The following is a 71,322-nucleotide window of genomic DNA, read 5'->3' as shown; positions in this document are numbered from 1 at the left end:
CCCCACTCCAGTACTCTTGCCTGGAAAATCCCATGGACAGAGGAGCCTGGTAGGCTGCAGTTCATGGGGTCGTGAAGAGTCAGACACGACTGAGTGACTTCACTTTCACTTTTCACTTTCATGCATTGGAGAAGGAAATGGCAACCCACTCCAGCGTTCTTGCCTGAAGAATCCCAGGGATGGCAGAGCCTGGTGGGCTGCCGTTGGTGGGGTCACACAGAGTCGGCCACGACTTAAGTGACTTAGCAGCAGCAGCAGCAGACAGGAAAGCAGAAATGGGCAGATGGTGGGGCTGTTGTGGCCTTCCAGAGGCTGACTCCATTAGTTCAGAGTTAGCAGTCTAGTCTCTGTGGACTAGAGTGTTCTGTGAAATTGGATGAGGTTGAGTAGCCCATGTGCTAATGAAGAGACTCCTGCCAGTCAGCTCAACCAATGTTTATGGAGTGCCTCCTACATGCCCGGAAGAGTGCCTCCTCTCTTGGATTCCCTCGACATTCCTCAGGTGAACACAGGTCAGGGCTGTGGAGGAGACAGGGTGCCACCCAAACCGCAAAAGGCTTGTGTATGGATCTCATAATTGGGATCAGGAGGTCAGCAAAGTGTGCCTTGAGCAAGGTCATTTGAGGTGAGAGCTGTACAGTGGAGCGTGAGGAATGTGGGGGAGGAGCAGGATCATCCAGGGGCTGGTGAGACCAGTAAGGGGGCAGCTGGGAGAGGCACGGGGATGAGGTCAGACAGGAAGCTGGAGGCCTCGGAGCCGCGGAGGTGAGGTTGAAGCAGAGGGGTCCCTTGAAGGGTGAGGCATAAAGTTGACATAAACTGACCTGGGAGTGTCATGACATTGGAAAGAAAATAACCTGGAGGGAGTGAGGCCGGAGGTGGGTCTGGAGACCCATGAGGAAAACTCTGTGTCAGCAGAGAAATGAGAGTATGTAATGGCTGTTAGCATGAATTTGTGAAAATCTTGAATGTGTTGGAAGCACATTTCATGGGAGAGTGGGATGTGAAAGATGGCCTTCAAGTTTCCAGCAGAGAAAACCTGGTGAACACAGGTGTCCTTTACTAGGTAAGGAAAGTTCAGGGAGGGATGAGCTGGAGAGGAAGAGGCAGTCCCGTTGGTTCTTTTTTGGAGACCACAGAATCAGGCCTTTCCTGGTGTTCACTGGGCCTGGCAGAAAAGGAGTCTGAATGGCTGTGCCCAGGCCATGGGTGATACACAATCTTAACAAGCCTTAGGGCACTGTCCATTCAGCCAAGATTCTGGAGTTGGTCCTGGAAATGCGTGAAGCCTGGGGGTTAGCCCCTGGGGGGCCAGGTTGGGGGAGTTCCTGGGTCATCTGCTTGGGAAGAAAAGGAAGCAGCCACGCTGGGGGCTGTGCCCTGTGTACTTTCTAGCCGACATGGAGTCAGGCGGGGGTAGGTGTTAGTCTGTGCAGGCTGTGTGCTGCGTACAGTCCCCACTTCCGAGGTTAGAATGCTGCCATCCTGGAGTATGTCTTCTCAGGTGACAAATTAGTAAAGAATCTGCCTGCCAATGCAGGAGACCCAAGTGATGTGGGTTTGATTGCATGGTTGGGAAGATCTCCTGGTGCAGGAAATGGCACTCATTCCAGTATTCTTGCCTGGAAAATTCCATGGACAGAGGAGCTTGACAGGCTTAGTCCATGGGATCACAAAGAGTGAAACACAACTGAGGGAGTGAGCACACGTGCACAGCCTGGAGCGGAGCACTTGTCGAGAACGGTTATCGAGTCTGTGTGTCTCTGTGTGCCCCTCAGGGTGGTTCAGCTTTACTTGAATCCACTCTCTTGTTGCTGCTCCGATCGTGCTGTTTCCTTCTTGATAACCGGGTGACTGTCCAGAGGGCAGGGCAGAGTCTGCGGGGACTGCTTTTTCCAGGTTTCACTTTCCAGTAGTGAAGGAACCAGAGAAGGGTGGACTGAGCTGACCGGGATCTTTTCCGAGGGCCTGAGGGTCCCATGGTCCAGTCTCTGCAGACACCCTGGGCCGGGCTCTGCTGCTTCTCCACTCTCCTGGGACCACCTACCCCCAGACACGAGGAACTCAGACTTGGATCGGGACCAGGATTGGGGCTCTGAGTGACTAACTTCAGCTGCGAATTCTGAGGGCAGATTTGGGGTCTGCCAGGGTCCCTGAACCTTCTCATGCTGCTGAGCTTAGAGGCGCTCCTGAAGTCCCGGCCTTTCAGAGCAGGTAAGTGGGTTTTGAAGACACTTGTGGGCAAGAAGAGCAGGCAGGGAGCAGCAGGGTTGAGGAGGAGGCCGAGCAGGTGGCGGGGCTGGGGGCAGGGTAGGTGGTGCTGGATGGTGGAGTGGCTCTAGGGAGACCCAGGACCACCACAGTGAGGGGTGTGCCTTCACTCATTTGCTTCAGTGTTACTGCTATAGCACTTACTAGTAATAGGTTGTTTTCTAATTCCATGTAGTGACTACAAATATAAATTCATGTGATTCTCATGAAAACCTTGAGATGGAAATGCCGTTAATATCTTCATTTTGCAGAAAAGGAATAACACAAAGATGGTTGAGAAACTTGGCAGACAGGGGCTCAGTCTTGGGTGGAGGACTCAGCGCTTAGCCCCTAGTATCTGTCTTCCCAGGACCCTAAGCTACCTCCTCCCCTGCCTCAAACATTTAGTGTTTTGGGGTCTTTTCTCTGATGAGGACTCATTTTTTCTCTTTGGCTGCTCTGTTTCCACTGGGATCTCCAGCCCCAATGCAGAAATCTTCTTTAAATTCAGTGCGGATGAGGATTAAGCTGTCTGTGGGGACTGACTGGGCACCTGGATACGGGCCTTGTCCTTGGTCCCTGCAGGAAAGGGCTGGGTGGGGTTGAAATGCAGGTGAGCTAATCCAGCAGCAGAGGCAGCACACAGTGCCTCTGATGGACCCACAGTCCCCTTGAGGAGGATGTTTGTGGGGCCCCAAGTAGGAGTTGGCCTGTACTTCACATTGAGGAGCTGAACCTGGGTCTCTGTCCCTAACTGGTAGACAGGAGTTGCTGGTGGTTGTGAATAATGGGAAGATGCAGGATGGTCCCAGCTCAGGGCCCCTGTTGCTGGGAAAGGAAGCACCTGGTGTTCTGGCAGGGTGGGCTGGGCTGCAGGTGCCATTTGGGTGGGAAGGGAAGGAGGGCGTTTTTCCCAAGCAAACCTTGTGGTTGTTTAGCCCCACAGAGGCTTCCACAGGGCTGGGAGGAGCCCAGGCTCAGTGCTTTCTGGGTGGCAGAGTTGTGGGGAGCCCAGCACCTCATCAGCCCAGGGATCCAGTGGCGGGCTCTGCTCCTGCAGGACTGTTTCTGGCCCTGAGCCCTCCTCCCCACCGGGGTCCCTGAGCTCTGGGCCAGCCCTGGTCTGCCTCCCGCCCTGTGTCTCCCCAGCGCTGAGGGGATGGAGGACTTCTCCCGCGGCTCTGGGCTCTGCTGCCTCATCTCTCTGCTCCTCTTCACGCAGCTGCCCTCTGGGGGTTTCGCACGTGAGTATACCCCACCCCTCTTCCTGTGTGGATTCCTGGGAGCTGGGCTGGTTCTCTCCATCAGGAGTGGGTTGCTGTTTGAAAAGTCTCTTCTCTAGAAAAATTATGATACTCCCCAAACAAGTAATTGCCATTCAGTTTTTGAGAGTCTTTAAGCCTGGTAGCTCAGACAGTAAAGCGTCTGCTTATAATGTGGGAGATCTGGGTTCGATCCCTGGGTTGGGAAGATCCTCTGGAGAAGGAAATGGCAACTCACTCCAGTACTCTTGCCTGGGAAAATCCCATGGACAGTGGAGTATGGTAGGCTACAGTCCATGGGGTCGCAAAGAGTCAGACATGACTGAGCGACTTCACTAAGCCTCAATATAAAGACTATCAGCCTTATAAGTCTTTAAGCCTCAAGGCATATCAAAATGCCTTGATAGCTATCCAATGAGGTGTTTATCATGTTTTAAAAATTCAACTATGGCATATATGACAATATCTTTCACCTCATTTTTTTGTGTAGTATCTTTATTTTACATAACACATTAATTAATTAATTCTTTCCATTTCTCATATATTTACAGAGTATTGAACATGTGGTAGGTAGGTGCTTTTTATGAACAAACCAGGCAGATTCGTGTCTTTGTAAAATGTTACAATGTAGCAGGGAACCATGAACAATAAATGCATGAAAGCAGTGTAATGAATAGTTTTTTTATAAGCAATGAGAGGAGAAGCAGTGAAGCAGCATGGGGTAGAGGGCAGTCAGGCATGTGGAGGTGGGAAGTGGGCAGCAGTGTTCAGAGAGGTGTTCAGTGAGACAGTGAGATAAGAATAAAACCTGGAGGAGGGGGTGAGCCTGTGAGGGTTCCAGTGGAAGCATGGCTTCTGCAAGAGAGAACAGCCAGTGCAAAGCTGCCTGTGGGCCTGGATTGTTCAAGGGACTGTGGAGGCAAGTCTTGGCTAGAGCAAAGTGAAGGAGAGGGCGAGAAGTAGGAGCTTGGGTCCAGAAGCCCTGGGTGTCATCCCCATCAGGCCTTTGGTCCACTGAAGAGACTGAGAAGAGTCGGCAAAGTTTGGGTAGAGTGGGGACGTGGTTTACAGGTGGAAAGAGCTGCAGACTTGGGAGTGAGGAGACCCAGGGAGGCCAGTGTACTGTCGCCCTCCAGGTGAGAGACCAAGGTGACTCAGATCAACTCTGAGCAGCTCAGGAGCTGAGGAGTCATTCTCTGTAGATCCAGCAGGGCCGTCCTGCACAAGGATCAGGTCGTGGCCCATCCTCCAGGCCTCAGAAGGCCAAGGGCTCTGAGGAGATGTCAGTGGGGGTGAAAATGGGCACTTGTGGGTGAAAAAAGTGAAGGTAGGCTTTTAATGGAAACAGTATTTGTGTCTAGTTTTTAGTGCACATTTGAGCTGGGGAGAAAGTCATGAACAGAGATAAATTTAGCTCTGGAATAGAATAGTGTGGCTATACTAGGATGTGACTGAATGATCAAGGAGTTTTGAGCTTGACCACAGGTATTCTGTTTGGTCAGGGTTCAGTCCTGCCCAAGAAGGGCAGGATAGAGCTGTGCTTCTCAAAGTGAGGCCCCTGGAACATCAGTACCAGCATCTTGGAATAGTTTAGAAATGCATATCCTTGGGCCCACCCCAGACCTTACTGAATTTCTGGGGGTGTTGGCCCACCACTGCGGTTTTATAAGCCCTCTTGCTGATTTTGCTGCATGCTGAAGGTGGAAACCATTGAGCTAGAATTTTCCATGGAAGGGTGTGAAGACAGCAATACAGATGGATGAGGGACTGTCTTTGACATCTTTTCTGGGTCACAAAATTATCATCAGTCTAGCTCAAATTTAGAATCATCACAGCTCAACCTATCAAATCAGGGTTCATCCCACCCGACACCTGTCCCCAGCCTGCCCAGGGCTTTCCATCACACTGAGCGTGTGTTCCATGCTCCCTCTGTGTCTCCTCCTCTCTCACTCCTGTGTCTGTGTCCACAGAGGGGTTCACCGTGATCGCTCCCCCGGACCCCATTGTGGCAGTGCTGGGCGGGGAAGTCCAGCTACCCTGTCGTGTATCTCCAGCCATGAGTGCCGAAGACATGGAGCTGAGGTGGTTCCGCTCCAAGTTTTCAGAAGCCGTGTTCGTCTATCAAGACCGACTCGAACAGAAAGAGGAGCAGATGGTTCCTTACGCAGGGCGGACCTCGCTGGTGAGGGACCTCCTCAACCAGGGTGAAGCTGCCGTGCGTATCCAGAATGTCCATGTTTATGATGATGGGCTGTACACCTGCTTCTTCAAAAAGGGAGGCTTCTACGAAGAGGCCAATTTGGAGCTGAAGGTGGCAGGTTGGTGACTTATTTTTGATCCTGGAGTATTGGAGTTGGGAGGAACTTCAGGGATAATGGCAACTAATCCCTCATTTTATAGATATGGAATAGGATGCTCATCCACTCATTGCATTATTTGGTGCAAACATATTGAAACCCTACTCTATGTCACATCCTGTTCTGGGCACCTGGGATACATCAATGAACCAAACAACGTTCCCTGTTCTGTGGAGTTTATATTCTAGAGGTAGCACATAAATACTTTGACAAATAGGTTATAGAGGAAATTAGGAGGTGGTAGGTATTCATACTTATGATAAAAGGGCAAATATAACAGTGGAAGGGGACCAGGATGGGGTGGGGTGGGCTTGTGTTATGTGGGGCTTCGGGTTGGGATTTTCTGACAATTTGAGCAGAGGCTCAAAGGAAGTAGGGATTTAGCCATGTAGATATCTGTGGGACCAGAGTTCCCAGCAGAGGAAACACCTGGCGTGAAACCCTGAGGCAGGAGTGTGGCTGGAGGAGTGTGACTGGAGGAGGAGTGGCTGGAGCAGGAAGCCCTCGTGGTTGATAAGATGAGTAAATGGAGGGTTGTAAGAGATGACAACAATTGAATAAAGATATGTTCTTGGCGCGGGGTGCACAGAGAAAGGATTGATTAATGCTCTCTCTGATGGTCAGGAGAATTTTGCAGGTAATATACACTGAAAGGGGCCCCTGAGTTCATTAGATCAGGCTGCAAAGAGCCCTTGAGGTTGATGCACTGGAATATGAGAAGTCAGGGGAGAGGAGAAGAAAGGAGAGGAAGAGAGAAGAGAGGAGATAGAGTGTGGTGATGGCAGTTGCTAGCAGTTAACCAGAGTCCTTGGTGCTGCAGTGTGTGGTCCCTGAGGGGCACAGACAGTGGAAGCTGGGGGGAAGAGGAGAGGAATTTGAGGGGCCATGTAGATGCTAGGTTGTAGAAGACTTTGCATGCTGTGCTATGGATGTTGATGCACCACTGAGGAAATTTTCAACAGGGCAGTTCCTGGGACATTTCTTTGGTCAGCTGTGAATGAAAGGTGAGCCAGGCTGAAGGCATGGATGTAGTTACGAGGTCCACAGGCTGACCCCCAGAAGAGGCAATGGGATCACATAGAGAGACGAGGGAATCAGACATCTGTGATGTTTAGAAAGTAGAGCAAGCTGATTGAGTGTATTTGGGGACAGAGTTTGGGGGAAGAGGAGACTGCAGAAACTCTGAGGGTTTTGCATTGGCTGTTTGTTGTTTAGTTAGTAAGAATATTGAAAATTATGTGTGTTGATTGAAGAAAAACACACAACTTAAGAACTGTGAGCTGTGTTTTATTCAGGGTCTTACTGAGGGGTATATAATCCAGGAAATAGCTTCTCAGTAGCTCTGAGAAACTGCTCCAATGAGGTAGGGGGAGAAGCCAGTTTATACAGGATTTTGGCTAGGGAACAAGTGCAGTCAAGCATGCTTAGTATGCTAAGTGGCTTCAGTCATGTCTGACTCTGCGACCCCATGAACTTGTAGCCCACCAGACTCCTGTGGCCATGGAATTCTCCAGGTAAGAATACTGGAGTGGGCTGCCATTTCCTCCTCCAGGGGATCTTCCCAGCCCAGGGATCTAACCCACGTCTCCTGTTGCTCCTGCATTGTAGGTAGATTCTTTACTGCTGAGCCACTGGGGAAGCCCAGAAGTCAAGCGTACACTTTGGTAAAATGTTACTGTTTGTCGCAAGGATCAGATATCTCAGTTAATAATATTAGCACTTTTCTAGGAAGATGCGGAGAAGGCAATGGCACCCCACTCCAGTACTCTTGCTTGGAAAATCCCATGGACGGAGGAGCCTGGTAGGCTGCAGTCCATGGGGTCTCGAAGAGTCGGACATGACTGAGCGACTTCTCTTTCACTTTTCACTTCCACGCACTGGAGAAGGACATGGCAACCCACTCCACTGTTCTTGTCTGGAGAATCCCAGGGACGGTGGAGCCTGGTGGGCTGCTGTCTATGGGGTCGCACAGAGTCGGCCACGACTGAAGCGACTTAGCAGCAGCAGCAGCAGCAGGAAGATGCAAGAATCTAGGTTCACTAAATATTTTTTTCCTGAGCTATCTCTAAGTATCTAAGGGACCTGTTTTTCCAAATCACAGAGTGCCTTGCCCTATTTTCACCCCGAATTCCTTTCAGAGTGTACTGTCAGTGAGTAACTGAGAGGTTAATGACTTGAATCTTGTAGAATTGGATGGTGGGCAAGATTCTTTGCTTTATGTATGTTAGTTATCTATTGTCAAGATAATGCTGTATAATAAACAGTCACAAAGATCACAGTGGCATATAACAGTAACCATTTATTTAATTCAGGCATGAAGGGAGTGCAGCTAGTTTGGGCTGTATTTGATTAATCTTATCTGGGTTTATTCATACCTCTTTGGCCATGTCGGCTACAAAACAAAAACAAAATCTCCCAAACCAGAAATCATCTTCACAGTTAGTGGAGAAAGAACACAGTTTTATTACTGAATGGACATTCAACCAGTATGTGACAGACATCACAGGCAATCGACTAAGAGATTGTAAAGACAGAAAGATATCTCCCCCCTTTTATAAAGCTAAGCAGATACAATCCATTACATACTTGTTTTTAAGAACAATAACTATTCCTCATGTCGGAGCACTTGACAGCACCATCTGTCACACAGTTCACTCTAAATTTTCCTGATAATTGAGCTGACCATCAATGTTAGCTAATTGGTTTAAGCCAGAGGAAAAACAAATTCTTATGTGTTTATGACAGGAGGTATTTTTACACCTTGTAGCTTGGTGATGGCTGAAGTTGGGCTCCTACCCTCCCACAGGGAAGGGGAAAGTGGGGTGCTGTTTCCCTTGAACTTTATATTTACAGATGGCTCCTAGGTCCTAGTGAAAGACATTCCTGGGTCAAAATTCTTATCTAGTTCTCAAAAAGGATTTATATACATTTAAAACTGGGAAGAAAATACCTACAATTACAGGTTTTCTCAAGCAAATATTCTAAGAAAAACAAAGGAAGGGGAATCTCCGCCCTTATTTTCAACAGGGAGAATGAAGCCTGTTATTTTTAATTCATATTTGTCATTACAGTCAGCTGAGGAGGTCACATTAGAACCTTTGCTGGGTCTGTTCATGTGGGTTTGTTCAACTGGCTATTGATTGATCTAGGAAAGTTTCGGCAGGAAAGGCTGCACTAGAGCAAACACGTCCTCCCCCTGGTGGAGAGCAGCCCAACGGCACAAGGACTTTACAACCTAGTCATGTGACCTAATCTCTTATTGGCTAGTTGAGTCACAGGACTGGCCCAGAGGCAGAGTGTGGAGACACCAAAAACTGTGGCAGACAGGGAGCTGGATATAAAGGGGAGTGAAGAGTTGGCAATATTTTTATACAGAATCCATCACGGATGGGGCCAAATCACATATTCAGTTCTAGAATTATGAGTTGGAAGTATATGTGAGGAATTTGGGTAGAGGTAAACCTGTGGATAAAAGGAAGGGACATTCAGGACATAGGGTTGTTAGATGACTTAATTTTGGTGGTGATTTACAAAGAGAGGCAGTGGGTGTGGAAGCAGGCGGCCTGGGAGAGTGTGAGGTGAGGAGAGTCCAGGATAAGGGTGGACCTGGGACCACATTCCTCCCCCTGTTTACACGGCATCAGCCCTTCCATCTGCATGACTGGGGAGAAGGGGCCCAGCCCTCTGAAACCCTGGGGGTCCCCATGCTCCTTCCTTCTGTTCGCCGAGGCAAGGCCGCCTCCTTGTTCCCTGTGGGACCAGGCTGCCCCCAGAGCCCCCAGAGCCCCCAGAGCCCCTAGAATGCCAAGTGCAGGGCGCCCCCTGGAGTCGTGCACACGTAGGCACTGCTGGGTTCCTGGGCTCTGCATCTTGCCTCCCACAGGTGTGGGCTCTGCCCCTCAGGTGCGCATCACAGGGCCTGAGGAAGATGGGGTTCGCGTGGTGTGCACGGCCTCGGGGTGGTTCCCGAAGCCCCAGGTGCAGTGGAGAGACGTCAGTGGAGAGAAGTTCCTGGCGTTCTCCGAGGCCCACACCCAGGATGCTGAAGGGCTGTTCAGCGTGGAGGCGGCGCTGGTGGTGCGAGACAGCTCTGTGGGGAACGTGACCTGCTCCATCCTCAACCCTGTCCTGGGCCAGGAGAAGGCCATGGCCATTTTCATCCCAGGTCAGAGGGGCTTCTGGCTTCCAGCAGGGCTGGAGGAGGAGGCTGGGTGTTCCTGAGTGTTCTGGGCTGGGCTGTCCTTGGCGGGGGCCCTGACAGGGTGTCTGGCTGGGCTGCAGAGCCCTTCTTCCCCCAGGCCTCTCCCTGGAAGGTGGCTTTCTCGGTGAGCCTGACTGTGCTGGTGATCTTGCTCCTTGGGGCTGGATGTTACACCAAGAAAGAACATTCCGTGAAGGTGCGGGAGATGCGAGAAAAGGAGACTCTGTGCCAGATTAGAGAGCAGGACTGTCAGACAAAGGAGGAAGTGCTGAAGGATGCAGGTAAGGCAGGACAGGGGTCAAGCCTGGTGAATGTGGCAGCTGGTGCTGAGAGGGAGGAACTGACCACAGGGCCTGAGTCCAGGGCTCTGGGGAAATCCCAGTCCAGAGCAGGTGGCTGGGGAGACCTGGGTGGACAGCTGGAGCCGTGGAGGCTCCGATGGGTCTGTAGTTGGAACGTCTTCTTCAGAGGTTACAAACAGAGAGGTCGTATTTGTGGATTCTTTTTCTTAGGGAGTGGAGTTCATGCCCTTTTTCTTTTTTTTTTTTTTAACTCTTCTTCAGCTAAACTTCAGGAAGAACTTGGTAAGTTCTGCTTTTCCTCTTAAGCTCTCTGCATCCCCTTCATAGGAGACAGTCTGGTTGTTAAATCACCTATTTCCTGTGTGTTGCCTTTCAGAGAGGAGGAAATCCGCTTATCTGGCTGGTGAGTGACTCTCCAGGTGTCCTTGGGTTTCCTGTCCCACCTGTGCCAAGGCATCCCTCTCTTCCATTCTGTCTAGGCATAGAAATGTGGACCTGCTTCTGTCCCTGGGACAGAAGTGGAGGCTTCTAGGAGGCAGAACCCATGCATGGGCTCTCCCAGGTCTGGAATGCTGGTTCCCACCCATTTCTTGGGATCCTGGGTGCAATGCTGACCCCCAAGTCTATCATACACCCTGGGCCTTATTTCAACCCTGACTGACCCACTGTATTAATAGTTTACTATCCTTCTGTGCATCTGATCTTCAGTCAGTACCCAGAAGCAAAAGTCATGTGCTGTGAAATTTCATTAAAGGAACTATACAAATAACCAGCTTGATTAAGTTTAGGAGTGTGATCTCCTGTCTCCATCCCAAAACACCATCCAAGGAGTCCATTCTCTCTAGTTTCTTTGGGTGATGATCAAAAAGTTATGGGGCAGAACTGAGGTGACCATGCACAGAAATGTCATGGAATGAGCAGCCAATACCCTTGAATAGTGTTTATCTCTCGAAATATTTCATCTGAGAAAGATTAGCCACTTTTACCCAGAGCTCATCTCACTTCTTAAAATAGTTTCCATGTCAAGTTATTTCCCAAATCTATTTTTTCCAGGAAAAAAACTGAATATGATAATGCTTTCTTAAAATTATATAATAATTTATATTTTACTCCCTAAAATGTCTTCACACATAGTAGAATTTTTGACCCTTAGTAGCAAAAATGAATGTAGATAGAATAAGAATTTTTGAGGGTTTTGAGGCAAGAACAGCTAAGTGACTTGCTAAATGTCACACGCAGCAGTGGGACAGTGGTGGGAGTCAGTATGGAGTGAGCACAGGCCACCTGACTTGTGCTCCAGGGGAGGGATTCCCCACTATACTGGCTGTCTGCACATGGCTGGAGGTCACCTTCTCTCCAGCCTCTCCCCCACTGTGCTTAGTCTCACCTGCAGAGCAGAGGGGAGGCAATGGCCAGTGGATTCACACTGAGCAGGTTTCTTCTGGCTGAGGTCTCACCAGAGTGTGTTCCCTTTCAGCCTGGAGGAAGGCCCAGCTGTATGCAGGTAAGTTGATCTGAGTTCCTGTGGCCTCCCCTTCCCAACCTAGACTCTGCCCCCTTCCCCCTGAGGGGACCCCACAGCAGGGTGGGGTAGTGTCCTTGGTCTTCTTGTCACCTTTGTAGCCTCCACCTGGAGACTGCAGGGACTCCTCAGAACACAGATGTGCCTCCATCCTGCCCGTGCTCTGCTGCAGGCACTGTCAGGGTTAGCAGCACCCTCCCCAAACACCTGGTGCAACTGGGACTTCTTTTTGTGAGAGTGACATTGGAGGGGTCAGTGGTGAGGAGGGACGGCAGCAGGGAATGACTGTGTGTATCAGGAATTGCTCATCTCTGGAAGATTTCAGAAGTCATGCTTGCCTACTCAGGACTCAGTTCTTCTCAAGGGGGCCCTTGATTCCTGATCTGTCTTGCTTCAAAATTCCTTCCCTTTTTGGCTCTAGTTTTATTTTTCCCATTTTCTCCTGGTCCTCTGAGATATTGATCTTCTCTCTACCTCATGCTCTGACTCTGTGTCCAGGTTGGGTTTCATCCTCCAAGCCTCTTGGTTGCTGAGGAATTAGTTGCTGTAGAGCAGGTATTCTGAATCTGGGGTCCAAAAATTGTGGGCTGTTTCTGGGCTCCTTGGGTAAGGGTCTATGAACATTCTTAAGTTCTACTCAAAATCTTGTGTTTATGTTTGTGTGACAGGGACAAAAATGTAACAACCATGATCTTCCTTTTCAGAGAATTCTGTATTTGCTGATGGGTTCATTCCTGGTTGGGTTTATTAGGGACCATGGGCTAAGACTGGGAAAGAAGAAATGTAGAGGAGACAAAATCATTTCACAGAGAAATGGTGGGAAACAAATCAGGGATGACAAGACCAGAAGGAGGAAGAGAGGAGGAGATGAGGAGGAACTGCCGTGTCTGAGATTTGTCTTACAGAGATGGAGTGGCTTGTAGTGGTGGAACAGAGACCACAAGTCACAGCCATGGTGGTTTGCTGGGGAGCACACAGAAGGTGTGCAAGTTATTTAGGTGCATAAAGTGTGATCAACTCCTTGATATCTCTTTAAGAAATTTCAGTAAAGGCATATTTGTTTTTAAGCCATTTTAAAGTAACCATGTAATTCAGTTTACCTCTGATAATGAGACTATCTCAATTTTCCTGTAATGTTAGGGCAGGAGTGTGGTATGGGGCATCCTAATGTAACATAAGGTTGTTCTGAGAACCCTTTAGCTTTGGGGTGAGTTAAAGATCTGTACTCTGTAAGCCTGTGCAGTATGCCCTTTCCCTGATTGGAATATTTCTGTTTACAGACAGGAATATAGATCATGAGAGACAGAGGGTAAACCAAGGGTGAAAATGCCTGGGAGCCAGATGCGTGAGGATTTAGGATCCCACCTTAGGGATTCTTACTGATTCACCCTGGGATTTATGTTAAACATGAGGATCAGAGAGTCCTCTTTTACTATCTCTCCCTTACCTACTAAATTAAAGAACATGTGTTTTAATGTATACCTTGTTTTGTTTTGTAAAGATAAACCCCATTAAGCTAGAATCAACATTTTCATATTGACAAGTGTCAAGTGGGAGGTGGTCAAATGTTAGATCTCTTTTTATTCATAAAATTGGAAAAAATTGTATTAATGATTTGCTGTAGCAATTAAGTGAAGAATAGCATCACACTTGATACATGTGGAGTCTCACAGTTAAATGCCAACTCTCTTTTTTCTCCTCCCTCTTATTCTTGTTGTTAATCTCTATCACTTGTGGTATAGAAATTTATAGCTAGGGATCAACTAGTGTCTTGGTGAAGAACAAATAAAGTTCATTTTTTCTCAAAGGGTCACATGGTTAGGCCATCAGGCAAATGTGATCTTATTTCCATCAGGCAAATGAAAGAAATGTCAATTTCAGCATGAACCTGTATTAAGTAGGAATGGTGTAATAACTTTACACCCCAAAATTGCGAAAAAAAGAGAGCCATTTAGCAATTTCCATAAATGTTCTAATCTTGTTCCTGGTTCTCTACCCTGTTGGAGGCAACAGCTCTCTCAGTGCAGACATTTCAGGGTCTTATGACATATAGGATTTGCTTTGCTTTGGTTGTTGAGCTTCCTTTCTTTTTCCCAAAAGCGAGTATGGAGGTTGGAAGGAATTATTTGGCTGTGGGCCAGTTGGGAAAGGGATCCTTATGTTCTTCTTTAGTCATATCAGGCCATTGCCCCGGGGGACACTAGTCTGATCTGGTCCTTAAAATTCTTGGTTTGGGGCTGGCCAAGGATCAGCAGGTCTTGGCTAGGTATTTGGGTTATCGCCCCCTGACCCTTGGTCACATCGTACGGTTCTTAATCGCATCTGTAAAGTTCCCTTTACCACAGTGTATTCACACAGTCTGAGGTTTAGAACATGGACATCTTTGGGGTCCTCTTGTTGTGGTTCTCCTGGAAGCTTACAACCTCTCTGGGCAGTTATAGGGGGAAGCAGATGACTAGGTCCAATATTTTGGGTTTTCCTTCACAGGTAGAACTGTTTTTGTTCCACTAACCCTACAAAAAGCAGAAGAGAATTCATGGGTGTCTTTCCTCTCACTGCATGTCTGTCTTTATCACTTCAAACATGCCTCTCCTTTCCTTGAAATCTCTCCATTGTCTCCTAACTGAGCAAGATTTCTCTGATGCTGTATCCCAAATTCTTTTCACTAATGACTTATAGTCATTCTCTGAGTTCAGTTCAGCTAAGTTATATTGTCTCTACCACTGACTTAGAGGTAATCTGCATGCTCAGTTCAATTAGCTCTTCATAATTGCTTAAGAACCTTGGAAATTTTGATCTCCCCAATTCTTTCTCCAGAAAACCTAGTTATAAGGATGTGTGGCTAAGGACTGGAGAAAATGTTATTTTATAGTGAAGTTTGGGCAATGATCTTTACGTTCAGATTGATATCAAGCCTCTTAACCCCTCAGTATTAAGATTTATGGCTTTGCCTTCATGGTAAGGTTGCAACATGATGGTTCTCTGTGTGTTTGTGAAAAGAAATACATGCATCAGTTGAATATTTCCAAAACATTTCCCCTATAACTCTCTCAAAAGTATGCTTCATGATACTAAGCACTGACCTTGATATGTACAGTCTCTACAAACCCCTGATATGAAACGTGTGTTTTCCTTGTAGATTGGCGGAAGGAGGAGTTCCAGGAATGTGAGTGACTTTGTGTTTTTTCTGGATTTTCCTACTGCTGTCCCCATAGCCTCTCCTTCAGTTCTCAGATGCTGGCACCATCACTAATGTGGGGTAGGATGTGGTGGTGGTAGTCACACGCAGGTGGGGCTGATGACTTTGGCCGATATTGAATGCTAAATAGACATCCTTCAGCCCTTGGAGAGCAGGCTGGTCCTCAAGGGCTCTGTGACCTGTCTCACCCTGAAATCAGTCTTGTGGGTCCGTTTCCTGCTTGGAGGCCCATAGACTTGAATCACAAGTTTCTATTGTCATGGTGCTTATCCTTCCTCCCATGCAGCTGAGATTCCAGATTGAGGAGTGGTTGTGTGTTCTTGGGGAGGGGAGGACCTTGAATGATAGATAACTTTCTCTGCAGGGTCTGTCACTCTGGATCCAGAATCTGCCCATTCAGACCTTGTCATCTCTCATGAAAAGACAACTGTGACCTTGAAGGCCTCCTGTGTGACCTCTGGAGATACCTGCAGTGTACTGGGCTTTGAGGGCATCACATCAGGGCACTGTTACTGGGAGGTGGAGATCAGGGATGGAGACCAAAGCGAGTGGGCCCTAGGGGTCTGTAGGGAAGGTGTGAACAGGAAAGACTGGTACGTAGATTCCCCAGATAAGGGGTTCTGGATTGTGGGGAGATATGAAAAAGGATATTGTGCCCGTACTGTACCTGAGACTCTGCTATCCCTCATGCAGGCTCCCCACCCCAGGCTTAGGGTGGGAGTGTTCCTGGACCACCAGGAAGGGGACGTCTCCTTCTACAACATGACTGATGGCTCCCACATTTTCTCCTTCCCTCAGACTTCCTTCTCTGGGACCCTCTTTCCATACTTCATGATTAGGTCAGGAGACGTGTCCCTGACCGTCTGCCCCAAGGTGGGAGGGTCTGAGGGGCTCCCTGTTGCCCTTAGCAATCATTCTCGGGAGGAGGCTGTGAGCCTCCCAGGGGCGGGGTTCAGCTCAGGCTCCAGTGCTGATGGTCTCCCCGGGATCGATTCTCCACTGCTTCCCTGCAGTCCTGAGGCTGTGTCCCCATAGGGCTTGTCACTGTCCTGGACCCTCACTATGGCTCTTCCTGGAGCTTCAGACCCCTTCTGACAGAGGCCTGTGTGGTATAGCCTGGATGGCTGGGGGGTCTCACCTCCTGATCTGCTCTGCTCTTGGTCTTGTGGTTATGAGAATTTTCAGTTCATACCGTGTGCTCAGGTAACAGATTACAAAAGTTGACACTCTAAGCTGGTTTGGGGGTAGCCTGATGTTTACTATGGGGCATTGTTTTTCTTTTAGTAACGAAAAATATTTCATGATGTTTTTATACTCTTTGGATATGCTAAATGATGAGAGGTTGAATCACTCTGCAGACTAATATCATGTTTTTGTTGTTGCTTAGTTGCTAAGTTGTGTCTGACTCTTTTGTGACCCCATGGACTGAAGCCCACCCGGCTCCTCTGTTCACAGGATTTCACAGGCAAAAATACTGGAGTGGGTTGCTGTTTGCTTCTCCAGGAGATCTCCCTGACCCAAGGATTGAACTCAGGTTTCCTCCATGGGCAGGTGGATTCTTTAAGGCTGAGCCACCAGGGAAGCCTGGTGGTGTTACTTTATCCAATTTGAGTTTGTTAAATAGAACCCAGAGAGTGATGGTTGGTACCCAGTTCTATTTTGGAGGATGGACACTATCAAATCAAAAAAGCTGGCCAGCCAAAAATTTCCAGGGAAATGGTTGGCTGATGGAGTCTTAAGGAGTCTAATATTTTACTTTTTGTATTTTCTGTTGCGGAATGGATAAAACGCACGCACCAGTTTCCCCTTAATTTCAGTAAATTTTTGTTACCTGTAAAAAACCTGAGTTGTGTTCATTTAAAGAGTTAAGAAGAAGGATCTAGGTTTTTCATTTCTGTTAACAGCAGCTGGAAATAAGAGAACTGCTATCTGAATTAAGATGTAAATGAAGAAGAGAATTTTCAGAGGCAGGGTGAGTTGCAAAAAGCTTTGACCAAGAGCTGGAGCCATGGTCACTGTATGCCCCTTATCATTGTATTGCCCCTCTGCACTTCCAAGTCCAGTGGTAATGGTTAATGGAAAAACACAGGCCACTTCAGGCAGCTCAGTGCCTGTGGGACCGTGGGCCTGGGGGTGGTTAGTGGGATGGGTTCTGCGAGCATGGCACCAATTGAAGCAAACTGTGAGGCTCGAGGGGCCAAGGAGTGCTGGTCAAGCTTAGAAATGACTTACGTGGATCATCAGAATCACATTTGTGGCTTTCCAGACATTAAAGAAAATGAATAGAGTGTGAAATTTCTTTGGAGGTACTTCATACTGGATACTAGAGGAGATAGTTTTGTATGATACATGGATAATCCACAGAACCTACCTTCTGGATTGGCAACTGTGGAGCCATTAAAAAAAAGTGAAAGGGTTAGTTGTGTCCGGGTCTTTGTGATCAGATGAATTGTAGCCTGCCAGGCTTCTCAGTCCATGGAATTCTTCAGGCAAGAATACTGGAGTGGGTGGGTAGCCATTCCCTTCTACAGGGGATCTTCCTGCCCCAGGAATTGAACCTGGTTCTCCCCCATTGCAGGAGGATTCTTTACTGTCTGAGCAACAGGGAAGTTCTCTAATTTACCTACATTTCAAAGTTATGAATGCAGGGATGAGGAATTATTTCCTACAAGCCAATGATCAGCAGGACCTAGTAGAATGGATAAATGTGTTGAACAAAGCTATAAAAATTTCAATATCAAAGCAGTCAGTCTCATAGCCTCATTCTGATAATAGGTCACCCAGGTGAATGTGGGAAGAAGCAAATGTCTTATAGAACGGACACTGTTGGTAGTGTAGCCATCATTACTGAAGCTCAAAAAGAAGCAAATGAAGGTGGTAAAACTATTGACAGAAATAACTTGAAGCGGTCACAAATCTATCTTCCTTACTTTACTCCTAAACCACCTTCAGATAGTGCAGTTATCAAAGCTGGATATTGCTGGGGTCCAGTCCCTGTGGATCCAGGGAATTCGAAGCGGGGACGGAGTTGGTGAGGAAAAACTTATTTATTTAGAAATATAAAGAGAGATTAGGAAAGAATAATGTAGTAGGAAAATTAGTGGAGAAAAGAGGCTGAATAACTTGGTTTACGTGGAAAACCAATAAAGTTCCATGACAAGGAACTTGCACCGTCTACATAGGCCACTGGTGCCCACTTGAATAGCGAAGGGTGCCCCGCCTTGGGCTTCCTCTTGCGTGGGTCTTAGAAGCCAGGGCAAATAAGTAGACTTGGTGAGCCTCCGTGTTCCAAGGGATCAGCCTGAAAAAGAGAGGGAGGGAGAGGGAGAAAGAGAGAGAGAGTCGACACGGGAGAGGCCAAGCTTATGCAAAAACCCCATAACTTTATTTTTAAAAGGTGTTTATATACCCTAAGTTTTACATAATCAAAGATACAGAGTCATGCAGGGGCAGCAGTCCTGACCCTTTCTGTATATCTTTTTGTATACACAAGGTCTCAGGTGATTTACATTATCTTCTGGCCAAGAGGCCTATTAACGCTTTATGGCTCTCTTCCTTAATGAATGTTAATCTCATTTCCCCTGAAGTGTTTTTCTTTAATTTGCATCACCCTCAAAGCACTAAAGTTACATCCCTATAGAACAAAGATGCAGTGGGTTATAACAAAGAAGGTACTTAACTCAAAGATCTATGTTGCTACTTGTTTTTTTTTTTATATATATACCAACTATATAAACAAATAAAAGATATGAAAAATTGACAACAAGTATTGGTTCAACAATCAAAGCCCTTAATCAGTCCTATTCTAATGATTTTGACTCCTTGGAAGCCCTTACATTCCTAGGATGTTTTGAGCTTCCTGTGCCTCCCGCAAACAATCACATGCGCAGCTGTAAGAGTCCTGCAGGCGGGCTAAAAAGCCATCAGAGGGGTTTTTGGATTGAAACACTCTTATTATGCCCAGGAGACTTATTATCTAAAAGCTCTAAATAAACTTTTTCCAGAAAAAGGTGGTGGGGGGACAGCCCCCTGTTAATGTCAGAAGCATAAGCGAAAAGCATAATGCAGTACGGCAGGCAGACTCTGGTTTTGGGGCAGATGCATGAGCAGATTCAGCAAGGCTCCCTTAAGGCCGGACTTGCCTTTGCCTGTTGGACCCCTTAACCTCATGACCTTTGCCATGGGCGGGACTCCTCGTGCTGCCTCCCGGCAGGATATTGTGTAAAACAAGGAACAGTGATGAAAAACTGGAAGAGAAGATATTTTCAACTGGATAAAAACACAACAGGTTCCTTTAGATCTGAACTGGAAAAGGAACCTCTCCATGTCATACCACTTAAAGAGGTTCATAAAGTCCAGGAACGTAAACCAAGTGACATAATGATGAGAGACAACCTCTTTGAAATTGTAACATCCTCTGGCACTTTCTGTGTGCAGGCTGATAGTCCTGAAGATATGCACACTGGGATTAAAGCAGCCTTAGGTGCCATTGTAGCACAGCAGGACCTGGCAGATCAGCGTCCCCTAGAATAATGTCTCATACTGAGTTACTAATCTTATTGCTAATGATTGCCTGTGTCTGACCACTTCTCCTCTTTGCAGGAGCATTTCAACAGTCTTTCCAAATCTAAACACGCTTTCTACTCTGCCAGTGTGCAACAGCCACCCCACATTCCACAGCCTCTCGCAGCAATTCTACTCTTTGATCTCAAGTTTTGCCACAGAAAAGCTAGGATTTTATGAATCTCTTGCCAAGTTCAAGCCATGGAACTTCAAGGTCTAGACTGTCTCTCCAAGAGAACCAGCTTCCAAAGTAACTGAACAAGCTCTGCTGAAACCTCAAAGAAAAATGGTCCTCAGAAACAAAATGATGACTGTGTGGACTTGGATAGTGCAAGCTTTCCAGTCAGTGATGTGTGAGGTAGAAATACATGTAGCCTGATATGCCTTATCAACTCTCAGTGTCCTTTCATGAGTCTTCTCACCAAAGATGATAAAGGAGAAATGGGTTTTAATGCATATAGGATCCTGCCTTGTTGCTGTACTGTTTATAAGCTGGTAAGCCAAGAAGCTAGGGAATGGCCTAACTAAATGTAATTTCTTTAAAAAAAAAAAAAAAAGAAAAAAGCCCAAAATGTCTCAGTATCAACTGTCTGAAATTTTGTTCTCACTGGGGTGATAAAAGTGTGTGACATTTTTTCCTAATGAATTGGACAATTAAAATGTTTTGCAATTTAAAAGATGAACAATGCTTATTATTTTGGTTGTACTAAAAATGCTACTGTGACTTCCTATTAGATGTTCAATTTCTGCACATTCTTATTGGTTAATATTATTGAATGAAATATTGCCAAAGATATCTAAACTCATGATGTCTGTGTGCTGTAAAATTTATACTACAGTGTGGACAATTTTGAAATTATAACCATTTTTGATGCTCTGGATCTCAAGGCGAGTGATGTGTCTTGTGTAGAGGATGTATGCTAAACCCAAGCTCCTGATTTATTCCTGTCCCCCCTCACTAAGTTTCCCCTTTGGTAACCATAAATTAAACAAATTTATTTTTTATCTTACTCTCCCTTGAGTTCTTTCGGTAGTTCTTTGCTTTTCATTCAGTTGGTGCTCAGGCTGTCTCTCCAGTTTAAATGGAATGCATACATTATTTGGTCTCACAGAATCTGATTGATTTCTTTCTTGATTTTGGAGCAGTTATTTCAATTTACAGTTAGTCCTGACTACTTGATTGATGCCTGAGTTTCCTCCAGAGTATAAGTCTCATAAGGGACATGTATCCCCAAAGTCTGGGGTTATAGTTCCTGTTATATAGGTCTAATTAATAAATATTTGTTGGATGAATATAAATGATCATTTTCCCTCCTTGTATACTCTGATAGAAGCTCAACAAAGTTATAAGAGGAACTATGAGGAATGTTGGCGATGAAGAAAATTGTGAGAAAAGCAGGACATGAGGAGAATAATATGAGGAAAGAAGATAGTGAAAAGAAACTAAGGGTAAAAAGACAGTGGGGGCAAATTTTGAGGTAAAAAAGGCTGAGGGGAAAGTGTAAGCTCATAAGTCAGTGACAAGGACCTTGTGAGAGGAGGAGACATTGAAGGGGAAATGTGAGAAGAAAATGAGGTGAAAAAGAAAACATGAAGGGAAAATGTGGTGAGGTGAAATTATGAGGAAAAGTCTCTTGAGGGAAACTTGCAAGAAAAAATTATGATGAGAAACTGGGAGTAGAGAAATCAGTGAGGAAGAATCTTTGAAGAATGAAAAGGTCTGAGGAGAAAGTTCGAGGAGAGGAGGCAGAGTAAAAACTTTGAGTGAGAACAGTCAGAGAATACCATGATGACTGAATGCTGTGATACAGAAAATTGATGGGACTGACATCAGAAACAACACCCAGTCGTGGATGCGACTGGTGATGGAAAGTAAGGTCTGATGCCGTAAAGAGCAATATTGCGTAGGAACCTGGAATGTTAGGTCCATGAATCAAGGCAAATTGGAAGTGGTCAAACAGGAGATGGCAAGAGTGAATGTCAACATTTTAGGAATCAGCGAACTACAATGGACTGGAATGGGTGAATTTAACTCAGATGACCATTATATCTACTACTGTGGGCAGGAATCCCTTAGAAGAAATGGAGTAGCCATCATAGATAACAAGAGTCCGAAATGCAGTAATTGGATGCCATCTCAAAAACGACAGAATGATCTCTGTTCATTTCCAAGGTAAACCATCCAATATCACAGTAATCCAAGTCTATGCCCTGACCAGTAATGCTGAAGAAGCTGAAGTTGAATGGTTCTATGAAGACCTACAAGACCTTCTAGAACTAATACCCCCAAAAGATGTCTTTTTTCATTATAGGGGACTGGAATGCAAAAGTAGGAAGTCAAGAAATACCTGGAGTAACAGGCAAATTTGGTGTTGGAATATAAAATGAAGCAAGGCAAAGGCTAATAGAGTTTTGCCAAGAGAATGTACTGGTCATAGCAAACACCCTCTTCCAACAACACAAGAGAAGACTCTACACATGGACATTATCAGATGGTCTATAGAGAAGTCAGATTGATTATATTCTCTGCAGCCAAAGATGGAGAAGTTCTATACAGCCAGCAAAAACAAGACCAGGAGCTGACTGTGGCTCAGATCATGAACTCCTTATTGCCAAATTCAGACTTAAATTGAAGAAAGTAGGGAAAACCACTAGATGATTCAGGTATGACCTAAATCAAATCCCTTATGATTATACAGTGGAAGTGACAAATAGATTCAAGGGATTAGATCTGATAGAGTGCCTGAAGAACTATGGATGGAGGTTTGTGACCTTGTGCAGGAGACAGGGATCAAGACCATCCCCAAGGAAAAGAAATACAAAAAGGCAAAATGGTTGTCTGAGGAGGCCTTACAAATAGCTGTGAATAGAAATGAAAGGCAAAGGAGAAAAGGAAAGATATACCCATTTGAATGCAGAGTTCCAAAGAATAGCAAGGAGAGAAAAGAAAGCCTTCCTCAGTGATCAATGCAAAGAAATAGAGGAAAACAATAGAATGGGAAAGTCTAGAGATCTCTTCAAGAAAATTAGAGATACCAAGGGAATATTTCATGCAAAGATGGGCACAATAAAGGATAGAAATGGTATGGACCTAACAGAAGCAGAAGATGTTAAGAAGAGGTGGCAAGAATACACAGAAGAACTATACAAAAAAGATCTTCATGACCCAGATAATCATGATGGTGTGATTATCAACCTAGAGCCAGACATCCTGGAAAGCAAAGTCAAGTGGGCCTTAGGAAGCATCACTATGAAGAAAGCTAGTGGAGGTGATGGAATTCCAGTTGAGCTAATTCCAATCCTAAAAGATGATGCTGCAAAGTGCTGCACTCAATATGCCAGGAAATTTGGAAAACTCAGCAGTGGCTACAGGACTGGAAAAGGTCAATTTTCATTCTGATTCCAAAGAATGCTTAAACTACTGCACAATTGCACTCATCTCACATGCTAGCAAAGTAATGCTCAAAATTCTCCAAGCCAGGCTTCAACAGTAAGTGAACTGTGAACTTCCAGATGTTCAAGCTGAATTTAGAAAAGGAAGAGGAACCAGAGATCAAATTGCCAACATTTGTTGGTTCATCAAAAAAGCAAGAGAGTTCCAGAAAAACATCTACTTCTGCTTTATTGACTATGCCAAAGCCTTTGACTGTGTGGATCACAACAAACTGGAAAATTCTTCAAGAGATGGGAATACCAGACCACCTGACCTGCCTCTTGAGAAATCTGTATGCAGGTCAGGAAGGAACAGTTAGAACTGGACATGGAACAACTTTGGGAACAACTTCCCAAATAGGGAAAGGAGTACATCAAGGCTGTATATTGTCACCCTGCTTATTTAACTTATAGGCAGAGTACATCATGAGAAACACCTGGCTGGATGAAGCGCAAGGTGGAATTAAGATTGCTGGGAGAAATATCAATAACCTCAGATATGCAGATGACATCACCCTTATGGCAGAAAGCGAAGAAGAACTAAAGAGCTTCCTGATGAAAGCGAAAGAGGAGAGTGAAAAAGTTGGCTTAAAACTCAACATGCAGAAAACTAAGATCATGGCATCCAGTCCCATCTCATCATGGCAAATAGATGGGGAAACAATGCAAACAGTGACAGACTTTGTTTTGGGGCTCCAAAATCACTGCAGATGGTGACTGCAGCCATGTAATTAAGAAACACTTGCTCCTTGGAAGAAAAGCTATGACCAACCTAGACAGCATGTTAAAAAGCAGAGATATTACTCTGCCAACAAAGGTCCATATAGTCAAAACTATGGTTTTTCCTACCATCTTACTTGGGTTTCTCTTACCTTGGGTGTGGGGTATCTCTTCATGGCTGCTCCAGCAAAGCACAGCCGCTGCTCCTTACCTTGGACGAGGGTTATCTCCTTACTGCTGCCGTTCCTGACCTTCAACATATTTTGGTCACCTCATGAGAACAGTTGACTCATTGGAAAAGACTCTGATGCTGGGAGGGATTGGGGACAGGAGGAGAAAGGGACGACCGAGGATGAGATGGCTGGATGGCATCACGGACTCGATGGACATGAGTCTGAGTCAACTCTGGGAGATGGTGATGAACAGGGAGGCCTGGGGTGCTGCGATTCACGGGGTCGCAAAGAGTCGGACACGACTGAGCGACTGAACTGAACTGAACTGATGGTTTTTCCAGTAGTCATGTATGGATGTGAGAGTTGGACTATAAAGAAAGCTTAGCACCGAAAAATTGGTGCTTTTGAACTGTGGTGTTGGAGAAGACTCTTGAGAGTCCCTTGGACTGCAAGGAGATCTAAACAGTCCATCCTAAAGGAGATCAGTCCTGAATATTCATTGGAAACTGATGCTGAAGCTGAAACTCCAATGCTTTGACTACCTGATGTGAAGAACTGACTCATTGGAAAATACTCTGATGCTGGGAAAGATTCATGGCAGGAGGAGAAGGGAACAACAGAGGATGAGATAGTTGGATGGCATCACTGACTCAATGGATATGAGTTTGAGCAAGCTCTGGGAGTTGGTGATGAGCAGGGAGGCCTGGCATGCTGCAGTCCATGGGGTCACAAAGACTCGGACATGACTGAGCAACTGAACTGATCTAAGGGGAAACTGGATAGGGATAAGGAATAAGGGAGGATGTGTGACGGAGTGGTCTGAGAGGAAAGTGTGAGAAGAGAAGGCAGAGGGAATCCTTGAGGAATAAGGCAGTGAGGGGGACAATCATAGAAAAGATATCTAGAGGGAAACCGGGAGGGGCGAAGGCAGTGATGGAGAATCCTTGACAAAGGAAGGCAGTTATGGGAAAACAGAGGAAAGAAGTCCATGAGTGGGCAATTGTGAAGAGAAAAGGTGATGAGGAAGAGGTTTTGAGAGGAAAAGTAGTGAGGGGGAAAAGGAAGAGAGAAAGTGAGGGAAAATAGTGAGGGGAGAAGGTAGAGAGGGGGAAAACTGAGGAGACAACCATGAGCAAGTAACTGAGGAGAGAATTTGGTGAGGGGAAACTGTTGGGGGAAAAAGATGGTTGGGGGAAACACAGAGAAGCAGGTGGTGAGGGGGAACTATGAGGTGAAAATTGTGAGGAAATCGGATCATGAGGGGAAAATGTGTGTAAATAAGTTGGTCTGGGGTAACTAGGATGATGTGATTAGGAGAGTTAAGTGAGGGAAAACTTTGAGAAGGAGCCTGAGGGGAAAGTGTGAGTTGATGTTAGTGACTGAGAACATGTAAGAGGTGTAGGCATTTAGGTAAAACTTTGTTTTTGTTAGGCTTTTATTTTATTGGAACGTAGTTGAGTTGCAATGTTGTGTTAGCTCCAGGTATACAACATAGTGATTCAGTTACACATGTACATATATTCATTCTTTTTAGATTCTTTTTCATACAGATTTTCACAGAATATTGAGATTTTCCTGTGCTACATGGTAGGTCTTTGTTGGTTGTTTATCTTTCTTTTTTCTTTTTTAAATTTTTATTTAATGAATGACTGAATATATTTTTTGGCTGTGCCAAGTGTCTTGTGAGATCTTAGCTCCCTAACCAGGGATAGAAACTGCATTCCTTGCATTGGAAAGGAGGAGTCTTAACCACTGGACCCCAGGAAAGTCCCCATCTTTTCAAAAATATTATGTTTATTTATTTATTTTTAGAAAAATTAATTTCATATTGGAGTATAGTTGATTAACAATGATGTTTTATTTTCAAATGTTCAGTATGTTATACATATACATGTATCTCTTCTTTTTCATATTCTTTTTCCTTTAGCTTATTGCAGAGTATTGCACAGAGTTTCCTGTGCTATACATTAGCTCCTTATTGGTTATTTATCTTAGATATAGTAGTGTGTGTATGTTCATTTCTAGCTCCTGACTTATACTCCTCCCTCCCCAGTTTGCTAACCATAAGTTTCTCTTTAATATCTGTAAGTCTGTTTCTATTTTGTAAACAAGTTCATTTGTATCTTTAAAAAAATTAAATTCAACGTATGAGTGAAGTCATATGATATTTGTGTTTCTCTGTCTGACTTACTTCACTTAGTGTAATAATCTTTAGGTCTATCCCTAATGCTACAAATGGCATTATTTCATTCTTTTTTATGACTGAGTAATATTTCATTGGACTCCATTGGGTGGGATTACTGGGTCATATGGTAGTTCTATTTTTAGAGATACTATGACAAAGGAAGGCAGTTATGGGGAAACTGAGGAGAGAAGGCAGTGAGGGGGCAAAAGTGAGGAGAGAGGGTTGTGAGGAAGGGGTTGTGAAAGGAAAAGTCAATGAGGGGGAAAGGAAGAGAGAAGGTGAGGGCAAACTGTGAGGGGAGAAGTAGTGAAGGGGAAATTGTGAGATTAAAAACCCAGTGAAGGGAAAAACTGAGACGAGAAGCTGGTGAGGGGAAGGATTAGAAGGGTAAGCAGTGAGGCGGACATTTGTGAGGGGACAAGCCTATGAAGGTAGAACTGTGACAGGAGAAGGCAGAGAGGGGAAACTGAAGAGAGAAGGTTGAGGAAAAACTATGATAATAGAAGGTGGTTAGAGGGAAACTGTGGGGAGAGGTGATAAGGAGGAATACGTGGGGAGGACACAGAGGGTATAAGTCAGTAAGGGCAAACAGTGAGGAATAAAGGGCCTGAGGGGAAAGTGTGAGGAGAGAGGGCAGTGAAGGGAAACCTAGAGGGGAGAAGGTAGTTAGGGGGAAACTGTGAGAGGAGAAAGTCCAGGGGAAAACGTGAAGAGAAAAAGTGGTGAGAGGGAAATACGTGTTGAAGGGGACAACGAGGGGAGAGACTGAGGGAGAAACTGAAAAAAAGGTACTGAGAGGGAAAATGCACTGGAGAAGCTGGTGAGGAGGACAGGGAGGGGAGAAAGGAATGTGGGGAAACTGAAAATAGAAGATGGTGAGGGTGAAACTGAAGGGAGAATTGGGTGAGGGGGAGACTATTGTGGGTGAAGGCAGTGAGGGAGAAACTAAGGGGAGAGGAGGTGAGAAAGAAATTGTGAAGGGAAAAGGAAGTGAGGGAGAAACTGAGAGGAAAAGGGAGTGAGGGGAAAATTTTGAGAGGTGAAGGCAGGGAGGGGGAAAGTAGGGAGTGAGATTATGAAGGGGAAATTGAGAATGTGATGAGTATACAGTACAAGCAGAAAAGGCAATGAGGAAAAATTATTACCGAACCAAACTTGGGTTCACTTGCCAATGTAGTAAAGTCAGTCTACTGATACCAGGTTGTAGGGAAGGAAAGTGCAATGTTTATTGTAGGGTGAGGTACAGGGAGTTCCAGACTGCTTGTACTCTAAAAGCTGTATTCTCAGATGGTTCAGCAATGCATTTTTATTTTTTTTGATTTATTTTAAAATTTAATTATTTTTGTCTGTGCTGGGTCTTCGTTGCCGTGCTGGGTCTTCGTTGCTGTGCAGGATTTTCTCTAGTTGCCGCGAGCCGGGGCTACTCTTCGTTGTGGTGTGAGGCCTTTTCACTGCAGTGGTGCCTCTTGTTGTGGAGCACAGGCTATAGGGTGTGAGGTGTGAGGGCTTCAGTAGTTGTGGCACATGGGCTCAGTAGTTGCAGCTCCCAGGTTCTAGAGCACAGGCTCAATAATTGTGGAGCATGGGCCTAGTCACTGTGGCATGTGGGATCTTCCCAGTCTAGGGATGGAATTTGTGTCTCCTGCATTGGCAGGGGGATACTTGACCACTGGCTTACCAGGAAAACCCAGCAAATCATTTTTAAAGGCAAGCTGAAGGATGGGCTTCCCAGAGTGTGGGATCAGCTGCTGCCCGATTCTCTGACTGGTAGATGGTGTGGTAAGGGGGCAGTGTCATATTATCAGTCCTTAAGCGCCAGTAGGTCTGGGGGCTACGGTGCTCAAGGTTGTTAAGTAATTAATTTCTTCGATTTGGTAGGGTTTCTCCATCTGTAAAATAACTCAGGAATGTCCATCAGATATTATTACCAAGATACTTCAGAGAGGAACTAAAGCACAGGACAGGATCAGAGGTGTCTATCTAGGAAGTCCCTGTAGTGTCCTGCTGCTGCTGTTAAGTCGTGTCAGTCGTGTCTGACTCTGTGCGACCCCACAGACGGCAGGCCACCTGGCTCCTCGGTCCATGGGACTTCCCAGGCAAGAGTACTGGAGTGGGTTGCCATTGCCTTCTCCTTAGTGTCCTGCAGGGTTACAAAACTGAGATGGAGAAGGCTATGACGGAGAAACTGAGGACACAAAGTGATGAAAGGAAATTTTAGGGCAAAAGATGGTGAGAGGAAAACGGAGGGGAGAAGGCAGTGACGGGAAAACGGAAATGAAGGGGCTTGAGGAAAAATTATGAGGAGAGAAGGCTGTGAGGCAGAACTGTGACGGGAAAAATCAGGGAGGGGGAAACTGAGGGGAGAAGGTGAAGAGGATGAAACTGAGAGCAGAAGGTGGTCCTCAGGAAAATGAGAGGAGACAAGGCGATGAGGGAAATAGGGTGAAGAGAGAACGTGTGATGAGAAAGAAATCAAAGCTGGAAACAGAGGAGAGGTTAACATCAGGGATAGTAAAGGGTGACGCAAGCCCCGCACAGGATGACGCAAGGTCGGCAAGGTGAGGAGGAGCCTGACGCAGAGGAGCTCGGCGAGGGGCCAGGTAGCAGCTGTAGTTGGGAACCCCAGAAGGAGCTCTACCCGGAGCTGCTGCAACCTGAGACTGTGGTTCCCGCCGGTTTGTCCGAGCTCTGCTCCCTGTGATTAGGAGGATGCCTTCGGGATCTCGCTTCTTAGACCCACCACCGAAAAGAGCCTTGGCTTTGTAAAGGAATTCTCTGAAGGATCAGCCTCAGGAAGAGAGATTGCGCTCGCCTCTTCCAAAGAGCTAAGTTCCTTTCCCACCACTTTCCGTCTCTCATAGACACTGGTATCTCACAGTTTGACTGAAACCTGAACAAATGCAATGCGTTTTGACTTGTACTTTCTCCGAGAACAGCAGGTATATGATCCATTTTGTGGCTTTTCCTTTCTCCCGTCCTTCTTAAAATCTTATTGTTTTGAATTAATTTAAGATTTACAAGTAGTGGCAAAAATAGTGTGTCCAAAACAAAGAAGCAAACAAACCACCCCCTGCCCCCCAACTGCCGCTTCGACCCTACCAGGCCTCACCCCTCGGCAAAGTAGCCTTCACCCATCTTTCCCCAGTGATAGCATCTTACATAATCATAGATTTTTCAAAATCAGGAAACCGACATTGGAATAGTATTATTAAGTAAAACTACAGAACTTGTTCAGATTTCACCAGTTTTTATATACTTTTTGAATCTATAGTACTATGAAATTTTATCACATATACAAGTTTATGAAATTATCACTGCTATCAGAATACAAAATAGTTTTATCATCACAAAGACTCTCCCTCAGAGAGGGCTATGTTTTTTTTTTAGTTAGACCTTCCCCCAACTTTAACCCTAGACCACTGACTTGTTCTCAATCAATTTGTCACTTCAAGAGTGTTATAAATAGAATCATACATGTATAACTATTTGAGATTCAAACAGCATAACGCCATGGAGGGCCATCCAGATTAGTGTTTGGGTTAGTAATTTGTTCCTTTTTTGATGGCTTATGGTATTTCCTTGTATGAATATGCCACATTTTGCCATATATCGTATACATTTGCTCACTGAAGGACTTTTGGATTGTTTCCTGCTTTAGCCTGTTAGAAATGAAGCTGCTATGAATATGCCTGTACAGTTTTTTTGTGTGGACATTTAGCCTAAACATTTCTCTAGGCTAAATATCCAGTAGTATGATGGTGGCTAGATTATATAATCAGTGTAAGTTTTGCTTTATAAGAAACTGACAAGCTGTTTTCCAGAGTTGCTGTGTTATTTTACAGTCCCATCAGTTTAGTTCAGTTCACTTCAGTCGCTCAGTCGTGTCCGACTCTTTGCGACCCCATGAATTGCAGCATTCCAGGCCTCCTTGTCCATCACCAACTCTCGGAGTTCACCCAAACTCATGCCCATCGAGTCGGTGATGCCATCCAGCCATCTCATCCTCTGTCGTCCCCTTCTCCTCCTGCCCCCAATCCCTCCCAGCATCAAAGCCTTTCCCAATGAGTCAACTCTTCACATGAGGTGGCCAAAGTACTGGAGTTTCAGCTTTAGCATGTCCTTCCAAAGAATACCCAGGACTGATCTCCTTTAGAATGGACTGATTGGATCTCCTTGCAGTCGAAGGGAACCGAGCCTTCTCCAGCACCACAGTCCCATAGCAATGTATAAAAGATTCAGTTGCTCTAAATGTTGTAACAGTTGGTATTATAAGTACTTTAAAAATTTTAGCTAATTTGTAGATCTCTAGTGCTACTTCATTATGTTTAAATTTGCATGTCTTTAATGTCTGACGATACTGAATATCTTTTCCTCTATTTCCTCTTTGGTGAAATGTCCATTCAAATCTTTTATTCAGTTTTTTATGGGATTGTTTGTTTTCTTACTGTTGAATTTAGAGAGTTCTTGATACTTTCTGGAGATAAGTTGCCGGGGTCCAGCCCCGGTGGATCCAGGGTGATTCGAAGGTGGGGACGGAGTCGGCGTCTTTGGAAAAATACATATTTAATCACAGATATAGAGAGATTAGAAATGGATAGTGTAGTAGGAAGATTAGTGGAGAAAAAGAGGCTGAATAACTTGGATTACGTGGAATAGCATCCATGCTCCAGATGGGAATTCAGCCAGAAAAACGAGGGCAAGAAAGAAGCAACATGGGGGAATCAGTCTTTCCGGAAACTGATCCGATTTCTTTATTTTTGGGTTTGCTTATATACCTTTTGTTACACATAGGGATGAATGCAGAGTCACGCGGGGGTCAGCAGTCCTGACCTTTATCAAAATCAGGTGCTTCACATAAATGTATAAAAAAGGTACATCATCTTCTGGCCATGAGTGAGACCTGCTGACATTTTATGATCCTTTCTTTCCGATAACCAAAAAACTTATTTCTTCCAAGGGTGTTTTTTCTTAAACCAGGCACCACCCTCCAAATAAAGTTATGTTCCTATAGGGTGAGGGTGTAGTGAGTTACAATCAAGAAAGGAATTTATTTAACCCAAGGTTAACATGATTAGTCTTAAAGGTTAATACTTATTTCTCCTATATGCTTAAAGGTTAATACTTATTTCTTCCTATATGCTAGTTATATTCATTATAAGGGTAGGGAACATGGAGATTTAGCAGCAAACATCAGCCCAACAAATGAAAATCCTTTCACCAATGCTCCCCTTAAGATCTATTTAGTCTTAAGATATGATAAAGTTACATTTTTACATAGCAAGGACACAGTGATTTATAACAAAGTACAGTGATCTATTACAAAAGAGAAAATCCATTAACTCAAAAAGTCTAGTATTGCTAACCTTAAAAACTACTATATTTCCTTTGCTATATTCCAAATACATTGATTAATATATCCCCAGGTGCCTAAGTATATGGAGGCCTGGCGGCAATCATTGACTCAACAAGAAGAAAAAGTCCTATGCTAATTAAGACTCTCAAAATACTCTAAAACTCTCTGTGCTGTTTATGGTTAAGAGGTAGTAAACAATCATGTGGCAGGAGTATGAATAATCCTGTCACACAAGCTAGTCTATCAGCAGAGAGGATGTCACCTGAGACATCCTTGTCCCACCCAGAGCAGGGAATTAGCAGCAATTATTGACACAACAAATGAAGAAACCCTTCACCAATATAATTCCTAACCAACCCATTATACTAATAATTTCTAACTCCCCAAAAGAATTTGCCTTTAGTAAGTCTAAAACATCTCGTGCCTCTCAGATTTGGAGGCTGTAAACAATCACATGTGGCCAGACGAACCTATACAGGTGGGCTAGATAACCTTCAGAGGAGTCCGTAAGCTGAAACACTCTTGTCTTGCCCAAGAATTTTTATTGCCTTGGAGCTGCACGTTTACTCCTCTGAGAGAAACGGTTATGGAGGAGAGCATAAAACAGACTCTGGTTTTGGGGTTAGATGCTTGGGAACAGGGGGTTTCCTGAGGCTTGATCACGCCTTTGAGTATGCCAAGCCTCCTTTCTCATGACCTTTGCCATGGGCGGAGTTCCTCACGCTGGCTCCCGGCAATAAGTCATTTGTTGAATATCTGTTTTGCAAATATTTTTCCTGAGTCTGTTTCTTGTATTTTCATCTTCTCAACAGGAAGTTTTTTTTTTAAACTTTTTATTTTGTATTGGAGTATAGCTTATTAACAATATTGTGATAGTTTCAGGTGCATAGCAAAGCTACTCAGTCATACCCATACATGTGTCTGTTCTCTCCCAAACTCCTCTCCCATCCAGGCTGCCACATAACATTAAGCAGAGTTCTGTCCTCAGGAAGTTTTGAAAATCAAAGTTTTAAGTTTTGAAAGAGTCCAGTTTATCTAATTTTTCTTTTATGGATTGTTAACATGGCTTTTCATGTTGTATCTAAGTCACAATATTTTTCCTCTTATATTTTCTTTTGACAGTTTTAGTTTACATTTTAGATTTAGATTTATGATCAATTTTGATTTAATTAAAAAAATAAACTATGAGATTTAAGTTGCAGCTAATTTTTTTGTTTGGCAGAAGTTCAATTGTTTCAGTCATACCATTTATTGAAAATGATTTTGAAAGGATCCAAAATTGCCACTGAATTGCTCTTGATTCTTGTTCTGTGATCTCAGTTCTGTTGGTAACCCTCTCCAGTGATTTTTTCATTTTGGTTATTTTGTTTTTTAGTTATAAAATTTTCATTTGCTTTTTCATTTACCAATCCTATCGATGACAAGTTTATATCTACAGTTCAAACATATCTGAGAAAACAATTGCCTATTTGATATTTCCTCTTGAAAGGCACATCAAGCTCAATGTATACAAAATGGAAATATCTCCTAAATCTATCCATTTCTATCTCCACTAACACCACAAGGTTATCTTCATCTTTCATATGATTGTAGTCACATCTGATTTGGTCTTCTCATACCCCTTTGGCCCTTCTTCAACTCTCATTCACTTGCAGTTAGAGTTATTTTTGGTTCAAAATGCAAACCTAATCATGTCTCACTAAAAGCCTTTTGTTGGTTTTCAATTGGTCAAAGATTAAAGACAAAATTTAACATGTCCTAAAAGGCTCTAAACAGTGTACCTTCTGGCCTGCTTCTCCAGGTTTGTTTTGAACTATCTTCGCTATTGGTTTTTGTGCTCTGGCCACTCAGGGCTTCTGTCAGTCCCTGTTTCTGTATGTGTGCTCATCAAGATGCCTTTGCAGTCCTATCCTACTCTTCTCTTTCTCTGTTTCTAATGCTTCCTATTCCTCTGTTAGTTCTCAGTTTAAGCAGTACTGTCTTCTTTTTTTAAATTAAGTCTCTTAAAATTAAAAAAAAATTGAAGTATAATTGATTTACAATGATGTGTTAGTTTCTGGTGTACAGCAAAGTGATTCAGTTCTACATATATGTGTGTATATATATATATATATATTCTTTTTCATATTCCATTATAGTTTATTACAAGATACTGAATATAGTTCCGTATGCTATATAGTAGAACCTTGTTTCTTTTATGTATAGTGCTTGTGTATTTGCTATTTCCAAACCCCAAATTTATCCCTCCCTGCCCTTTTCCGCTTTGGTAACCATAAGTTTGTTTTCTCTGTCCCTGAGTCTATTTCTGTTTTGTATGCAAGTTCATTTGTATCATATTTTAGATTCTACAGATGATATATGTCTTTCTCTGTCAAGCAGTGCTTTATTAAGGTTATGCCTTCCTTGACCTAGTTGACTAGGTAGAAATCTTCCTATTACAGGTCATTTTAAGAATGATGCTTATTAGAATTGCAATTTTACATGTTTTATTATTGGATTAATATCTTTCTACTTGGAGTAAGTTTCCATGAGGGCATGAATTGTGCCCACCACTGCATTTTCAGCACACAAGGCAATGCTTGGCATGTAATAGGCACTTGATATGTTTGCTCAATGAGTCAATCAAAATAGAGTACTAAAGTATGCAGTTGGAAATATAAGCTTGGATCTCACAGAATTAAAAATGAACTCTACATTGGCCTTATAATGGTTATTGTAGAAAGTCTCTCAAATATGGTATAATTATTATAGGGATAGTGCAAAGCCATTATTTATTACGTCTCAATGGTTCACAAACAGTTTAGTATCTTTCTTTCTCTGGATTCCCCTTCTTTGATCATGGTGCTGTCATCAGCTATCCAGTGTCAAAATACCTGGGGTCCTCTTTGAATTTATCCTTGTCATATACATTCCGTTAGTTGCCAAAGTAAGTTCATTTCTTTTTCAAGATGATTCTCACATCTGTTTCTTTCATTTTATCTCATCACTTCCAAATTAATTTAGGCTCTTATCTTTTTATGGCTATGTCACTACAATATGTGCTTCCCTGGTGGCTCAGTGGTAAAGAATCTTGCTACCCAGTGGTAAAGAATCTGCCTGCCAGTGCAGGAGACGTGAGATGTGGGTTTGATCTCTGGGTTGGGAAGATCCCCTGGAAGAGGGCACGGCAACGCACTCCAGTATTTTTGCCTGCTGAGTCCCATGGACAGAGGAGCATGGGAGCTATATAGTCCATGGGGTCGCAAAGAGTCCGTTATGACTAAAGCAACAGCATGCATGCATACGCCAGTGCAGGAGATGTGGGTTTGATCCCTGGGTCAGGAAGATTCCCTGGAGAAAGAATGGCAATCCATTCTTGCCTGGGAAATCCTATAGACAGAGGAGCCAGGCAGGCTACAGTCCTTGACACCATGAGGAGTTGGGCACAGCTTAGTGACTAAAGAGCAACAGCAACAGCACTGCAGTAGTCTTCTACTGATCTCTCAGCCTCCTTTCTCTTGTGCGAACTACCAAATTACTCTTTCTGAAAGTCATCCCAGTTTATGTTGGTATTTCTGTTGCCTATCGAATAAATAAAATAAAAGCTCAAATCCCTCCAGAACCCTGGTTTTAAATTCCAACCTTATTTTCTTCTAATACCCTCAGTGTCGGCCAAATTTCAATCATTCAGATCCCACCACTTGTCATATTTTTTGCCATATCTAAGAAGATGTGTACTATTTTCTATTCAATATTTTTCCTTAAATTAACTCACCATTTTTACTGTCTCATCCTAATCTACAATTTCTTCAAAGTCAAGGGCTTGATGTGTTTGATATACTTTTTTCCTATTTCTTATGATAAATATTAAATGTTATTATTGCAGTGTTTACTTGGGTACCACCTGAAGTTGTCTCATGTGTTAGTGGTGGTCTGGGGACTACACTTTGGGAAACTTTGCTATATACAAATTCTCTACTCTACTCCCTGCCTATAGAATATATTTTTCATGTTTAATCTTTTTTTTTTTTTTTTTGTTATTGTTCCCTCACTTCTTTTCCCAGTCAATTCAATTTAGTAAATGTTGTGGCAGGCACTGAGGATGAAGATAATGGTAAGATACTGATTTTCCTTTTTCTTTCAAGGAGTTTATACTTTGTTAGAGGAATTACTAATCCACGGGCCTCAAACAATATACAAATCCTGCTTGTCTTTTTTGTGATGACCAGCTCAAATTTTACTGCCTATTAGTCCTTCATGTATTACCTCTGTTCAAAGAGATTTTTCTTTCCTGAATTTTTCCTATTGTATTTGACTTTCTGAATCATGTCTTGGTATTTGTCTTTTAATATTGTTTTAGTATTCTCATATTTGTCTTGTGATGAAGATATTCTTGTATTCCTCTATGAATGTTGCATTTAGTAGAGACTAAACAGTTTTAGGCAATACCTAAATAAGGAAGTAATACCTAAGTATCTAAATAAGGAAATATCATACTTAGTTGCGAAAAGGAGCTTGACATTTCTTCATCAGGGTTTTATTTCAGAAAAACTATGTTTTGTTGACAATTATACATAGTGGATTTACATTTTGAAAAATTTATATTTGGAAGCTGAAGTTTGAAATTGAGAGATCTAAAGAGATGAAATTTATGAAGGCTCTTTTGCCAGGTTGCAAGCAAAGAAGCAGAAATTTTGTGGTTAAAGAAATGTGAGGAATCTATCATTTTAATTGATACTGTAAAAGACTGGAAGCTAGTTTTGAAGTTGATAGTGTTGGAGTGAAATTACTCAATTCCTTTGTTAGTTTATAAAATCTGGTGCTGTTTTTCTTCAGTGTGACTTTTTACTGTCCTTTTTCTGCCTGGAACTTTTTCTTTGGTTTATATCCTTGTCCTTTATTTTATCTCTTTTTTTCATGGACTCTCCTTTGATAGTCTTGCTCTTTTTGTCTTCATCTCTCTTTATGTTCTTGTCTTTTATCTTGTCCTCATCTCCCTTCATGCCGTTGTCCTCTGTCTTTTCCTCATCCCCCTTCATGTCCCTGTTCTCTGTCTTTTCCTCGTCCCCCTTCATGCCCTTGTCCTCTGTCTTTTCCTCATCCCCCTTCATGCCCTTGTCCTCTGTCTTTTCCTTGTCCTCCTTCATGTCCTTGTCCTCTGTCTTCTCCTCATCCCCCTTCATGCCCCAGTCCTCTGTCTTCTCCTCATCCCCCTTCATGCCCCTGTCCTCTGTCTTCTCCTCATCTCCCTTCATGCTCCTGTCCTCTGTCTTCTCCTCATCTCCCTTCATGCTCCTGTCCTCTGTCTTCTCCTCATCTCCCTTCATGTCCCTGTCCTCTGTCTTCTCCTCATCTCCCTTCATGCCCTTGTCCTCTGTCTTCTCATCCCCCTTCATGCCCCTGTCCTCTGTCTTCTCCTCATCTCCCTTCATGCTCCTGTCCTCTGTCTTCTCCTCATCCCCCTTCATGCCCTTGTCCTCTGTCTTCTCCTCATCCCCCTTCATGCCCCTGTCCTCTGTCTTCTCCTCATCTCCCTTCATGCTCCTGTCCTCTGTCTTCTCCTCATCTCCCTTCATGTCCCTGTCCTCTGTCTTCTCATCTCCCTTCATGCCCTTGTCCTCTGTCTTCTCATCTCCCTCCATGCCCTTGTCCTCTGTCTTCTCATCTCCCTTCATGCTCTTGTCCTGTGTCTTCTCCTCATCTCCCTTCATGCTCTTGTCCTTGTCCTGTGTCTTCTCCTCATCTCCCTTCATGTCCTTGTCCTCTGTTTTGTCCTTATCCCCCTTCATGCCCTTGTCCTCTGTCTTTTCCTCATCTCCCTGCATGCCCTTGTCCTCTGTCTTCTCCTCCTCTCCCTGCATGTCACTGTCCTCCGTCTTCTCATCTCCCTTCATGCCCTTGTCCTCGGTCTTCTCCTCATCTTCCTTTATATCCTTGACTTTTATCTTATCTTCATCTCCTTTCATGTCCTTGTTCTTTGTCTTATCCTCTTCTTCCTTCTTGTCTTTGTTCTTGTTGCTATCTTCCTCTTCTTTCTTGTCCTGGTCCTCCCTGTCTTCACCTCCCTTCTTGTCTTTATTATCTGTGTCCTCATCTCCCTTCTTTTTCACATTCACCCTTCGTTCCCCAGTTTTACCTTCATCTTTTATACTATCTCCTTTCTTTGATTGGCCCTTTTCTATTTTATTTTCCTTGTCCATAACCTCCCCGATACCTTTTCTTTTGTCATCTTTTACTCTCTTCCCTTCTTTACTCAGAGTTTTCTCAGGAAGCTTTTCAACTTTCACTCCAGGCTTCTGTATTTGTCCCTTTTCATAGTTTTTCTCAGGGCTACTTAAATCTCTTTTATGCTGGTATTTAGGACCACTTTGGCTATTTTGTGGTGGAACTACTTGAATTCTCAAGTAAATATCCTGTTTTGGGGTAGTTTTTCTTGTTTCTCCAGTGCCACTTTTTGCCTCTGTTTTGGAACATTTTCTCAAGTTACCTGAAAATATAACAGAGCATATAATAAAAGTACATAATTAACATCTTAAGTAATTTTGATCTTTTTATATCAAACATTTTTGCTTTGGGTTAAGCTTGAGTCATTAAATTTGCCTTCCCAATAATACAAAATTTGTGAAGCTGTACACACACAAAGGGTTAGATAAGAGGTCATTGAAATACAGTATTTTTTCAAGTATTGAATTGAAAAAAGGGAAAAATACAACACAAGAAATTGGTAATTGCTCAGTAGAATATAGCTAGAGTGTTTGATTAAAATTAAAAGAGATATAAACTTAAAAGGAGAACTTTTTCTGAGAAAATTATTATATAATATTTATGATTCCTTAAGAAAGCTCCATCTCCCTTTGAGTGATAACAATTGCTAAACTAGCATTTTGAAAGACTGTGAAGCTGGAACTTTCCTTAGCTCTCTCACAGGTTTTCAAGGATTTTGCATTAAAAATGATTTAGAAATGGTAGCATTACTTAAGGTAGGAAAACGACTAGTTCTTATAGTATATAAGCATATGACAACTACATTGAGATTACTACAGTGATCTTTTAATTTAAAAATATTTAACAGTTATATGTCAATAATATTGATAAGATCATTTAAATGTTTACATAAATTCTATTTATAAAATCTCATAATTTTATACAATCTCATATTAAACATTATTTTCAAATTTTACTTATTATAATAATGCTATGATAAACCACCTAATACATATACCTTTGAAAAGCTGTCCTTTTTTTCTTAGAAAACATTTCTGGAAGTATAATTTCTTAGTCAAAGGGTGTGTACATTTTGTATTTTGAAACATTACCAAATGTACTCTTAAAAAGTTAAACCTTAATGTCAGTAGGGCGTAGAAACAGAAATTTGGCCAAACTTTAAAAACATACTCTGTAAACCTTTTCAATCTTTCGCAAACTCATAGATTAAAACAAAAGAGCTCCTCTTTATCTGTGTTTTTAAAATTAACTCATGTTTTTGGATCTTTAGCATTCTTTCCTGTATACCTAGCTCATTTATTTTTAGATTTCTCCATCTTTCTTATTTGTTTTATATGTTTTAGAAAACATTTTTTAGAACTTATCAAGAGACTATAAATGTTTGGCTTAAATAAACCAAAGAACTAATTTAGATTAAACTTCTGGATCAGTTGCAACTGCTAAGTCACTTCAGTTGTATCCGACCCTGTGTGACCCCATAGATGGCAGCCCACCAGGCTACCCTGTCCCTGGGATTCTCCAGGCAAGAACACTGGAGTAGGTTGCCATTTCCTTCTCCAATGCATGAAAGTGAAAAGTGAAAGTGAAGTCACTCAGTTGTGTCTGACCCTCAGCGATCCCATGGACTGCAGCCTTCCAGGCTCCTCCGTCCATGAGATTTTCCAGGCAAGAGTACTGGAGTGGGTTGCCATTTAGACCATAAATTATTTTTCTGAGAAATGACAAACACTTTCAGTTATACTGAAATGTATCATAAATTCAGTATTACTACTTTAACAATGGCTTTGGTTTTGGGATTTTATGAACCCTCAATTTGGTAGGCTTCAGGGACAGTTGGGTAGGGGGAGCTTTTTCTAATTTTTTTCCAATTCTTTGCTCCATCAAGAACTGAAAGCCTTCTTTTGATTGGTATTTGCAAATTTAAGTCCTTCCTTTTCTTTCTTTGCTCAGCTATATCTGTCTCTTTTATTCTCTGCTACCTCCTCATTTTTGTCTGAATCACTGAATACTGTTTTTCAAGGTGAATGCCAATTTTTGTGATAAATAATTTTATCAATATATTTTCCCTTCATATTTATTTTCCTTTCAGTTATAAAGAGTTATTATTATTATTATTTGGCATTAATCCCACAGCAAGAAAAAGGAAGAATTATGTTTTCCTCTTCTGCTTAAGTGGTAATACTAAGCTATTATGTTGTTCAAGACCAAGGTGTTTATATATGAAGAAAATGGAAAGGGAAATTATTGATATAAGTACTTACTACAAACTTTTCTAAAGTTAAAAGTTGCTTTTTAATCTTTTATTCTTGAATATGGTATATATTTAATGTTGATAATCTTCTTTTCTTAAGAACATCAGTGGTCTGGATCGCAGGGCCATCAAATCCTCTATGATATTTGCTGGGGTTGGTAAAGAATCTGCTTGCAATGCAGAAGACCCCAGTTCGATTCCTGGGTTGGAAAGATTGCCTGGATAGGCTACCCACTCCAGTATTCTTGGGCTTTCCTTGTGGCTCAGCTGGTAAAGAATCTGCCTGCAGTGCAGGAGAACTGGGTTTGATCCCCCTGTTGGGAAGATCCCCTGGAGAAGGAAAAGGCTACCCCGTCCAGTATTCTGGCCTAGAGAATTTCATGGACAGTCCATGTGTGAGTGACTTTCACTTTCAACTTTCGTTGCAGTAGAGATAGACTGTAAGAGGGCTGGGAAGGCGACTACTGCTTCTCCTCAACAAGTGCTTTCTTCCCTTCACTATCTTGTTGGGAATTAAAACCTGAAAAGCTTTGTAACTGTTGGCTTACCACAGTTTCCTAAATTCATCAGTTAATTTCTTTCAATTTAATTTTTAACTTCTTTTCTTTTTAAAAACATTTAATCAAAACGAGGAGATACTTTATTTCCTGTTCTTTCATTTTATGATTTAAATATTTTACCTCCCTGAAATTCCTCCATGAACTATAGGACTTCTGGGTAAAATGGAAAGAAAGGAGACTGAGATAGGGGAGTCTGAAATGAGATAAACAGTCTGAATTGAAAGTAGACATTTTGTGAAAAGTTCCCTGGATCCTGCAGGAGATTAATATATATTAGAATTGACAAATGCCAAGACACTCACTTGAGGGTGCTGAAGCTGCTCCTAAAAAACAAAACCAAAAATTATTTAGACAAAACCCAAAATATGTTTCAAAAATATAATTATATTGTTTACTTTCATATTCTTCCAGAAAGAATGCTTTAAAATGGGACATTTGTAGAGTACTAAACCAACCCTGTTTGTTTTTAAAACAATCTGGAGGAAGGATAGCACCTATGCCACATTTCTCCTTGTGTTTTCACTGTTTTTCAACATTTGAATTTTCTCTCTCCTTTTAATTTTTTTCATTTTCTTCATGTAATCTCCTTCTGCTCTCTTCCTTATCCTAGCGAATCTGTCTGTCCTTCCCTATTAAAAAATTTTTTTTGAACTTGTGTCACAAAGTCAATATATTGCTGACAAATTGGCTTAACACTTTTTCTATGGGCAATGTTATCACAGATCATATGGAATATCCTTTTTTCTGTTAGTAAAGAAATCTACTTTAAAAATTATCAGTAATCTATCATATTTCAGAGCAATTAGAAGTGCTTTGTAAGGGCTAGAAATGGTAGCCCTTAAATATTACGGAAGACAGAAAAATATCCTGGGAAGAAAACTACAAAGGAGCCAATGAGTATCACTGATTCTTCCCAAAGAAAAATACTACCATTGGAGGTCCCTTTGTTTGCATGTGTTGAATATAATTTATATTGATAATCTTCTGTTCCCCCTTCCTTCCTTCATTCCCTCAATGGTTCATTCAACAAATAGTTATTAACCATTCCTCATGTTCAGGCACTGTGTCTGGCACAAGGGATCCCATTTTGATTGAGAACAACAGGTTCTCTGTCTTCTAGGAGCTTCTAGATGGAGCATCAGGCATAAGCTTTCGGATGTATGCAGAGATGTTTCACTTCTTTTTAGGATAAAATTAAAATTCACAATGCAATAGTACCATTGAGTCCATAAATACATATTTTTATACCTTTAATTTACTGTTCAGTTGAATAAACAAACATCAATAGGGAAGCTAGAAGTATTTCAAAGGCATAAAAACGACAAAATTCTGGTCTTAGTTTAGAAATGGTCATGCACAGGCAGCTAAGTTTCCATTCTAAAATCAGATCCCAGATTATTTCATAAAGCAAAGCTCAGTTTGCTTTAATCACTCCTCAATAGGGAGTTGAAATTCAGGCCCTCCTAAATGTAAGCATTCATTTAAATTTTCTTCCTTCCATTTGTTTTCTCATTGATTTATCTTTTCCTTTACTCTTTTCATAAAACACATTTAAATGGGAAATGTGCTTTATTTATTATTTTCAGGCCACTATAGATAACCATGTACGTGCTTCATGCTGAGTCGCTCAGTCATGTCTGACTCTTTGCGACCCCCATGGACTATATGGTGAGCCCCACCAGGCTCCTCTGCCCATGGAGTTTTCCAGGCAAGAATAGTGGAGTGGGTTGTCATTTCCTACTCCATGGGATCTTCCTGACCCAGGGATAGAACCCGTGTCTCCTGCATCTCCTGCATTGGCATGTGGATTCTTTACAACTGTGCCACCTGGTAGGAGAGATAAAATTTCAAATTCTTTATTTGTTCTGTTTTTTTTTTTTCTTTTTTCACACAGAAAACTAGAATTTGTAACCTGAAAATAATTTTCTTTTTGGTGCTTCCATTGCTTACAAAGAAAAAAGTTTATTGTTTTTTTTTTTTTTTCTTCATTTGGAGAATGATTTCTTAGGATAGTATTCCAAGGGGAGATTTTGCATACCTCTGCTGAACTCTTTAAGATCTTTGGCGTATGCTTGCTAGGATATCCCACTTTAATTTTTTTCCCACAAACACTGAAACCTGTTTCTCTGTCAAAACCCACCCTCTTTCTAATGAGAGAGGCTTTGAATGTGAAGTGATCGTCTAATCATACAAGTGGATGGCCTCTGAGCCCTGTTATTGCATTGCTTTCAGACTTATTTTTTTTTAAGTACAGTTCTGATTATGCATTCTTTGAAAACTTCTAATATCCAAACTCCAAGCATGATTCATAAAGTCCTTCATAACTGAGCCCGGCATACTTCTCCAGTCTCCTTTCCTCCTGATGTCAACGCTTCCTGATTCTTCTCTGGATCCAGCATGGAATTCTGGATTCTTCTCTGGACCCAACATGGAATCAGAGGAAGATAAAGTTGAGAGAAAACTTGAGGACATTGGGTTTATAAAATTTCAGTGAATGTTTCTCTCCGAGATAGACTTAGAGCAAGACATTGCCTGACTTCTATAAAATGTATAATATCTTATCTCAGTCACATCCCAGATGCTTTTCTACAGCTGGCCTTCACTTCATCCTTTATTAAACTGCTTTATTATTTACAGAAACCAGGGCTTGTCAGAATTATTAACAAAGTTCTCTATATTTATGATCTGATATTTTGAAATCTGATTTCAGAGTAAACTTATGTGGTGACTACTGTTTCATTGCTGAAATAAATCACCCAAGGTTCCTTAACTCTTAATTAGATTCGAACCTTGGCCACTTTGCCCCAAAATCCTTGCCTCTAAACTCTGTTGTGTTGTTACCACCCTTCTCGCCAACTCCAAATGGACTTCTTTGACACTGTAATCCTAGACTTCCAAATCTCTTTACTGAACTTTATTTTCTTGACATATTTCCTATACGTATAGGAAATATACATATAAGATTTTTTATTTCTCTATTCCTCCCCTTCTCTCCACTTTGTTGTTGTTCCACTGTTTGACATTCTTTCAAATCAGAAAGGATTGTTAATCTGTCTTTAGTCATAGACTGAGAAGGTGGCAGCTATGTTCTGGGAATCCAGAGCTGACTCCACATCATTTTACCTCTTTCTAAAATTTATAGACAAATGGAAAGACTATAATATTCCTCATTTTATAAAATAAATATTTACAATCTACCATGTTGGAGACAATATGTGTTAGGTCCTGGAGATAAAGGTGCTATTCCTGTACATTTAGACTTAATAGTTAAGAAAATAAATCAGTCACATTAAAAGATACATAGTTTTATCAATGTGGTAGATATTTGGACTAAAGCAGCATTCAGTCTCTCTAAGGTATCAAAACCCTTTAGGAACTACTGAGCTTTTCTTTTATGGAAGACAGCTTGGTGTGTTGGGAGACCTCAAGAAGCCTGTACTCTGCAGAGGAAAAGCATCATCAATAGATAGAATAAAATCCTAAATGGGAAAGATAAAGCTGTAGATTTAATAAAAGAAAAGAAATAAAAGATCACTTCCAATGGTCTTGGATGTAGGGAAGGCCTTCTTGGAATCTCCAAAGCACATGATGTGAAAAGCAAATGTATTTAACTACATCAAAGGTGTTTCTGTTTAACCAAAAACATTATAGACAAGGTTTATGGACATATGGCAGATTGAGAGGAGATATTTTCAAGACAAAGAAGTCACGAAGAATTAATATCCACTTTATCCAAAAGACGCTTGACAAATAACAAGAAAGAGATGGGAACTCAAATGGCAAAATGGTCAAAATATATGAATAAGAAAAGGAAAACTTGAATGGCTGAGAAGTATATAAATATATATGTGAACTCATCAGTAGGCATTGAAGAGCAAAGTAAAATGGCAAGGAACTTTCTTGCATCAACCAGAATGCAAAGACTAGAAAGAGAGATAAAAACAAGTGTTCTCCAGCATAGAAGGTAAAGGGAACATATTCTTAAGAGCTGGGGAGACTGTAGATTATTACAATAGTTCTGAAAAGCAATCTAGGAATGAAATTATCTGTATGTCTTATCTATCAGCAATACTACTCCAGGTTTACCTTCTAGATATATAATTCACAAATTATAAAGAGAACATGCTCTAGTTCTTTGATTTGGATCATTGATGGAGACTTTGCCATCAGTCACAAAGGGAGTGGATAAGCACACTGTGGATCCACTGTGGTGGATGCTTACTAGTCAGTGAACAGTATGCAGTAATTAGAAGTTATGATCTGTTATTTTGAAATCTGATTTCAGAGTAAGCTTATGTGGTGACTACTGTTTCACTGCTGAAGTAGTTAGAAGCAACTAATGATTCAAAGGATAGATTTTGAAAATAAAGTGAGAGCAAACTAACAAGGTGATTATAAAGTGACATAAATATGTCTTGAAAATAAAGTGATGATACATGAAAAAAGTCAAGGAGTTGGACTAGTGCCTCAGCAACACATTGAGTTGGCCAAAAAGTTTGTTTGGATTCTTTCCGTACCATCATATGGAAAAACCCCAACTTACTTTTTGGCCAACTCATTACTTTAAAAACATAAGTGTAAATACTTGTGACTGCTGACAACACTACATATTTTAAAGTGATAGGTGTAAACAGACCAACTATTAATAATTAAAGGATGAAAGACATGGCAGGGTCACCAGAGGATTTACAAAAGTATAACAATAATATGAATGTATGATACTAGTGGGTAGGATGCAATAGTGAGGGTAAGGTTGAAGATTCAGCAGAGTGGGATGACTGTTAGAGAGAGCTCCCAGAACTGATGAATGGTGATGGAATCCGGATCCAAGAGGGAGGAACTGTTCTTTGAAAGGAGAGATGAGGCTACTGACTACTACTGTAGTCGGAGGGAAGATAAATGGAAGGCTTCACCTGCAGGTTATTTGGGGGCAGAAATCTGTAATTGCATGTAATATTTATTTTTATTCATCCAACGTGATGTGTGGTCCCTGTGGGGAGTGAAAGGTGTGGAGAGATTTTATATTTATTTGTGTCACAAAGATTATTTCAAATAGTTTCTGTGGAGAATGGGAGAGCAAGCTGATGTGGAAAGAGTTACTGTGGCCAGTTTTGAGTATGAGGCCATCGGCCATGAGTTAGTGGAGGCACATGTCTGTGACGGCTAGTGTTATTTCCTGTAGCACCCAGTGTAGGAAGTGTTGGTGTAGAGAAGGAGGATGGCAGAATTAGTCCAAGATTACATGCAGAACTGTTCTGATAGATGAAAAGTGGGCCAGAGGATTTGGAGGTATTGTCCTGTAAGTGACAAGAGTGATGTCTGTGGAGTTAGGAAGTAAAGACCCGATAGTGGTAAATGAAACAGGAGAAATTAGAAAAGTCAAGAAATTAAAGGTGTCAGTGAGGTCCGTAACTGGTGATATGGGATGAAGGCTGCTGCAAAGCTGGAAGCTTGTTGCTGAGAGATGATGAGAACATCAGGGTATCCACTGCTTCATCATTGGGAAATAATTTTGTCAGTTTGATTTTTAAAACTTAATTGTTCCCATTTTCTTAGTCAGAGTCTTTGTTTTCTATTTTTCCTCTTTCTGTTCAATTTATTTAAAAAAATAAACTGTGTCCTGTCAACTTGTAAAAACCTGTGGTTCCTCAAAATATTGTACTATCTTTTATTTACTTCTTACTCTGTTGTCTAGCCTCCCAGGTATACCTCTGGGTACGGAGTATAAATTTTAATTATTTAACAAGTTCTTTCCTCCTCATTTTGCACTCTTTTCTCTATTTTCCTCTTTCTGCTTCAATTCATTTAACTCACTTTAGTATATGTTTTCCTCCCCTTTGGTTTGGAATGAGAATAATATCCTTTACAAGTTATTTTTCTACAGATAAGTGGCATTTAATTTCCAGGAATTCAGTAAAATTTTTAACTTGTCCCTCACTGAAAATGACAACCGCAAAGTTAATAATAGTCCATTACATAAAGTAATTGCAAATATGACAGTGTTACTTACTAGTAACTGGTGGTATAGCTTTTGCTGAAATACAAGAGACATGTTGTTTTAGTCAATTATGGGTACAGCTTATTTTCCCCCTGTTAATCTCCCACTGAGGAATCTTTAAATGACAACTAAGAAGAACAAGGATTTCTGTTACAATTATTTTGATGCTGGAATCCCTGTCAACACAATCACTTATGAAGTATGTCTGTTGTTCAGTTCTGATGTCTTCAGAGCCTGGCAAATACCTGCTTCTTTCTGTTTTCTCCTTTTATAGTTTTCCCATTTTTCATTCTAACTTTTCTGTCCTCTTTGTCAGTTACCATCCACTCTTTCAAAAAAGAAGTGTGACTTAAACTATGATTTATTGGTTCTGCTTTTTATTCTTTTTGTTAATCAGTGAGTGGAGTTTTGGTCTACAAATTCATTGGCAAATCTTCTTAATTAGCATAAAACTAACTTAAAAAGATTAGAGACTTCATGAAAAATTGAAAATAAATTACCACGATGGAAATCTATTACAGAATTTTATTTACGCTAATGGATTTAATAATTTAAAGATAGAAACTCAACTTATTAGTTAATTTAGCACATAATAATTTAGAGAAAAATGTGTTAGAAACAATCTTAATGCATTATATTGTTGTATTAATAAATAACTACATTTAGGCCTCTAGACTCTTCCTAGATATTAAATATTATATGCAACTTAGTTCTAAATATATTGCTAGAAACTCTTTATGTCTTTTCATAAGATACATATTATTTTAGTTGTAGTTTAAAATTTTTGTCAATTCTAACCCTCTGCCCTGTCTCCATTTCAGCTTACAGCTCCCAAAACTCTTCCTGAGCATTAAGAGCTATCTGAGCATATTTTGTTATAATTGGTTCCTTATCCTCAGTTCTTGAAAATGCTTCAGAGCCATAAAGGTAGAATGGGTGTCTTGTTATTCATAATGAACCCCTTTTCACCACATCTCTGTTGGTCACTGAGTCTTGTCCGACTCTTTGTGAACCCATGGACTGTAGCCCACCAGGCTCCTCTGTCCATGGAATTCTCCAGGCAAGAATACTGGAGTGGGTATTACCATCTCCAGGGATCTTCCCAATCCAGGGACAGAACCTAGGTCTCCTGCATTGCAGGTGGATTCTTTACTGTCTTTGTTCAGTTCAGTTCAGTTGCTCAGTCATGCCCAACTCTTTGTGACCCCATGGACTGCAGCGTGCCAGGTTTTCCTGTCCATCACCAACTCCCAGAGCTTGCTCAAACTCATGTCCATCAAGTTGGTAATGCCATCTAACCATCTTATCTTCTGTTGTCCCCTTCTCCTCATGCCTTCAATCTTTTCTAGCATCAAGGTATTTTCCAATGAGTTTGGGTTTATGTTAATGAGGTAACTTCTGAAAATCACCTAAAGACAGGGGCTGGTTGCCAGAAGAACCAACCTTGAATAGAGGGTTAGAACTTTCAGTCCCACCCCTTGATTTCTGGGAGGGATGAAGGGCTAGAGGTTGAGTTAATCACTGATAGTTAATGATTAATTGGTCGTTTTAACGTTTTAAAGCCTCCATAAAAACCCAAACGGAGGGAGTTCAAAGCCCTTCCAGGCTGGGGAGTCAGAATTCTTCCCCAGATTCCAAAGGACAGAAGCTCCTTTGTTTGGGGCCTTGCCCTATGTATCTCTTCATCTGCTGTCAATTCTTCTCTTTGAGTATTCTTTGTAGTAAAGCAGGAATCTAGCTTGTAAATGGTTTCTTGAATTCTGTGAGCCACTCTAGCAAATTAATCTAATGCAAGGAAAAAGTTATGGGAATCCTGCATTATAACTAAATACAGGTAACAACCTGGACTTGTGATTGGCATCCAGAGTTGGAGGTGGGTAATTGAACCTTCTGGTTTATAGAGCTGGTTAGTCAGAAGCACAGGTAACCTTGAAACAAGCAGGACCTGGTGGGGTCCTCCTGGATCAAAAGCCTTTCTGTGTTCCTCATTTCTTGTTTGTGGGAAAAAGGCTTCAGCCTTCTAGACCTTCCTTGAGTACCAAAACACAGATTCAAACAATTGCTAATTGGGAAGTGAGGGAATGCAGAAACAAAGAAAGAGCAATCAAGAAACAATAGTGTAGTGATGAAGCAGGTTCCTGGTTCCTCCTCATGGAATATTCATAACAATATATCTTTGATTTCTCCTACAGTGAGTTTGTTAGGGAAACATTGATGAAAACCACTCATGCTGGCCAGGCACAATGATAACCCCTTGTCTGAGCTGTCTCACAACAGGAGGTCTGATAAATTCAGGAGGGGCCAAAAGAGGGAGGAGATGACCAACCTCCCAGAATCTTTCCCACTGGAATCCATCTTGGCTGAGAGATATGTGTGCCGTCAGGAAGGACCCTGAGTCAGACGATGGACCAAGCAAGATGACTGGCCAGAGACAACCCAGAAGCTAACCCTATTAGCATAAAACCTGAGACTGTCAGCAACGTGGTTACCTTACCCTGCTGCGCTCTGCCTGGGTGTTCCTTTCCAGTAAGGTCTCTTGCTTTTTCAGCATGTGTATCTCCTTCATTTTTGAGTGTTAGACAAGAGCCCACTCTCAGGCCCTGGAAAGTTTCTCTCTTTCCGCAACAAGTTATATTCTTGGAGATAATTTCACCTTTTAGTTTCTTGTTGCATATGGAGCTCTTACCAGAAACTAGGCCATTTAATTTCTCTTCACCTTGTTATACCCTTGCTGACTGGATCTACCTCTTTGCCTATATTTATGAATATCACATTGAATTCTGATTTTGAATTGACAAAAATTTAAACTACAACTAGAATAATATTTATTTTAATATGTACAATTATTTTCAGTGATTTAGTCTTTTCTTAACACTATGACAGTGAGGAAGTATTGAGAAATATGATCATTGAGTTCTTCCACAGTTGAAACTGATGATGGCAACGGTAATTAAACATAGCTCATGCTCTATTCAGAATTTGAAAAAAGTACCTACTGATGAATGGTGCAAGGCTTTTAAAATGAAGCAAAAAGGAAATAAATGAATTTCATCTTGCTTGCAAAAAGATATAAAGAATTTAATAAAGGTTTATAAGTTAGAACAAAATTGTTATTCTTGCATCAGAGAATGCCCTAGAAAAGGGACATCAAGGAATTTTCAGAAGAGTTGAGGCTATAGTAATTAACAAAAAGTTACTTTAAGAGTTGGTGTGTCTTGAAAATTTCATGTTCTTTCTTTTTGAAATAACTGGTAGAGTCATAGTAATTTCTTTTGTAGGTGTAACTTCCTATCAGATCCAAAGACAATTAAATGCTTTATGGTATGATGTTATTGCGTTTGAACTTTGGATCTTGTTCATCATCTTCCACTTTTTTTTTTTCAAAACCTGGCCTTTATTCTTCCTTTATATAGATTCATCTGCTATTTTATTATAAAAAGATTTTGTTTTGTATATTTGTTGTTTCAGTTTATTTATTTATTTATGCTTTCAGGAAAACTCTTAGGAATCTCCAAAATTGCTGATGAAGAGAGGTAAACAGAATAGAAGGAAAAAAATTAAGATTTATAAGGTTTTATAGGATCGACTTTGGCCTCCCTTATAATTCTCAGCTGTAGTACCAGGTTGTATTAAACAATGTCAGTTATAATAATATTGTTTATATATTTGTAGTTTATTTGTTAATTTTTCTCCCATAAGGTTGTAAGACGCTTCATGAGGACAAGAGTCAAATCTGTTGCATTTAGTACTATCAGTGTGTCTGAATTTAATAGATTTATAAATAGGTGCTGAATGTATGAAAACAATGTGAACCAGAGCTCTGGAGTGAGAACTGCACTGGAGCTATAGATGATGGCAGTTAACATCCCACGCTAAGACTTACAGGTTTTAAAATGTTGCTTAAGCAACTGAGGAGGAAGAAGAGGCTCATGAGAAAGTTCTGAGGAACACAAACATTTAAGAACCAGGAAGAGGAAAAGGTGAATAACAATGAGATTAATTCAGGGCAAGAAATGTGGGAAGAAAGCAAGGAGAGTGAAATGTGGTTTCAAGGGGGAGAGAGTGTTTCAAGAAAGAGTGTTTCTCAGAATGTTGTACTGTCTTTTATTTACTTCTTACTCTGATTTGTAACCTCCCAGGTATACCTCTGGGTACTGAGTATAAACTTTAATTATTTAACAAGTTCTTCCTTCTTCATTCTGCACTCTTTTATTTCTCTATTTTCCTCTTTCTGCTTCAGTTCATTTAACTTACAACTTTAGTATATGTTTTCCTCCCCTTTGGTTTGGAATGAGAATAATATCCTTTACAAGTTATTTTTCTACAGATAAGTGGCATTTAATTTCCAGGAATTCAGTAAAATTCTTAACTTGTCCCTGACTGAAAATAACAACCAGCAAAGTTAATAATAGTCCATGTACCTTATAATAGTCCATTACATAAAGTAATTGCAAATATGACAGTGTTACTTACTAGTAACTGGTGATGTAGCTTTTGCTGAAATACAAGAGACATGTTGTTTTAGTCAATTATGGGTACAGTTTATTTTCCCCCTGTTAATCGCCCACTGAGGAATCTTATAAATGACAACTAAGAAGAACAAGGATTTCTGTTACAATTATTTTGATGCTGGAATCCCTGTCAACACAATCACTTATGAAATATGTCTGATGTCTTTAGAACCTGGCAAATAGCTGCTTCTTTCCGTTTCCTCCTTTTGTAGTTTTCTCATTTTTTATTCTAACTTTTCTTACCTTTGGTCCTCTTTGTCTGTTATCATCTACTCTTTCAAAAAAGAATGTGTGACTTAAACTATGATTTATTGGTTCTGCTTTTTATTCTTTTTGTTAATCAGTGAGTGGAGTTTCGGTCTACAAATTCATTGGCAAATCTTCTTAATTAGCATAAAACTAACTTAAAAAGATTAGAGACTCCTTGAAAAATTGAAAATAAATTACCACTATAGAAATCTATTACAGAGTTTTTATTTGCTCTAATGGATTGAATTAAAGATAATTTAAAGTCAGACTGTAGTAGACTAAGAAGTGGGTGTTGAAGTAGCATTAGAGGTAAGGAGTGAGGACAATTCTGATGCAGTTTAGCCATGATGAGAGAGGGAGTGGCTGGGTTGGAGCAGGTGGTTGGGTCATGGAAGGATTTAAAAAAATACAGGATGACATTAAAATGTTTAAATGCTGAAAGGGAGAAATTGAAGATAACAGGAAATGTGAGTTTTGAAGTCAGCTAACTCTCTGAGTAAAGGAAGCTGAGTGAAGAATTGATGCTTTTGAACTGTGGTGTTGGAGAAGACTCTTGAGAGTCCCTTGGACTGCAAGGAGATCCAACCAGTCCATTCTAAAGGAGATCAGTCCTGGGTGTTCATGGGAAGGACTGATGCTAAAGCTGAAACTCCAATACTTTGGCCACCTCATGTGAAGAGTTGACTCATTGGAAAAGACTCTGATGCTGGGAGGGATTGGGGGCAGGAAGAGAAGGGGACGACCCAGGATGAGATGGCTGGATGGCATCACCAACTCGATGAACATGGGTTTGGGTGAACTCTGGGAGTTGGTGATGGATGAGGAGGCCTGGCATGCTGCAATTCATGGGGTCGCAAAGAGTCGGACATGACTGAGTGACTGAACTGAACTGAACTGAACTGAATTCTCTAAGGGAATGAAATGGGATGGGATCTAGAACTCAATGAAGGAGTTGAATTTTGATACATAAAATACTGCTGTCCTTGTTGAGAGGAACACTTAAGATCTACTCTCAGTAATTTTAAAGCATACAATATTGTATTATTAAGTACAGTCACCATACTGTACATGGGAGCCTCAGGAAATTTTTTACCTTATAACTACGTCTTCTATTTTTCTTGCTCCCCAGCCCCTGCAAGCACCATTCTATTCTTTGTTTCTAAGAAATTTGCTTTTTTTAGATTCCACACATATTTGATACTATGCAGTATTTTCTTTCTCTGTCTAGCTTATTTCACTTAGCACAATGCTAAGTTCATTCATGTTGTGAAAGCAAATATTTCTGAACACGTGATTGTTTCCTCTTCTATTCTTTTATGTTGCTGTGTCACTCTAGGACTTGTGGCCTCTCAAAGCTTTAACAATGCTGTGCTTGTGTGCTTAGTTGCTCTTTGTGTGTCTGACTCTTTGTGACCCCATAGACTGTGGCCTGCCAGGCTCCTTTGTCAGTGGGGATTCTCCAGGCAAGAACACTGGAGTGGGTAGCCTACCCCTTCTCCAGGGGATCTTCCTGACCCAGGGACCGAACTGGGGTCTCCTGCATTGCAGGCGGATTCTTTACCAGGTGAGCTACCAGGGAAGCCCTTAACAATGCTAATGCTGTGAAATTTTGAAATCAGCTTTTCTAAGGTTCACATATTTGATACTTTTTAGCCATTTTCTCCTTTATAATCACACAGTCTAAGTTCATGTGATCTTTTACCAGGGTTTTCTGGTTCTTTTTCTTATTAATACAATCCATTTTGTTTATGTAAGTTAGGTTCAGAGTAGCACCATTGACTCAATGGACATGGGTTTGGGTGGACTTGGGGAGTTGGTGATGGACAGGGAGGCTTGGTGTGCTGCAGTTCATGGGGTTGCAAAGAGTCGGACACGACTGAACGACTGAACTGAACTGAACTGAAGTACTCCTGTTACTTTTTCTACACATAATAAGATGTTTAAAATCAGTTTAAATTTAACTTTGTAGTTTCCATTTTCTTACACGTTATGCTTTTATGTTTTACTCTTCTTCCATTTATCAACTTAGAAAATAGTCACAGCCTACAAGTTGAGAGTTATATTTCATTTGGTGGGAAGTTTTAGGACATCAAGCCCGAGAGACAGTATCTCAAATAACCCTGAGAGAAATGCTCCAATTAGGTGAGGGGAAGAGCCAGGTTATATAGAAGTCTTACAACAAAGGACCAGTAGTCTGAACATCAAAAGATTCAGTTCAGTTCAGTTGCTCAGTTATGTCCGACTCTTTGCGACCCCCTGAATCACAGCACATTGGGCCTCCCTGTCCATCACCAACTCCTGGAGTTCACTCAAACTCACGTCTATCGAGTCGGTGATGCCATCCAGCCATCTCATCCTCTGTCGTCCCCTTCTCCTGCCCCCAATCCCTCCCAGCATCAGTCTTTTCCAATGAGTCAACTCTTCACATGAGGTGGCCAAAGTATTGGAGATTCAGCTTTAGCATCATTCCTTCCAAAGAACACCCAGGACTGATTTCCTTTGGAATGGACTGGTTGGATCTCCTTGCAGTCCAAGGGACTCTCAAGAGTCTTCTCCAACACCACAGTTCAAAGGCATCAATTCGTCAGTGCTCAGCTTTCTTTATAGTCCAACTCTCACATCATACATGACCACAGGGAAAACCATAGCCTTGACTAGACGGACCTTTGTTGGCAAAGTAATGTCTCTGCTTTTGAATATGCTGTCTAGGTTGGTCATAACTATTCTTCCAAGGAGTAAGCGTCTTTTAATTTCATGGCTGCAATCACCATCGGCACTGATTTTGGAGCCCCCCAAAATAAAGTCTGACACTGTTTCCACTGTTTCCCCATCTAGTTCCCATGAAGTGATGGGACCAGATGCCATGATCTTCATTTTCTGAATGTTGAGCTTTAAGCCAACTTTTTCACTCTCCTCTTTCACTTTCATCAAGAGGCTTTTAGATCCTCTTCACTTTCTGCCATAAGGGTGATGTCATCTGCATATCTGAGGTTATGGATATTTCTCCCGGCAATCTTGATTCCAGCTTATGCTTCTTCCAGCCCAGCGTTTCTCATGATGTACTCTGCATATAAGTTAAATGAGCAGGGTGACAATATACAGCCTTGATGTACTCTTTTTCCTATTTGGAACCAGTCTGTTGTTCCATGTTCAGTTCTAACTGTTGCTTCCTGACCTGCATATAAGATTATTATCAATTAAAGGAAAGCAGATATCCCAAGTTAAGGAATTTAGTGCTTTTCTATGTATGGAAAGATGCAAGAGTCTGGGCTCACTAAAGTCATTCCTTTCATATGCATCTCAGCTATCCTGGGGCCAGTATCGTGTTTTTTTTCACATCTTGAGTTTCCTTGGACTCACCATAGTGAGTGGCTACAGTTTGATGGCTGTTATATTGCAAGTATTTTCCTCGTTCCTGAGTGCCCTTAGGCCCACATTGCAGGGCTGGAATTGCTGATGATTGTGAAATCCTTTTTTACTGATATGGTAGAAAATATTCCATTTCTCACATTTCACTTAAAATATTACCCTTTTGAATTATATATCCTATCAATTTTGATATCCTGAGAGAAATATATATATGGCTGATTCTTTTATTCACTTTCTGTATTGTCTAGGCATCTGAGTGACTTTGGGGAGGTAGGAATAAGATTGATAAATTTCGTCTTGTGATTTTCTTCCCTTACTCTCACCCATTTCTTTTGTTTCTCAGTTTTCCTTTCCTAGCTTCAACTCATTTAATTTAATTTATTTCATTAAAATTCTTTAAATGTCTCCTGATTCCTTTTTCTGAGAATGTTATTTTGTGTTTTGGCAAGTCAACTGACTTGATACAATGCTGAAGTTCTTAGCTATTCTTTCTACAAATCAGTGAGGTTTAATTTCAAGAAAATTTTCAATAACTGAAAAGTCTTAACTTGTGTCCAACTGACCATGACAACCTTCAAATTTAGTTGAAGTCTTTATACTATAATAGTCATTAAGTAACAAGTTAAATAATGTACTTACCACTTGGTTCAGCTTTTGTTGAAATATAAGCACAAACAAGTAGTTATTTGTTAACCTGTTATTGAGCAGCACATTTTCCTGTTTAAAGCCTTCCAATTTGGAAATCTTATAAAATGACACCCAACCAGCACAAACACCTCTGCCGCGGTTATGTATTGCTATAGTTCCTGGTCAAATGGTCCTTTTTTGGTGTATGCCATGCTTAGTGCCAAGACTGGAGAGAACTGTGGTAAGATTTTAGTCTCATCACCCACATGTTGTAGTAGCTCCCCTGTGATATCTCTGCTAAGTGAGAAGCTTATTACTGGGGCTCTTTATTAAAGGGGAGTCCATTACTTTCCCTAATCATTTGTATTTATCTTTGAACAACTCATATTCATCCTTTCTTAATAGCCTCTCATATGTATTTTCTCTTTTCTCTTAATGTTGACTCCCTTTTATGTAGACTCCAGTCTATGTTGTTTTTCTTTTATAGTGAATTTTATTTGTTCTGAGGAATATACCCTCTTAGTTATTCAGTGCATTTAAGCTTTTCAGCAAACTGTCTGTAATCTCTCAAAATCCTCACTGCTTAGGGCTGAGTATACAATGAGAAATACTAATATGAAGTTTTCAAATTTGGGTATGTTAAATGTCAGAGTAATCAAAAATTCTTTATGAACTTATTTATCCCAAAATCACTTATGCTGAGAAACAGAAAAAAGCTTAAGGATGGGTTTCTCAGCAGCTCCTATAAACAAACGTAAATGAGTGCAGTTTAACTTATAGATTGTATAATTAATAATATGCTTCTTTGAGTTATTTCAACGTCTAATTTCCTTAGAGCACAAAAACTTTCATGGCATTATTAAGCCCCATTAAAGAATCACATATTATTTTGTAGTTTGGTTACAGTTTTAAAATCACAATTTCCTACTAATTAGCAAACTTTTGGATATTGAAAGAAAAAGGCAAAAGGAGACATCATAACATTAATGTTGGACACAGAAGCAGCCAGATTCAGCAAAAACATACATACAGCTAAACTGAAATGATTTGGAGTGGAGAAATGGAAAGAACTTACCTCTGGCTCTCACATCTTTTTCTATAATAAAAAAGAAATAAATGAAGTCTAAAAATCTTGGATATAGCTTTTTCTTGAGTACAAAATAATTACAATAGTTAGTGATAATTGGTTGATTAACATGTGCCTAGGCATTGTTCCAGTTCATTAAACTATTTTAATTCTCCCTGAAATCCCATGAGATGGCTATAATTGTTACCTTCATTTTACCAATGAAAGAACTAGTAGAAATAGGTTAAGTAAACTGCCCAAGACCAGGCAGTTCAGTGGTCAAGTCTGCATTTACACTTAAGCCTCAAAACCCCAGAGCCCATGCTTCCATGGTCTTTTATTTGTATATTATTTTGGGTCTTTAAAGTTCCATGTTGGCTGCTTTGGCACTATAATCCAACACAACAAAATCTCTTAAACATTAATTCCTTCACTTTTTTATACATGATCTATGTTTATAATTGAAACTTTTGAAGTTGGCTTTCCTAAAGTTTAGTCTAGAATATCTGACAATTTTTGGTTGTTTATCATCAGTTATCACAAAATCTAAGCTTATGTGGACCATTATTTTTTAAACATATTTTTTCTGATTAGTACAACTCCTTTTGTTAGTATGAATTGGGTCAATGGTAATTCTATGTGCTTCTTCTATTCATTAAGATAAATTGTAGTCATTGATTCTTTTGCATTTTGCTGTTTCCATTTCCCCACCTAATTTTTATTTTTTAGGATTTCTGTCTTCATCCTATTTGTAATATTAATCCTAATTGATTCTATTTTATTAATTTTGTAATTTCAGAAGAAACATGTGTGTGCTAATTCGTTTCAGTAGTGTCTGACTCTTTGCGACCCTATGAACTGTAGCCCACCAGGCTCCTCTGTCCATGGCATTCTCCAGAATACTGCAGTGGGTTGCCATGCCCTTCTCCAGGGGATCTTCCCAACCAAGCGATGGATGGAGTCCAGTCTCTTCTGTCTCTTCCATTGGTGGATGGGTTCTTTACCACTGGTGTCACCTAGGAAGCCCCAGAAGAAACACAGGTATAGTCTATTCTTTTATTCTCTTTACTTGTTCAGACTCTCAACTAAAGTTTTGATCCTGTGTGTAAGATTTAGATTTATCAATGTGTTAAAAAAATTATCCTTCATTGTATTTCTCTATTTTTAATTCTCAGCTTTGACTCATTTTTATCTCTAGTAAGAATGTTCTTTTTGTCACTGGTAAGTCCGTTGACTTGATTGAATGATAATGTACTTCTGTGTTTACTTTTTTGATTTGGTTTTAGTTTCAATAATTGGCAGAAACAATAAAGTTCTTGATTTCTGTTCCACTGTAAAATAGCAATCACAGAACGTAATAATAGTCCTGTGCATACAGCAACAGATTATTGTCAGTAGAATTATAAGATACTGTACTTACTAAGAGATGGTGAGACTTTTGCTAAAATAAAAGCACAAACAATTATTGTTATTATTTTTAAACTATCAAGTATACAATGTATATCCCTTGTAAATATTCATTGCTAAGTCGCTTCAGTCGTGTCCAACTCTGTGCAACCCCATAGACGGCAGCCCACCAGGCTCCCCCATCCCTGGGGGGGATACTGGAGTGGGTTGCCATTTCCTTCTCCAATGCATGAAAGTGAAAAGTCAAAGTGAAGTCGCTCAGTTGTGTCCGACTCTTAGCGACCCCCTGGACTGCAGCCTACCAGGCTCCTCTGTCCATGGGATTCTCCAGGCAAGAGAACTGGAGTGGGGTGTGCCAACTAGGAAATGTATGCTTGAGAGTCTTCATTAAAGAGGAGCTCATTCCTCTGTGCATCCTTTATATAGTCATGTCCAGCGTGGTGACTACAGTTAATAATGATATATCGTATATTTGAAAGTTGCTAGGAGAGTAGGTCTTAAAAGCTTTCAACACAAGAAACAAATGTAACTGTATGGTGATGGATGTTAACTAGACTTACTGTGTTCATTTCATGATATCTATGAATATTGAATCATTATGCTATACACTTGAAACCAATAGAATGTTGTATGTTAATTTTGTCAGTAAAAAACTATAGGGATAACTTTCAGGCTAGTGTTTAAATTAAAAGACATAACAGTTGAGGAAAAGGAAAACTTACCAATTGGTTCAGCAAATCCTGATTCAGAGAAAAAACATTTGTCAGTTCTAATTATAAAGTCACATGTTATCATATTAACAACAAATTCTATGGTATTTGGATTCTCTTTTAGATTTTAGCTATGGTATTTACTAAGTTATAAATATATTTCTAGAAATTGTGTTCTTTTCTTTTGTTTTATGTCCTTAGTAATGCCCAAATTAGGGACCCACTGCCTTAAAAAACTAAAAATAGAGCTACCACATGACTCAGCAATACCACTCTTGGGACCCAGCAATCCCACTAAAACACACAATCATTTTGAAGACTTGCTATGTACCTTTAAATCTATAGATACTAAATCTAGAAACACATTGAAAATTTTTTTTACTAATAGCATCACTTATTTTCATTTATGCTCATGTAGTACATATAAGAAATACATCATAGTAATTAAAATTGGAATTCTTTGTGACACAAAAAGTAGTAGTGTTAGTAGTAAGTCATTTCTGACTCTTTGCAATTCCATGGGCTGTAGCCCTCTAGGCTCCTCTGTCCATGGAATTCTCCAGGTAAGAATACTGGAGTGGGTTGCTATTCCTTTCTCCAGGGGATCTTCCCAACCCAGGAATAGAACCTGGGTCTCCTGCATTGCAGGCAGATTCTTTACCACCTAAAGCCCCTTTTAGTGACAGTTAAGGCTTAATACTCCTCCAAATGTTTACTGTTTGAATTTTTCTCTTGGGATAATTAATGGTACATGTTCTTCAACCATTTGTCAATAGAGAAACTATTGACCTAAACAGATGTTTTTGGTAGGTCAAACTTGTGCTAGCTGTGGTATCATTTCTACTCTGTTACTTTGAAGAAATTGGATTATACAGCTGATCCTTCTGTTGCGTTCTAAGAGAAGACCCGATGTCTGGAGTTAGAGCTCCTTTATTCTGGTAGTGGGGCTTCTCTGGTGGCGCAGAGGTTAAAGCATCTGCCTGCAATGTGGGAGACCTGGGTTCGATCCCTGGGTCGGGAAGATCCCCTGGAGAAGGAAATGGAGGAGCTTGGTGGGCTACAGTCCATGGATTGCAAAGAGTCGGACACGACTGAGCGACTTCACTTTCACTTTCAGTTATTCTGGTAGAAGGGCAAAGTGAATTATCTTCTTGGAGCCTATTTAGATATTGTTTTCTTGCCCATTGCAATCGGTTTATACCATTTTTGGACCTGTCAAGAAGTCATACCACTTAATCTCGCTTCTTATACTTTTATTAATTTTCCTCATTTCTTTGTTTATACTTATGAACATCACATTGGATGCAGTATCAACAACTGGTAATAGTAGTTCTCATAAAGAGTGTATATCTATAATATATATAGATATATATACACTATACATATATAGTTGATTCTTAATCGTTCACAGCATCATCAATTATTCATCTGTATCACACAGAGAAAGGGTAGAGAAATATTAACATTGAGGTTTTAGACCACTGACACTGATAGCCAATAGCCTATGGATTTTAGGATTTGAAAGGAACTTACTGATGGCTGATACAGGTGCTTTAAAACAGAAAGAAAAATAAAGATATAAGTAATGTGTAGTATATGAAAATATATTAATCAAGAAATTTATGTGTGTGTGTTGAAACAAAACTGTCAATCATGTAATTTTCAGAGGGTACTCCAAAAAGAAAAGTCAAGGGCATTTCAAAGCAGTTGAGATTCTTTGTGTTTCATGAAAGATCATTTTAATGTCTGATTAATCTCAGAAATCTTAGTGTTCTATTTGAAAGGCCTCTGTTGAGAGGTTATTTTTTGTATACTTTACTTTTTTTACCCAGAGCAAAGAACTATTAATATTAAAATCTTTTAGGAAAGCAGTACGATGCAGTAAAGTTTTACCTATCTATTTTTTTTTCATCATTGGACTCTTCTGTATAGATGTCATCAACATTTTGAAAGTATTTTTATTTGTTTTGTGGTATTAACCTTATAATGGATACTTTTAAACTTTTCTGAAAATTGTCAGTAATTTCTAAAGAAGGCTCACTAATGTGAGAGGAACATAGAAAGTGAAATAATAGCATTAGAACTTGCAAAGTTGATTTATGGCCATTAATGGACTTATCTATCAAAATGTCTTCATGCATATGTTTTCCAGATACTAGCCATAGAAAAGTAACTTGCTGGAAATTTTCTCAACAGTTCCAAGCCAAACAAAACCAAAACCTACTATCTTAGGCTTACCTAAAATATTTCTTTTCATTGTTTTAATACTTAGCTTCCAAACCAGTTAATTACTTTTTGGAAGTCCTAGCAGAAACATAGTATAGGTATTATTCTTGTATTCTCCTCTCCTCAATTTTCTATCTTTTTAATTAAACAGTATAATGTGTATAAAATTTAGATACCTCTTCAATTAGTTCCTTCTTCCTCTCCCCTCTTTTAATTCTATGACTAGTTTCCTTCCCTACTTCCATTGCATCATTAAAATATTAATATTTTTCTTTTTGTCCTAGTATGGACATGTAAATTTCTTTAAATAAACAAATCAGTTCTCTTGATATAACAATTTATTTGTCAGTTTATTCTTTATATAAGCCATTGAGGTTCATTCTAACTCTAAATTAACTTTTGATCTGAAAATGAAAAATCTGTTAATAAAATCTTATGTATCCAATAGTGGCCCAGTATATGCTAGTGTTATAAATAAGCTAATAAACTTACCAGTAGGTAGTATAGTTCTGCCTGAAATACAAAACAAGCCAGCATTAGCCCATACATGTAAACACATTTTTTATCATGAATATAGCTTTTATTCAAAATTAAATAAGCAAAAGCAAAAATTTTAAGAAACTTTTTACAAATTACTTACATAAAACAAAGTTAAGAGGGACAGTTATAAGTCTGCAACAAATAATTGCAAAAGTATCTAGGACAGCATGAATACAGACCATATCACAGCATAGTGACCTAACTGTGATATAAATAAGGCATAACTAACATTTGCACCAAGACCAGGATTAAAAAAAAAAAACAACAAAAAGACGTACTTTAAAAGCTTAGTTCTACATTAAGCTTCTTCTCTTCCCTCAGATCCTTAATAGGTTTATACTATGTACTTTGGTTTTAAACAAACACATCATGTCAGACTATAAATTACACAGATGGGCAGTTAATGTGAAAAGCACCCTTCTACCAAAAGTACAAATGAACTGGTACTGAACTGAGTTCTCCGTTTACCTTTATGTATTGCTGCTGCTGCTAAGTCACTTCAGTCGTGTCCAACTCTGTGCGACCCCATAGACGGCAGCCCACCAGGCTCCCCCATCCCTGGGATTCTCCAGGCAAGAACACTGGAGTGGGTTGCCATTTCCTTCTCCAATGCATGAAAGTGAAAAGTGAAAGTGAAGCCGCTCAGTCGTGTCCGACTCTTAGCGACCCCATGGACTGCAGCCTACCAGGCTCCTCCGTCCATGGGATTTTCCAGGCAAGGGTACTGAATTGGGTTGCCATTGCCTTTTCCACCTTTATTTGGTACTGTGCATCTATTCATAAAACACTTAAAACTGAAAATATGCTTTGCAATGTGAAAATATGTTTTACACTTAACCCTAAACCATATTTTCAGTTTTAAGTGTTTTATGAATAGATGCACAGTACCAAATCAGGTTTGCAGTTGTTCCTGAAAACTGGCTCTAGGTTCTGCATCTGATGCCCATTGGCTATTGGGATGCAAATATTTACATAAATAAGAAACTGTGTCTTAGTCAATGATCAAGACAGTTCAGCAAGAGTGGTATTTCCGACAAAGAGTGATATTCAGTACCATAGCTTAAATACTTGTGCAAAGTAAGCATCAGGACAAAGAAATCTGAGGCAAATTCAATTTGCAAAAACTTGTATTGCTACTGTTGTAAATTTGGGCAATAAATGACCCTTGGCAAGTACTGCTCTCTGGCTTTTTATTTTTCTTTTAAAATTTTAAAGCCAGAGAAAATGCACTCATACTACCCCCACATGCAGACACAGACACACACACCCCCACACCACATACATACACACAGTTCTCATTTTGTTCAGAGTATGGTACATAGTTCAACTTCCTCACAGTGTAGAGGTTTAACACACATTCAGTGTGTGTTTTTCTGTGCAAGTTCTTAGTGGCCTAAATCCTGGTTGAAGGTATTCGTTTGCAGAACCACATGACTCAGGAGATTGGAAAAAAAAAAAAAAACACCCCAGAACAATTAGTTTCCTTACATTTCTCAAACCAGCGCTGGATGTGCAAAGGCAGTGGACATCCTGGCTGTCACCCCGGCCAGATTAGGGTAATTTTAGATGAGGATCCGATACATTGTTTTTTTAAATTTTCTTTTCCATTATGGTTTATGATAGGACTATTTTTTTTGTATTGGAGGGTAATTGCTCTACAATGTTGTGTTCATTTCTGCTGTACAACAATGTGAATCAGCTATAAGTATACATATATCCCCTTACTCTTGAGCCTCCCAAAGCTCATTTTAATACTTGAAGCATTTTGCAGATTTTAGTGTTCTTTGTTGGAGAATGTCTGTTGAAACCTCTGTAGAAGTGGGTAAATTCCTTTGGGTGCCATTATATTCCCAAATAGTATAGGCAGAAGATGGAAAAGCTTTTAGAAAAATAGTAGTTTAAGCAATAGAGAAATTTCTCTTAATTAGTCTAGAGGAAAAAAAAATCTAGTTTGAGAAAAAAGAGGAAGGAGAAAGATAAGAACAAAAAAAGTACTGTAATAGCTTACATTTGCCTAAATTCTTTTGATCTCTGTGCCCTGGATGAGAAAGTGAGTGTACAAATCAATTTATCAGCCTCTAGAAAGTTATTCTGAACAGAAGAGTGAAACCTCCAGATGTATTTCTTCATCTGTGAGAGTGCTTTAGAAAGTCTGTTGGTAAGTTCCTATTCAGCATTCACAATCTGTGGGCTTCTGTCTTCCCAGGGGACATGTTACCAAAGCTTCCAACGGTTGTTCGTGGTGCTAGTGGTAAAGAATTCTCCTGCCAATGCAGGAGACAAGAGATATGCGTTCGATCCCTGGGTCAGGAAGATCACCTGGAGGAGGCGTGGCAACCCTCCTCCAGTGTTCTTGCCTGGAGAATCCCATGGACTGGGGAGCTTGGTGGACTACAGTCCATGGGTTGTGAGGAGTTGGACACAACTAAAGCAAACTAGCGTGCTCATGCTCATAGAATATTAGACGTAGGAAAATATAATGCCAGTCATCTTGAAAAGACTGGAGTCCCAAAAAGACAATGGCTATCTTCATTTTAAGACTGTGAATAAGGTATTCTTGATAGAGCGAGTCATTCATTTTTGGCAGTATCTCCAGTACTACACAGAAATATCCTTGTTTACTGTCAATTTGAGTGTCCTTTGATTTCTTGAAGAATACAGAGATTCCTTTAAAACCTTAAAATAGTTTTTTTTACTGCTGAAAAATCTGGTTTGATTTTGCAGAATTTTGATAATCTTTCTTTAGTTCTTGGATTCCCATGCATCTGCATTATCCTTCAGGCCCTTAACTGCTGATAAATATGAAAAAACTAAATGCCATCAGTTATGACAAAGTTCAGGATTAAATCTCCTGGGATTAGTTATAATGACTAAGAGAAATACGAATTTCCAGGCTAACTGATTATACTTAGGAGAGTGATGATACAAAAACGCAGAGAGAATAACAAAAGAGGCAACATTAGTCGTTGGTCAGTGTTGGAACTAAGAGAACTCTAGCCAGTTTCTGCTGCTCAGAAAAGGGAAAGAAAGGGTGCTCACTTCTTTCCCAAATAATGGAAGGCTCAATTTATAATTTATTTATCAACTCCCACAAAGGAGAGGTACAATATCTGCCACTGAAAAGAATTCATCCTTCATTCCCAGGTGGAAAGTATTTTGTTTCTTTTTTATTATATTCTAAGAATAGCTGACGTACCCCAAATTTCCTTTCAAATTCTAAATTCTGGTTTCCTTTAGGCTTCCAGATTCAGTAGTGACTAGGAGGCTGTTGCTCAGCTGGTAGTTTTCATTTCCAGCTATGTTTATATTAATATACCCCCTTTCTTTCTTATCTTCTTATTTGTTGTTAGTAATTTTGAGGACTAACTCATAAATAGAGAAAAACATTATCCTGGTAACTAATAATATAAAACTCAAGATTTACAAGAATGGTGTACAAATACTGAAAAAGGCAGCAACTGAATTAAAGAGTAGAAAGAAAGAAATGACAAGTACAGAAATTAATTTCAAATCAGTTTCTCTCACTTCTTGCATAGTGTCAGAAAGTGAAATAAAAGAGTGGAGTCCACCTACCAAAGTCTCTCATACCTTAAGAGGTGGACACAAGGCTCCTATAGCTGCTGAAACACAAAGGAACCTATTCTTTCTATACATTTCACTACTCATGAATAATTGCACTTGATTGCCCCTTCCCCCACAAAAAAAGGCCACAAATGGAAACTGTCTTCATTCACTCCTCCAATTTATCCAACAAACAGTTCTTAGAATATCCTCTCTGTACTAAGTAACAGGGTTGTGAAGGTAAAAAAGTTGGTTCCTCTCTTCAAATGACTCATAGTCTGCTAATCTAATAGACAAAAATATTTAACTAAATTAATATGATCAAATATTCAAAGGTGCCAGGTAGTATTTATGTGCTAAGGACTCAATGGCAAGAATGTCAGAAAAAGGTTTTTTTTTTTTTTCCATTTAATTTGTTTAAACTAAAAAAATAAAATCAGTTCATCCATTTCTCTCACCTCCCAGCCCCCACCTCTTGTAAGCACCAATCTGTCCTCTGAACCTATGAATTTGGTTTTTTGTTTGTTTCAGATTCTACGTTTAAGACAGATACTATGGTCCTAGTATGATTTATTTCACTAGCATAATGCCCTTAAAGTTCATTCATGTTGTCACAAATGGCAAGATGTCATTCTTTTTTTTGTGGCTGCATAATATTCTATTCTCTATATATGTAGATCCCTCAAATTTATTTAGCCATTCATGATCTCACATGGGGCTTCCCAGGTGGTGCTAGTGGTAAAGGACCTGCCTGCTAATGCAGGAGATTTAGGAGACGGGATTTTGATCCCTGGGTTGGGAAGATCCACTAGAGAAGGACATGGCACCAAATTCCAGTATTCTTGCCTGGAGAATCCCATGGACAGAGGAGCCTGGTGGACTACAGTCCAGTTGCAAAGAGTTGGACACAACTGAAGTGACTTAACACACACAATCTCAGATAACATTCTTATTCACGTGGAATTTACATTGAACTGGAGAGAGACAACAAGAAAATAAATAAATGCAAAGGACAATTTCAAAACGTGATCATTGTTATGGAGAAAGTTAAAGGAGATAGTATAACAGAGTTACTGGGGAGAGTTAATTTGTCTTGCTGGAGAAGGCATGAAGAAGTGACATTTGATCTGAGACCTAAACAAGGAGCTAAGCATACACATATCTAGAGAGAAAGTATTCCAGAGAGAGAGAGAGAGAGAGAGAACAGTTTCAAAGGGCTTGGGGTGGGAATGAACTTGAGGAGTGGGGAAAAATAATAGTGTGATTAGAACCTAGGAAGCAGAGAAGAAAATAAAGAAGAGGTCAGAGAAGTAAGGACCTAGTAAGTCTTGAAAATACATTGGTATTTTACCCTAAGTGAAATGAAGATTCACTAGAAAGTATCAAACAAGGGGGTTACAAGTTCAGATTTTCTTTTGGAGAAGGTCTCTCTGGCAATTGTGTGCATAATGTATGTCTGAGAGGAGCAAGAGCAGAAGCAAGACAGGCTGCCAGGTGTTGAGGTGGTTAATTAGGAGAATACAATAACAATAAGAATACTGAGATTTCCAAAGCTGGATATTTTCATGGGCTTAGGTGTTTATAAATAATTCAAATTGAGAAACAGAAATTGAACTTACTGGTAGTATCTGCTATTGTTTAGTCACTAAGTTGTTTCTGACTCTTTAGTGACGCCATGAACTGCAGCCCACCAGGCTCCTCCATCCATGGAATTTGGAAGGCGAGAAGATTGCAGTGGTTGCCATTTCATTCTCCAGGGAACCTTCCTGCCCTAGCGATTGAACCTGTGTCTCCTGCATTGCGGCAGATTCTTTACTACTAAGCTACCTGGGAAGCCATTTTATAGTTAGATTATATTAGTTCTTTTTTGTTCATGCATGTGATTAAATTTTTACTAAATAGGTTTCTGAGAAAGGAAAGAGAAGATCAAAGAAAATGTGAGATCTTATATTTGAAAAATGAGACTTATTTAAGCTAAAGTTTGGAAAATAACCTTTTAGGTTATTACAGAATATTGAGCAGAGTTCCCGGTTCCATACTGTATGTCTTTGTTGGTTATCTATTTTAAATATAGCAGTGGGTATTTGCAATCCTAAACACCTGATCTGTTCTTCCCCCTAGGTCATTAAAAGACCCAAGAGTGGGATTGCCGGGTCATGTGGTAGCTCTATTTTTAGTTTTTTAAAGTGGTGGTCCCCAGCCTTTTTGTCACTGGGAACTGGTTTCATGGAAGACAATTTTGCCATAGACCAGTGGTGGGATGGTTTTGGGATGATTCAAGCACATTACATTTATTGTGCACTTTATTGTTATTACATTGTGATATATAATTAAATAATTGTACAGCTGACCATAATGCAGAATCAGTGGGACTTGTGAGCTTCTTTTTTTGGGCTCAGAAGTAACACAGGTTCTGGGGAGTGGCTGTAAATATACCTCCTGCTGTGTGGCCCCATTCCTAACAGGCCATGGACTGGTACTAGTTCGTGACCTCGGGGTTGGGGACCCCTGTTTTAGGGAATCTCCATACTGTTCTTCATAGTAGCTGTATCAGTTCTCACCAACAGTGCCAGAGGGTTCTCTCTTTTCCACACCCTGTCCAGCATTTATTATTTGGTGATGGCCATTCTGTCTGGTGTGAAGTGGTCCCTCACTGTAGTTTTGATTTGCATTTCTCTAGTAATTAGTGATATTGAGTATCTTTTTATGTGTCTCTTGGCCATCTGTATGTCTTCTTTGGAGGAATGTCTATTTTGATTTTCTTCCAGTCTTTTGATTGGGTTGTTTGTTTTTTTTGGGTATTGAGCCACATGAGCTGTTAATAAATTTTGGAAATTAACCCCTTGTTGGTTGCTTCTTTTGCAAATATTTTCTCCTATTCTGTGGGTTGTCTTTTCATTTTGTTTATAGTTTCCTTTGCTGTGTAATAGCTTTTGAATTTAATTAGGTCCCATTTGTTTGTTTTTATTTTCCATTACTTTAGTAGATGAGTCAAAAAAGTTATTGCTGCAATTTATGTCAAAGAGTGTTCTGCTTATGTTTTCCTCCTCCTAATTCTAAATGGTAAAAGAATTAGTTAATTAATGAAATACTTACCTGGGGTTGCTGAATATCTTCCTAAAATGAAACATAAGCAAGTGAGTGTGGCATGGTTTGCTAAAATGCTTGATAAAAACATTGTTTAAGCTTAAATTATCTTGAAGCATTAAATAATATTGGGTCATTTTTATAGACAAATGATCATGTGCCAAGCACTTGTATAAGAGTTTTATGTATTATATCATTTAATCCTCAACAACAAATAAGGATTCTGAGCGCAGAGGTTACCAAGGGTCACACAGCTAATAATTAGGGGAGATAAGACCTGCCCAAAGCAACCAGGATCTACCGTTGCCTTGAAAAAATGGTGTTTTGGTCAATTTGGGACCATTATCTCAGGATTGGTCTGAATCTGCTGGCCTTTTATGAGTAATATCATACTCTCATTCTCTCTTTTTTAATGGTAGTCCTGGAACTGGAATCCAGGTTTGCTCTACTCTAGTCTTTATGTAATTCAGGCTGTTCACAAATTTTTTAGAAGAAACAGCCTACTTGTATTTGTTCTGTAGATATGTACTGAGCATCTGTATGTTCCAGACACAATACTAGGTGCCGGCAACAGAATTCAAGATGGAACACTGAGCTGACTCTTGAAGAATTGAGGAGTCTACCAGGGGAATTAGCTATCTTAATAAATTATTGCATCAGGGTAGTGAGTACTCTAATAGAAGTGCAAACATGGTACTTTAAGAACAGAGAAAGAAGTACCACTCTTATTCCCTTTTCTTTCAGCCCTTTTAAGGAGCTGACCCATATTGGGAATTTTGAGCTCTCCCCTTATGTGTGTTTTAGCATGTCTGAATTTTTGTGACTGACCCCAAGGACTATAGCCTGCCAGGCTCTTCTATGGGATTTCCCAGGATAGAATACTGGAGCGGGTTTCCATTTCCTTCTCCAGGGGATATTCCTGACCCAGGGATTGAATCTGTGTCTCCTGCAATGGCAGGTGGATTCTTTACCACTGAGCCACTTGGTCTGATTCTAAAGGAAAAATGTTTCTTTAATAGCAGTTAGATAAGGGATGGAGTATGGTACAATGAAGGGCACTGGTAGATGCTTTAAAGAAAAAAGTGAAAGATTAAAGCAATATAAAAGTTATGGAATAAATTGTACAAGAATATCTTCATGAGGTTTAAGTTGGGAAAGAATTCAAACCTCCATAAGCCAAATCATATTGTGAAAAGCTGAGTTATTTGATTACATCAAAATCTATAGGAAAACCACTAGACCACTCAGGTATGACCTAAATCAAATCCCTTATGATTATACAGTGGAAGCAAGAAATAGATTTAAGAGACTAGATCTGATAGAGTGCCTGATGAACTATGGATGGAGGTTCATGATATGGTACAGGAGACAGGGATAAAGACCATCCCCAAGAAAAAGAAATGCAAAAAAAGCAAAATGGCTGTCTGAGGAGGCCTTACAAATAGCTGTGAAAAGAAGAGAAGTGAAAAGCAAAGGAGAAAAGGAAAGATATAAGCATCTGAATGCAGAGTACCAAAGAATAGCAAGGAGAGATAAGAAAGCCTTCCTCAGTGATCAGTGCAAAGAAATAGAGGAAAACAACAGAATAGGAAAGACTAGAGATCTCTTCAAGAAAATTAGAGATACCAAGGGAACATTTCATGCAAAGATGGGCTCGATAAAGGACAGCAATGATATGGACCTAACGGAAGCAAAAGATATTAAGAAGAGGTGGCAAGAATACACACAAGAACTGTACAGAAAAGATCTTCATGACCCAGATAATCATGATGGTGTGATCACTCACCTAGAGCCAGATATCCTGGAATGTAAAGTCAAGTGGGCCTTAGGAAGCATCACTATGAACAAAGCTAGTGGAGGTGATGGAATTCCAGTTGAGCTGTTTCAAATCCTAAAAGATGATGCTGTGAAAGTGCTGCATTCAATATGCCAACAAATTTGGAAAACTCAGCAGTGGCCACAGGACTGGAAAAGGTCAGTTTTCATTCCAATCCCAAAGAAAGGCAATGCCAAAGAATGCTCTAACTGCCGCACAATTACACTCATCTTACATGCTAGCAAAGTAATGCTCAAAATTTTCCAAGCCAGGCTTCAACAGTACGTCAATCGTGAACTTCCAGATGTTCAAGCTGGATTTAGAAAAGGCAGAGGAACCAGAGATCAAATTGCCAACATCTGCTGGATCATCGGAAAAGCAAGAGAGTTCCAGAAAAACATCTATTTCTGCTTTATTGACTATGCCAAAGCTTTAGACTGTGTGGATCACAACAAACTGTGGAAAATTCTGAAAGAAATGGGAATACAGACCACCTGACCTGCCACTTGAGAAATCTGTATGCAGGTCAGGAAGCAACAGTTAGAACTGGACATGGAACAACAGACGGATTCCAAATAGGAAAAGGAGTATGTCAAGGCTGTATATTGTTACTCTGCTTATTTAACTATATGCAGAGTACATCATGCGAAATGCCAGGCTGGATGAAGCACAAGCTGGAATCAAGATTGCCGGGAGAAATATCAATAACCTCAGATATGCAGGTGACACCACTCTTATGGCAGAAGGTGAAGAGGAACTAAAAAGCCTCTTGATGAAAGCTAAAGAGGAGAGTGAAAAAGCTGGCTTAAAGCTCAACATTCAGAAAACGAAGATCATGGCATCACTTCATGGGAAATAGATGGGGAAACAGTGGAAACAGTGACAGACTTTATTTTTTTAGGCTCCAAAATCACTGCAGATGGTGATTGCAGCCATGAAATAAAAAGACATTTACTACTTGAAAGAAAAGTTCTGACCAACCTAGACAGCATATTAAAAAGCAGAAGCATTACCTTGCCGACAAAGATCCATCTAGTCAAGGCTATGGTTTTTCCAGTGGTCATGTATGTACATGAGAGTTGAACCTAAAGAAAGCTGAGCACTGAAGAACTGATGCTTTTGAACTGCGGTATTGGAGAAGATTTTTGAGAGTCCCTTGGACTGCAAAGGGATCCAACCAGTCCATCCTAAGGGAAATTAGTCCTGAATATTCATTGGATGGACTGATGCTAAAGCTGCAACTCCAATACTTTGGCCACCTGATACTAAGAACTGACTCATTGGAAAAGACCCTGATGCTGGGAAATATTGAAGGTGGGAGGAGAAGAGGATGACAGAGCAAGAGATGGGTGGATGGCATCACTGACTCAATGGACATAAGTTTGAGTAAACTGTTGGAGTTGGTGATGGACAGAGAAGCCTGGCGTGCTGCAGTCCATGGGGTCACAAAGAGTCAGACATGACTGAGCAACTGAAGTGAACTGAACTGACTAAACTAAGTTATATGACTACATCAAAATTTAGAATTTCTGTTCAAGGAAGCACACTGTAGACAGATTTCAGAGGTAAATGACAGAGCAGGAGAAGATATTTGCAATTCCTAAAACCTGGAATATAGTAA

General features: G+C 40.7%; 2 protein-coding genes, 1 long non-coding RNA gene and 1 pseudogene across 5 annotated transcripts; 3 read left to right on the top strand and 1 right to left on the bottom strand.

Annotated features, from left to right (window-relative positions):
- Positions 1–1,911: 1,911 nt before the first annotated feature.
- LOC101111058 (butyrophilin-like protein 1) lies at positions 1,912–20,666 on the top strand. Of its 3 annotated transcripts, none has more exons than XM_027958765.3 (11): positions 1,912–2,214; positions 3,400–3,494; positions 5,483–5,830; positions 9,753–10,034; positions 10,151–10,351; positions 10,634–10,654; positions 10,749–10,775; positions 11,850–11,876; positions 15,034–15,060; positions 15,458–17,065; positions 19,696–20,666. In XM_027958765.3, exons 2-10 carry the CDS (start codon positions 3,410–3,412, stop codon positions 16,126–16,128), a joined length of 1,689 nt encoding a protein of 562 aa, XP_027814566.1. In that variant the 5' UTR covers positions 1,912–2,214; positions 3,400–3,409; the 3' UTR covers positions 16,129–17,065; positions 19,696–20,666. The 3 variants fall into 3 exon arrangements, with proteins under 3 accessions (XP_027814566.1, XP_042093298.1, XP_042093297.1); XM_042237364.2 differs by having other exon boundaries at positions 3,356–3,494; XM_042237363.2 differs by having other exon boundaries at positions 3,311–3,494.
- LOC121817417 (pleckstrin homology domain-containing family A member 1-like) lies at positions 17,072–20,666 on the top strand (annotated as a pseudogene).
- A 15,347-nt stretch (positions 20,667–36,013) lies between these two features.
- Positions 36,014–51,941, bottom strand: LOC121817397 (myb-like protein X). The gene is made up of 5 exons (XM_060403746.1): positions 51,006–51,941; positions 46,545–46,568; positions 42,874–42,951; positions 40,837–40,857; positions 36,014–37,985 (listed from the first exon to the last, which is right to left on the bottom strand). Exon 5 carries the CDS (start codon positions 37,696–37,698, stop codon positions 36,331–36,333), a length of 1,368 nt encoding a protein of 455 aa, XP_060259729.1. The 5' UTR covers positions 37,699–37,985; positions 40,837–40,857; positions 42,874–42,951; positions 46,545–46,568; positions 51,006–51,941; the 3' UTR covers positions 36,014–36,330.
- Positions 51,942–56,874: 4,933 nt separating this feature from the next.
- LOC132658308 (uncharacterized) lies at positions 56,875–67,637 on the top strand. Its single transcript, XR_009597741.1, has 2 exons — positions 56,875–57,395; positions 66,467–67,637. It is a non-coding gene; the product is annotated as an uncharacterized LOC132658308 (long non-coding RNA).
- The last annotated feature ends 3,685 nt before the right edge of the window (positions 67,638–71,322 follow it).

This window comes from Ovis aries, chromosome 20 (assembly GCF_016772045.2).
Source record: "Ovis aries strain OAR_USU_Benz2616 breed Rambouillet chromosome 20, ARS-UI_Ramb_v3.0, whole genome shotgun sequence".
NCBI classification, from domain to species: Eukaryota; Metazoa; Chordata; class Mammalia; order Artiodactyla; family Bovidae; genus Ovis; species Ovis aries.
This window is presented reverse-complemented; position numbering and strand designations above follow the sequence as displayed.

Bases quoted from the DNA above. Each gene is read 5' to 3' on its own strand.
- LOC121817397 (XM_060403746.1), bottom strand. From the start codon at position 37,698: ATGGACAAGGAAAATAAAATAGAAAAGGGCCAATCAAAGAAAGGAGAT.
- LOC101111058 (XM_027958765.3), top strand. From the start codon at position 3,410: ATGGAGGACTTCTCCCGCGGCTCTGGGCTCTGCTGCCTCATCTCTCTG. The intron at 5,831-9,752 runs GTTGGTGACTTA...TGCCTCCCACAG, and splicing joins TTTGGAGCTGAAGGTGGCAG to GTGTGGGCTCTGCCCCTCAG. The intron at 10,352-10,633 runs GTAAGGCAGGAC...ACTCTTCTTCAG, and splicing joins GGAAGTGCTGAAGGATGCAG to CTAAACTTCAGGAAGAACTT.